Source organism: Ovis canadensis, chromosome 12 (genome assembly GCF_042477335.2).
Source record: "Ovis canadensis isolate MfBH-ARS-UI-01 breed Bighorn chromosome 12, ARS-UI_OviCan_v2, whole genome shotgun sequence".
NCBI classification, from domain to species: Eukaryota; Metazoa; Chordata; class Mammalia; order Artiodactyla; family Bovidae; genus Ovis; species Ovis canadensis.
Genome location: NC_091256.1, coordinates 15,454,137 through 15,525,376, shown reverse-complemented (window position 1 = coordinate 15,525,376; position 71,240 = coordinate 15,454,137). Strand labels below are relative to the sequence as shown.

The 71,240-nt window shown below is 52.4% G+C and overlaps 1 protein-coding gene across 1 annotated transcript; it reads right to left on the bottom strand.

Annotated features, from left to right (window-relative positions):
* Positions 1-24,211: 24,211 nt before the first annotated feature.
* MAPKAPK2 (MAPK activated protein kinase 2) lies at positions 24,212-69,930 on the bottom strand. Its single transcript, XM_069544523.1, has 10 exons — positions 69,286-69,930; positions 29,101-29,240; positions 28,872-28,936; positions 28,539-28,618; positions 27,931-28,057; positions 27,250-27,325; positions 26,768-26,892; positions 26,441-26,526; positions 26,260-26,340; positions 24,212-25,750 (listed from the first exon to the last, which is right to left on the bottom strand). The coding sequence occupies exons 1-10, from the start codon at positions 69,592-69,594 to the stop codon at positions 25,607-25,609; spliced, it is 1,233 nt and encodes a 410-aa protein (XP_069400624.1). The 5' UTR covers positions 69,595-69,930; the 3' UTR covers positions 24,212-25,606.
* Between the last annotated feature and the right edge of the window lie 1,310 nt (positions 69,931-71,240).

The following is a 71,240-nucleotide window of genomic DNA, read 5'->3' as shown; positions in this document are numbered from 1 at the left end:
AGTACTGGAGTGGGTAGCCATTCCCTTCTTCAGGGGCCCTTCCTGACCCAGGGGTAGAACCAGGGGCTCCTGCCTTACAGGCAGATTCTTTGCCATCTGAGCCACCAGGGAAGCTCTTCTTAGTCAAAGCAAGGTTCGAAATCACACACCAAAGCTTATTCCCAGACCCATGCAAAGCCTGAATTAGAAGAAAGAGACAGTGAGATACAAATGGTAGAAATACAAGATACATGCACTCCAACGTTAACAGCTGCATTGTTTACAATTGCCAAAGCATGGAAACAACCTAGATGTCCATCAGCAGATGAGTGAATAAAGAAGATGCTATGTATATATAAACATACAGTGAAATACTACTTAATCATAAAAAAGAATGAAATAATGCCACTTATAGCAACGTGGATGGACATAAAGATTAGCACACCAAGCGAAGTCAGATAAAGACAAATATCACATGACCTCACCTCTATGTGGAATCTAAAATATAAACACAAAGAGTTTATTTACAAAACAGAAACAGACTCACAAACATAGAAAATACACTTAGGATTGAAAGGGGAGGGAGAGGGCTAAATTAGGAATTTGGGATTAACAGATACATACTATACACAAAACAGATAATTAACAAAGGCTTACTGGGAATTCCCTGGTGGCTCAGTGGTGAGCACTTCGAGCTTTCACTGCTGGGGGCCAATCCAATCCCTGGTCAGAGAACGAAGACCCCACAAGACACATGGCACAGCCAAAAATAACAAAATTTTATTTATATATATGTATTTTGGGGGGGGGCTCCAAAATCATTGCAGATGGTGATTGCAGCCATGAAATTAAAAGATGCTGGCTCCTTGGAAGAAAAGTTATGACCAACCTAGACAGCATATTAAGAAGCAGAGACATTACTGCTGCTGCTGCTACTGCTAAGTCGCTTCAGTCGTGTCCGACTCTGTGCGACCCCATAGACGGCAGCCCATGAGGATCCCCTGTCCCTGGAATTCTCCAGGCAAGAACGCTGGAGTGGGTTGCCATTTCCTTCTCCAATGCATGAAAGTGAAAAGTGAAAGTGAAGTCACTCATTCGTGTCCGACTGTTCGCAACCCCATGGACTGAGGCCCACCAGGCTCCTCCGTTCATGGAATTTTCCCGGCAAGAGTGCTGGAGTGGGGTGCCATTGCCTTCTCCAAGCAGAGACATTGCTTTGCCAAAAGAGGTCCATCTAGTCAAAGCTATGGTTTTTCCAGTAGTCGTGAGAGTTGGACTGTGAAGAAAGCTGAGTGCCGAAGAATTGATGCTTTTGAACTGTGGTGTTGGAGAAGACTCTTGAGAGTCCCTTGGACTGCAAAGAGATCCAACCAGTCCATTCTAACAGAGATCAGTCCTGGGTGTTCATTGGAAGGACTGATGCTGAAGCTGAAAATCCAATACTTTGGCCACCTGATTCGAAGAACTGACTCATTGGAAAAGACCCTGATGCTGGGAAAGATTGAAGACGGGAGGAGAAGGGGCTGACAGAGGATGAGATGGTTGGATGGCATCGCAGATTCTGTGGACTTGAGTAAACTCCGGGAGTTAGTGATGGACAGAGTGGCCTGGCATGCTGCATGGGGCCATGGGGTCACAGAATCGGACACGACTGAGCAACTGAATTGCTCAGTATATATGTATAATTGAATCTCTCTGCTGCACACATGGAAATAATACAAAACTGTAAACCAACTACACTTCACTTAAAAAAAAAAGAAATACATATATTAGATTTCAAATCCCTACTCTGCACCTACTGTTGACTTGTATAAATTGGCTAATCTCAATTCCTTATCTGAAAGTAGAGGAAATAGCCCCTTTTTTGGATATTGACGTATGTACTCCATGAAATACGGTGCTACTGGCCTAGCACAATACCAGGCCCACAGTAAGGACTGTGAGTTGCCTTAAAAACCATGGGGGTTGAACCCACAACTCATTGCTCCAGTGAGAATCACAGGACCACAGCAATATGTCAACCACAGGTCCTGACAAGGACCGCAGCTCAGGCAAGCCAGGTCATCTCTCCACTAAACCTAAACAACTCAGCATCGTAACTAGAAAGAAAATGTGGCAGCTGCCAGTGGCTGCCATTTTCCTCGTCTCCCATGAGAAACAAGCCTGATTTTGCTCCGCTGTCAGGCATCCCTGTAATTCAGGGGAGCTGGGCCACTCCCATCGTAATTTTATTCCCCCTGTCCAATGACTGATTTAGACAAAGGTTTGTGATAGAACCACGTCAAAGAAGTATAATGAGAGGTTGGCTGAAGGACTACTGAATAATGAGTTTACTCTCCAGAGCAAAACAACTAGGCCTTTTTATCCCTCTGGTTGTTGTCCGCATTTCTAAGCCTTTCCTGAGACCAAGAGGGAACTCAGCCTGAGAAGATAAATCAAAAAGCAGAAAATAGCACACAGAATAATGGAAAGAATTAGGACCTTGGTGACTTTGTAAAACCGATGGATTAACCAATCAATCAATTAACCAATCAAATTCTGACAACCACTTGAGAATTTTCAATCTGTGAGATAACAATTTTCCTTTTGACTAAGTCACTATTATTTGAGTTTGCGGTTACAGCCAAAATCTGCATGAAAAATATGCGTGACCTCTCGGGCTATAAGCAGTCCAGCCTCCTCCATCTCGAGGCTCCCCGTATCCCTTCCTCTTTCTGAGTGGCTGAGTCACCTCTGACTCATCCACTGAACCCCCATCATTTGAGGGAGTTCAGGACAGGGAAGGAGCTCATTCCCTTTCACCGCAAGACAGGAATCCTCACTTTCAGTCAAGTCTCAGGCCAGCCCACGTCCCACTTTCTGATCGCCTCCATCTAAAGAAACCAGAGCTCTGCAGAGCCAAGTCCACACCCTGGTGCCAGCAATGAAGCGTGTGAGGAGCCCCAGCTGCACACACAATCTTGCCCGCATCTGCACGATCTTGCCCGCATCTGCATTTCTCACAGAGCTCTACCATCTCACCCCATTTCTTCTGAGGTGGAACCGCTTTACAGCTCTTTCCCTTCTTCTCAGGGCCTTTTCAGATGATTCTTCTTTTCCCACAATGGAAGACAGTATTCTTATCTCCTCTAATTGACCATACGTCTGTGTCACACGTTTAGATAATCGATGATAATCTGAAAGGCTTTGTCTTCTAATTATTTCCTAAGCTTGACATTGTTTCTCAAACCTGACTGTGAAACTGTCTCAATGGGTTTTTTCAGTTTTTTAATTTAAGCATAACTTCTTTACAATGATGTGTCAGTTTCTGCTGTACAACAACACGAATCAGCTCTGTGCATACGTATATTCCCTCCCCCCTGAGCCTCCCTCCCGAGCACCCCCACCCACCCTTCCAGGTCATCACAGAACAATGAGCTGAGCACCAGCTTCATAGCACCTCCCCACCAGCTATCTTCCCACAGTAACGTGTTTATGTCAAGGCTGCTCTCAGCTCATCCCGCCCTCTCCTTCCCCACTGTGTCCAACAGTGAGCCTTTGAGTGCAGGATTTTGGCAGTCCTATATCCCCAACAGTGTCAAGCTCGGAGAAAGCATTAAATAAATGCTTGATTGAGCTTAATGAAAAAGAAAGCTTTCTCTATAGTCATTAAATCAAGAACATTTTGAGTTCAAATCCCTTCTCTGCACCTACTGTTGACTTGTATAAATTGCCTAATCTCAATTCCTTTTCCGAAGGTAGAGGAAATAGCCCCTGATTTGCATATTGACGTATGCACTCCACCTTCAGAGGCTCTCTTGTTCAGCTGCCCAGCTGCCAGCCACAATGTTCCTAGCAGACGGACCTCAGGCTCACACGGCAATGTTTGCGATAAGGCAGAGCTTACGACTCAGTGTGCCACTTGTCCCGTTTCCGAAGAGCCTTCGGTTTTGGAAAGCTATTTGAATTTATTATCAGGACCAAATTTGCTTCCCTGTAACTTGCCTTCAATTGTTTCATTTATATTTTCTGGGATAAAATAGAATAAACGTATTTCATCTCCACATGGATTAGCCCTTCAAATATGGAAGGCAGCTGTTCTATCTATTCTAATCAACCTGTTCAGGCTAACTACCCGTAGGTTCTTAAAATTTTCCGTAAAAGGTATGGTTTCCAGGATCTTTTCCAATCCCACACTTTTTTTATTTTTCTTGTATGCACTCATAAAGAGAGTCATTCCTCTCACGCCTCATTTACTCATTTCACAAGTGTTGACTGAGCTCCTCCCATGTGCCAGGACTACAGCAGAGGATCGGAGGTGGGAGGAACCACGTCTGCGCGCCTGGTCACTGCATTGCACAATGTCCGGGCAGCATTCACACACAACACAACACACATTTCACCCTTGGGAGTTGTGCAATGCGGTAGATCAGTCATTGATGGGCCCAAGCTGTGGCTCAGGAAAGGCCTCCGTACAAGAAGGACATTTAAACTGAGACCTGAAATGTGAGTATCAGTTAATTAGGCAAAGAGAGAAAGGAAGAGCATGCGATGCTCACGGAAAGCAGGTACAAAGATGTGGAGGGTGAGGCAAAGGAGGGGGAGAGAGAGGCGGCGACAGAGAAGAGAGTCTGGAGACGCAAGCAGCGATCAGGCCGCGCTGCTTCCATGAGACCATGTTAGGGAGGTTGACTCATATTCTAAAGAAGTTGGGAATCTATTGAAGGGTTTTAAGCAGGGAAATAACATGATTGTGTTTGCATTCTGGCTGCTGTGTGGAAAGCAAATTAGCTGAGAATAAGATCAGAGTCTGGGAGACCAATTCAAAACCTGTTACAGTTACCGAAGACAAAAAAAAAAAAAAGAAAAATCAGTGACTTGAACCAAGGTAATAGCAGTGAAATAAAAAGGAAATTACAGAGACATACTCGCACAATAGTTCAGATGCAGCATCAATTAGACTTGATGTCTGGCTGGATGTGGGCAAAGAAGAACCGGGGGAGATCAAGGGTCTCACTGGAGACCAATGGCGATGCCACAGACTGAGACTGGAAACCCCGGAGGAGGCCCAGGTTTTGAAAAAGAAGAAGCTGCAAAGCCCAGGTTAGGATATATTCAGTTGAGGTACTTTACAATGTCTAATCTGATTTCAGGAGACACTGGCACAGATTTTGGAGTCACTGGGATATCAACACGGAAGCTGCGGGAGGTCGGCTCACTCATAAAAAGTACATAGCATGAGAATCTAAGATTCGTTTAATGGGTGGGCTGAGGAAGAAGCATCAGAAGCGGAGACCAAGGAGGAACAGAAGCATGCACATTACCACACGTAAAATTATTAGACAGCCAGCGGGAATTTGCCGTGTGACCCAGGGAGCTCAAGGCCAATGCTCTGCGACAACCTAGAGGGGTGGGATGGGGTGGGAGGCGGGAAGGAGGCTCAGGAGGGAGGGAACATGCATGTCCCCGTGGCTGATTCACACTGACACGTGGTACAAACCAACACAGTCAGGTCAGTTCAGTTCAGTCGCTCAGTGTGTCCGACTGCGACCCCATGAGCCGCAGCACGCCAGGCCTCCCCATCCATCACCAACTCCCGGAGTCCACCCAAACCCATGTCCATCGAGTCGGTGATGCCATCCAGCCATCTCATCCTCTGTCATCCCCTTCTCCTCTGCCCTCAATCTTTCCCAGCATCAGGGTCTTTTCAAATGAGTCTGTTCTTCGAATCAGGTGGCCAAAGTATTGGAGTTTCAGCATCAACATCAGTCCTTCCAATGAACACCCAGGACTGACCTCCTTTAAGACGGACTGGTTGGATCTCCTTGCAGTCCAAGGGACTCTCAAAAGTCTTCTCCAACACCACAGTTCAAAAGCATCAATTCTTTGGCACTCAGCTTTCTTTATAATCCAGCTCTCACATCCATACATGACTACTGGAAAAACTATAGCCTTGACTGGACAGACCTTTGTTGGCAAAGTAATGTCTCTTTTTTTTTAATATGCTGCCTAGGTTGGTTATAACTTTCCTTCCAAGGAGTAAGCGTCTTTTAATTTCATGGCTGCAGTCACCATCTGCAGTGATTTTGGAGCTCCCCAAAATTAAAGTCAGCCACTGTTTCCACTGTTTCCCCATCTATTTCCCATGAAGTGATGGGACAGGATGCCATGATCTTAGTTTTCTGAATGTTGAGCTTTAAGCCAGCTTTTTCCACTCTCCTCTTTCACTTTCATCAAGAGGCTCTTTAGTTCCTCTTCACGTTCTGCCGTAGGGTGGTGTCATCTGCATATCTGAGGTTATTGATATTTCTCCTGGCAATCTTGATTCCAGCTTGTGCTTCATCCAGCCCAGCATTTTTCATGATGTACTCTGCATATAAGTTAAATAAGCAGGGTGACAATATACAGCCTTGATGTACTCCTTTCCTGATTTGGAACCAGTCTTTTGTTCCGTGTCCAGCTGTAACTGTTGCTTCCTGACCTGCATACGGGTTTCTTAAGAGGCAGGTCAGGTGGTCTGGTATTCCCATCTCTTTCAGAATTTTCCACACAACACGATACAGTAAAGCAATTATCCTCCAATTAAAAATAAACAATTGAGAGAGAGAGAGAAATGGAGAGTGCGGCATGGAAGTCAAGGGGATCAGAAGGAGCCAAATCCCGCCAAGAAGCCTCAGGATGCACCCGCCAGCAGGTTAGGAGCACCACCCTCCTTCCCCAGGATCATCTGTCACGATGTGGCCTCATCACCATCGTGGGATCGTTCAGTGGCAGCTGCGCCACACTGTCGGCCGTACGAGGTGTTATGGGTTGAACAGTGTCTCCCCTCAGACTGTGTTCAAGTTATTTCCATTTTAAAAAGAGAGATCTGCTCAAGTCCTAAACTCCCAGTACCTGGATTGTGATCTTGTTTGAAAATAGGGTCTTCGTAGATGTCATTAAGATGAAGTTATACGGGAGCTGTGCCGGCCCTAATCCAGTGACTGGTCCTTACAACAAAAGGGAAATAATCGGGATCCAGAGACATAAAAACAGGAGAGAGGGTCCTGTGAAGACAGAGGCAGAGTTGGAGATATGTTGCCACAAACCAACGAACACTAGGATTGCTGGCAATCACCAGGAGCCAGATGAGGCAAGGAAGAGTCTTTCCTGGAGCCTTCGCAATGAGTATAGTCCTGATGACTCCTTAATTTTGGACTTCTAGGCCCAGAATTGTGAGAGGATACATTTCCGTTGTTTTAAGACACCCAGATTGTGGCCACTTTTTACAGAAGCCCTAGGAATTAATACCCTAGAGTCAGTTAAAAGCCCATCTTTTAAATTTGAACTATGACCAAGTCACTTCAACTTCATTCTGTGCTGTCCACAGAAGATTTTTACATTAAATCCGTGGTATGTGCTCATCCGTGTCTCCTTAACTCTTAAATATTTGGGACAATTGACCTAGCTTTTGATAAATGTGGCTGCTCTATCTTTGCCCAAAAGTAGGCATGGCGTATCAAGGCCACAGCATGTCAGATGCCAGTCAAGGTCCTTCTGCCAGCTAGAAATAAGAGAAAGCTAGAGCTCATCCAGAAACTGTTCATGTCAGACTTTCTCAGAGGCCTTGATGAAATCCACGAGGTCGAGCCTGCACCCTGGAAGTCCACATCGACTGGTCCAGTGGGCATGTGAAACAAGCAGCTTGTTTAGAGCAGAGAGACCTCGGATCTGCCCTGTCCACACTAGACGGCCGCCGTGCAAAAGCGTCTGCTCGTTTTGGTGAGTGAGCCTGAATTTCTCTGACCCACAGGCTTGCCCCAGCCTGCATGTCGGAGATACTTTGTCTTCCAGGCATGGCTTTTTGGCGCCTCTGAAATCTGACTCTGCACTCACATCTGCAGACTCTTCTGCAACTGAGACTCTTCCGGTCTCAGTTGTCTCCCAGAGCCCCATCAGGACACAAAGCCATCACAACCTTTCAGGTGAAACTTCGGTGAAACTGACTGAACCCCAGTGACAGCTGCTTTCTCCTCTGCTTGCTTGCACACCACTGTTTCATAATCCGGGGCTCCTCTCCCCTCTGAGGGTGGAGGCAGGCAGTGGGAACAGTGCTTCCACATAGAAACTGGGTGTGGGAGACAGAGAGGAAAGAGAAACACAGGCCAAGAGAAACACACGTCACGGGAGCTGAAATGTGTCCAGGAGGAGAGGGGATGAACATAAGTCCATCTTTTCTTCGAGAAATCATCCTTTTGGGTGAAATCTTGAGTTGGAGGAGGGAGGGGAGGGAAGTTCCTGACCTGCAGCTTTCTTGGGCTGTGGAGACTGCCTGAGAGGACTGCTTATTAGATGGCTGATTTTGCTGCTCTGGGTTCGTTCTTTCCTTCCCTTCTCCTATTGCTTTATCACACATGATAACCTTCTCCCTCCCCTCTTATTTCCATGGGAAAATACTATGAATGAGTGCTGCTGGTATTTTCCAGGCAAGAGTACTGGAGTGGGGTGCCATTGCCTTCTCCATGAATGAGTCAAGTCATATTAATATGAGTAAATGATTCATTCCCAAATCACAGCATCTTTATTCCTACATCGTGCATCAAATGGCTTTACTATCCACAGCCTCTTTACTAGATAAGGAGTCAGCACCTTCTCTCAAGCCAGAAAGGGAGACATCCAGTGATTCCCCACCCCTCAACCCCCCCCCCCCCCCCGCCAGCTTCCAAGAAGCTTCTTACGATGTGAGGATTAATTGGACAGAAGTGACTAGAACTAGAGTCTCCTTTGTCATTGCCTATGGTAGTTACGGTAATACTAGCTTGCTGTGACAGGTAAACCCTGCAATCTCAGTAACCTAACGCGATAGAAATGTATTTGTCACTCCCGGAAAGGATGTGTGTGGAGGGGTCAGAGCAAGAGATACAGACAAGAATCCTGTTCCACACGTCATCCGTGGTGATGGAGGTTCTGTGTCAGAGTCACCCCACAGAGACGGGGTGGACCCCAAATACTCTCAAATGTGGTTCACACTGATAATCACACACACACACACAGCTCAAGAGGATATGGAAGGTTTATTGCTCACATAACGAGGCTCTCTGTGGAGAATAGGGCAGCTTCGCAGACTTCTTCATTCCTGGGGAACAGGTCCAGGAGTGGTTTGGGAGAGAGCAGGGAGCTGGGGCCTCATGATATTTAGGTGAGGGGACTTGCTAACGGCTCTGAGGCTCGGGCTGACCCGCATGGTTTGCCCCTCCCGCTAGTGCCAAAGGCCAGGGCAAGTTTCCTGGAGATGGAAGAGGCGAGGGGAGGGGTAGGCTCGAAGGACGTCCCAATCAAACATCAGAAATGAAGTCAGACTCTTCATTCACTTTGCTTCAGCAACACACAGCTTTCACTGTTGCTTTGAGTGTCGACACAGAGGCCAGAAGCGAAGGTAGAAAGGGAAATGGAAGACCGATGGGAGGTTTTCACAGGGAAAGCAGGGAATTCGGGCATTTCCTTTCCGCCCCCATTGCACCGATTAGAACTCAGTCGCTGAGGAAAACGCAGTCGCGAGCTGGGCAGCTGTGGAAGGGGTAGGAACCCATGGCTCGGGGCCAGCCTTCCCTGCCACGGTGGATTGCAAGCAGCAAGCAATCTAGGCTTTGTAGGGCCCAAAGCCTGAGTAATGTAGAGGCGGTCTTTAAGAAAAAGTAAAGGCAACAGGCCCCAAACTAGAAAAGGGCCTGTGCACGTCAGGGCTCTGAACTGAAGCTCCATTAGCTTCACGGTAAAGGTCTCACAGGACAATTGTAAATCAGCCAGCTCTTGCCCCTTTTCAGGGTCACCGGGGACGAACCAAGAGGAAGGGGACATGGGTTCTGACACGGCTACAGAAACTCCTTTCTGGGCTCTGGGGGTAAACTGGCATGCTGGTGACCAGCTATAGAGTTCACGGAACTCCAGCCCAGATCCTATGAAAACAAAGGCAGATGTGTTATAAGAACTGGCAGAAATATTGCTACTGGTTGGTGAAACAGATAAAATGTTACCTCTTTGAGACCATATCCCTAAAGGAATGGCTTCCCTTTGCTTTGGCTCTGTGTGCAGCTATTCAGTGACTTAGGGCAGCGACACTTTTTAAGTAACAGGTTTATAACGTGAAGTGTGAACAATATTATTTGATGTTACATGATTTTAGAAAGGTTGGGAAGCAGCAATATCCCTCCACAGGCCTCCAGCCCTGAGATTCTCTGATTTGAGGACATTCTTAATGTCCATCACCCAACCTGGTCTCTGATGTACCAGAGAGGGAAGCAGCTGGCTTTTTTTTTTTTTTTTTTTTTTTTTTGCTTTTGCTTTCCAGGTTAAAGAAGTGAGTTCGATCCCTGGATGTGGATGAGTCCCTGGAGAAGGAAATGGCAACCCACTCCAGTATTCTTGCCTGGAGAATCCATGGGCCCATGGACAGAGGAGCCTGGCAGGCTACAGTCCATGGGGTCGCAAAGAGTCAGACACAACTGAGCCCTAACCTAGGAGAAAAAGGATGTACTCAATTCTTTTCCTTTTAATTCACAAAATAAACTTCAAGTCTTCCATGTGTGGACACTGAGCTGGATGACCCATGAATACCAGCAGGAACAGGCTTAATCTCTCGGGACCTCTCCCAGAAGGAGAATGGGAAAAAGCCGCATCTCATCTTTATACTAACCTCTAGTCAAAATGTAACCTCTTGTTTTTATTAAGAGGATAGGAAACAAATACAGACCACAGTAGCATTAACAGTGCCTATGACCTTGTTGCTGATAGAAATCACAGATATTCTGTATCCCATTATGGCTGTTTTAGATATCTCAACACTCATCACTACTTAGAAATGTCAACAATTTGTTGGCCCACCACTAGATCTTGTTAATTAATGCATTCGTAAAGAAGCACATTTATTATGTAACACCATTGTCATTTTCACATTTTGATAGCTGTATATTAATAAAATTGGGCTTCCCAGGTGGCACTAGTGGTAAAGAACCTGCCTGCCAATGCATGAGATGTAAGAGACTCAGGTTTGATCCCCGGGTTGGGAAAATCCCTTGGGGGAAGGCATGGCAACCCACTCTAGTATTCTTGCGTGGAGAATCCCAGGGACAGAGGGGCCTGGCGGGTTACAGTCCATGGGGTCGCAGAAGAGTCAGACACAACTTAGTGACTAAACAAGAACAACGGGATCCCATAAGAATTGCGCCGCTCCACCCTCTTATAGACAATAGCAAGGCTTTAAATGTCTGGGCTTCAGCGTGAGCCAGTCCTGCTGCAGCCCAGAGCTTCTGGGGATGTACTTTTCTTTTTTCCTTGATTTTTATTTATTTTTATTCAGCTCTATTATACCATAGTGAACCTTCTATTTGGAAAAAAGTGACACAGAAATAGAATACTAAGTTGTTGTTGTTCAGCTGCTCAGTCGTGTCTGACTATTTGTGACCCCATGGACTGCAGTACGCCAGGCCTCCCTGTCCATCACCAGCTCCCAGAGTTTACTCAAACTCATGCCCATTGAGTCGGTGATGCCATCCAACCATCTCATCCTTCGTTGTCCCCTTCTCCTGTCTTCAATCTTTCCCAGCATCAGGGTTTTTTCCAATGAGTCAGCTCTTCGCATCAGGTGGCCAAAGTATTGGAGCTTCAGCTTCAACATCAGTCCTTCCAATGGACACTCAGGACTGATCTCCTTTAGGATGGACTGGTTGGATCTCCTTGCCGTCCAAGGGACTCTCAAGAGTTTTCTCCAACAACTCAGTTCAAAAGCATCAATTTTTCAGTGTTCAGCCTTTGTTATGGTCCGACTCTCAATCCATACATAACTACTGAGAAAACCATAGCTTTGGCTATACAGATCTTTATTGGCAAAGTAATGTCTTTGCTTTTTAATATGCTGTCAAGGTTGGTCATAGGAAAAGGCGATGGCACCCCACTCCAGCACTCTTGCCTGGAAAATCCCATGGATGGAGGAGCCTGGTAGGCTGCAGTCCATGGGGTTGCAAAGAGTGGGACACGACTGAGCGACTTCACTTTCCCTTTTCACTTTCATGCATTGGAGAAGGAAATGGCAACGCACTCCAGTGTTCTTGCCTGGAGAATCCCAGGGACGGGGAGCCTGGTGGGCTGCCGTCTCTGGGGTCACACAGAGTCGGACACGACTGAAGCGACTCAGCAGCAGCAGGTTGATCATGGGTTTTCTTCCAAGGAACAACTGTCTTTTAGCTTCATGGCTGCAGTCACCATCTGCAGTGATTCTGGAGCCCAAGAAAATAGAGTCTGTCACTATTTCCATTGTTTCCCCATCTATTTGCCATGAAGTGATGGGACCGGATGCCATGATCTTAGTTTTCTGAATGTTGAGTTTCAAGCCAGCTTTTTCACTCTCCTCTTTCACTTTCATCAAGAGGCTCTTTAGTTCCTCTTCACTTTCTGCCATAAGGGTGGTGTCATCTGCTTATCTGAGGTTGTTGATATTTCTCCCAGCAATCTTGATTTCAGTTTCTGCTTCATCCAGCCTGACATTTCACATGATGTACTCTGCACAGAAGTTCAATAAGCAGGGTGACAATATACAGCCTTGATGTACTCCTTTCCCAACTTGAAACCAGTCTGTTGTTCCATGTCCAGTTCTAACTATTGCTTCTTGACCTGCATACAGATTTCTCAAAAGGCAGGTAAGGTGGTCTGGTACTCCCATCTCTTGAAGAATTTTCCACAGTTTGTTGTGATCCACACAGTCAAAGGCTTTACTGTAGTCAATAAAGCAGAAGTAGATGTTTTTCTGGAACTCTCCGCTTGTTCTATGATCCAATGGATGTTGGCAATTTGATCTCTGATTCAACATACTAAATACAAATAAATAATAGAATGAAATGACCAAAAACTTGTCTAAATAATGTAGCTGCTGAAATCTAGACAGATGCTAGGTTATTAAAAAGAATTTTCAGGGCTCCCCTGGTGGTTCAGATGGTAAAGAATCTGCCTGCAATTCAGGAGACCCGGGTTCAATCCCTGGGTCAGGAGGAGCCCTTGGAGAAGGGAATGACAACCCACTCCAGTGTTCTTGCCTGGAGAATCCCATAGACAGAAGGGCCTGGCAGGCTACAGTCCATGGGGTCTCAAAGAGTCAGATGCAATGAGTGACTAACACTTTCACTTCCAAAAACGGGCAATTCCAAGACATAGATCAAGTATTAAAAGAGAGCCTTAAAAAAAAATGGAATTCTCAGGACATCTTTTAAGCCTCAGCAGCATCCATCGGCTCACCCAGTATTTACATCAGCTTCCTGACAGGAACCAGGGACGGTGTCTCCAGGACTTCACTCCACTCCAGGGGCATATTTTTTCCACGTGCCCCTCGTAGGCTGCACAGGTTTGTGGCTGCTTTGTGGCAGCCCCTGGTAGGCCTGCGGGGAGGTCAGGCTGAGGAGTGTGCTTGGGGGGCATGGTTAGTGCGGTTGCTGCCGCAGGACCCACTGAGGGCAAAACAGGAGGAAACAGGTGAAGTGTCAGCGTTGGGGACGGGGGTCTGGCGGGGAGTAGGCTGCCCTCCGGGGGCCGGAGGCGCTGGCTCGGCCGACAGGAGGGTGGGCAGGGTCAGGTGCCCACCGCCCCCTCCGCTGGGAGGCCTGCTCCCCGGCCCCTGGGGACCGCTCCCACTGCCGCACGTGCTGCAGTCTCTGCCACACCCTTTGGCACTGAGTCATAAGCCGCCTCCTCGAAACTGTCAGGGAGGCAGGGCCTCTCCGCCTTGTGCTCGATACTAGGACTTCCCAGGTTCCCGCCAACAATCACTGAACAGGGCCAGGAGTGGGGGAGTGAATAAAGCCGACCCAAACGCCTGCCCTCTAGGAGCTCACGTCCCAGTCATTATAAATAAGTGATGCAGCTTGTAAGAAGGTGATCAGATCTACGGAGAAGGGGGGTGTCTAAGAAGGGTGATTGTTTTGCGTGGACATCATACTTCAATAATAACGATTTTTAAAAATCAAGTCACGGAAAGGAACCTAGCGCCCAGAGAGGGGGTGGGGGACGGGGAGGAAGCGGCAGTTTGAAGAAGAGCGATCAGGGTAGACGTCATTGAAAAAATGTCACAGGAACAGAACGTAAGGGAAACGCTCGGCAGACATCTGAAGGAGGAGCGTTCCTCCCTGGGGGCCCGTAGGAGGAGGGGGAGCCTGGGGGCGTGCAGGGAGAGGAGGTGCGGCACCTTCCAGTCCTCGGGTCCATGAGAGCTGCGGCTTGTCCAGGATGAGCAACATGAGCCTCTCTGAGCCTCAGCTGATGTCACTGCCTGCTCTTGGCCTTTCAGAGACATTCCAAGAAAGCAGTAAACCCCTGCCGATCACGTCAGGGTCCTGAACAACTAAGCATTGTTTTCTAGGTACTCAATCAAGTTGAGCCTCCACTTACAAATCCATGAAATGGGGATGATAATACCACTATCTCACAGGGCTGCTGGAGGTCAACATCTACGTGAGCAGAGACAAATCACAAAGGGGGATGGGATCTCTGAGCCGGGCTGGGTGTGTTCTTTCATTCACAGTGTGCCAGGAACTGGGCCAAGCGTTTACAGCAGTGAGCTATTTAATTCTCACAAAACAGCATGACAAAGATGGCTTTTCCATCACTGTTTCACTGATGGGAAAGGGAGGCTCTCACAGAGGTTGAAAGCTTTGAGCTGGTAAGCGGGAGAGCCGGAACGTGACCCGGGGCTGTGGGAGTCCCGGTTGTGGTCCACACCACACCACAACCCCTCTGCTGCTCAATCCCTCAAGCCACACTGTATTTGCTGGTGTGAGCACAAAGAACCAGGTTCTGAAACCCAACCTAGACTCGGCTTCTCTCACATTTCCTTTCCATCAGCCCCAGTCTCGGTGGCCTCCTCTGCTGGGATATAACCCAGGGGTTCTCACCCCCAAAGTCAGGGGCCTGATTAATTTTGTCAGCTGTGGGAGGGGAGGGAAGGAGACGCGTTCTTAGAACTGGGGCTGAGGCTGGGGCTGGCGGGCTCCACTTTCAGCTCATGCTAGATACCACGGGCATGGGGTTTTGAGAGAAACCTCATGACTCACCCTCACCTCTCATGGGCCCCGTTTCACTCAAAGGTACACCATCTTCCCATCAGTCTCCCTTGGCCCCCAGCTCTGTCTGGCTGCCAACACCCTCCCCCCGAAACCCCCCGCCCAGCCAGCTACTCAGGCTGCCCCCCTGCAAGTCACATCCCCGTGTGGGCAGGGGTCCTCTCTGCCGGGCTGGAGAGTCGCAGAGTCTGTGGGTCTGAACATCCCCGCTGCAGACCCTGTAGCAGCCTTGCTCAACCAAAGCCACACAGCGTTCATCATCTTTTCCCAGGCAGAGGGCAACAGGGGCCAGCCCAGGACACCTCAGAGACAGCTGCCACCACTATGAAAGGGCGGGGGTCAGCAGGGAGAGAAAGCGGGAGGAAACAGAGCAGGGAAGGGGAGGGAAGGCACGTTTCCAGATCCCTAACCCCAAACTCTCCTTTTTAGTTAAGTCAACCTTCTCGCACTGATACAATAAGATGACCTCGTACGACGCACGGGAACAAGTGCTGTGTGCCAGGCGTTATGCTTGAGATTTTACATGATTTTTATAGTTTTCATTTCTCACAACAACCGAATGAGGTCAGTGGTATTATTGTGTTAGTCTGAGTCCTCTGAGAGTCAGATGACAAAAAGGGCTTAAACATGCAAGCGGTTTACTGAGTGGAAATGCCTTTGCAAGAGAAAATAGGGTGGGACCCAGTCCGGGCAGAGAGAGCCTTCAGACCCCTCCTGACACCATCGAGGGGTGAGGGAGAAGAGGTTGGGCACAGGTGTGCTAGAGATTCCACAGAGTTGCCAGGAAGCCTCCAGTCAAAGCCGCTGGAGTTCTGGCTCCCCAAGAAACCCAGGTGCCTTGGCATCCCTGCTGGGCCCAGTCACTGGCTGGGGAAGGATGGCCTCCGGGCAGAGGCAACAGGGGCTTCAGAGCAAGCAGCTGGGGCCCTTGGATGATCATGCTGGAACCAGAGGCCTGTGAGGCACATTCTCACAATTAATAATTATTATAAATATAGATATCTAATTAATAGTTGTGAGGCACCACAATTATTATCCCCATTGTACTGGCTGGTAAACTGAGGTCCAGAGAGGTCAAGTCACCTGTCCATAGCTGGAAATCAAATTGAGCACAACTACAGAGACTTCTGTGCAGTGTGCCTCTGAGCTATTGACCACCACGTCACAAGCCAGATCTCAGACTCGGTAATCAGCCAAGGGCTGAGCATACGAACTGCGTCCCAAAAAGGGTTTTCAGGGGAAATGAGGCTGAGCTCCTGAATAGTAAGGAAAAAATCCTTTCCTATCTCCTGAGTCCTCCATAATACCGGGGATCCTGAGTTAGAGCCATCTCCCCCGTCAGGGGCCTTTCTTCCCCTAATTTCCCTAATCGGAGGGACCCTCCCTCCTCGGTAACCCCACACGGTACCCAACCCCCGCTGGGGCTCTTGCAGCACCGCCAGTCTTTCTTATATCAAAGTCACTTTGCGCACTATCATATACTTGGTGTTCCTATCAGGGACACTTGCTTAGTCTCAGGAGTGGGTCAGGTAACCTGTCCGAATACCAGTAGAAGGTTGAACTAAGGCTGAACCTCAGAATTGTCTTTGAGCTATTCTGCCTACACATCCAAAACCTATGCAAATAACTGTAATTGAGTGAGCAGAGCTGCTGATGCGGGACAAGGTTTTAGGAATCCCCTTGCCCCTTCCAGATTTGATTTTTCCAGTCGCCCACAGTGCAAGGTAGTATGCATCTGTTTTTTGGAGAAGTGCTTCAAACGCCCTCTTATCAGCTGACCTACTCTATCCCCAGATTGCTCCACTGCTGACAGCTAATTCTTTCATGGACTTCTTATTCAGAAAGCAATATGCTAAGTGCATTCATTCATAAATTGATACTGTCTTTTTGGCAGTGCCACCAAAACCTAAAATGTGAATACCCGCTGATGTAACTATTCCGTTTCTAGGAATCTAGCCTATAGAACTCCTTACCACATGCATAAAGATATTGTACAAGATGCTTGCATCATTAATAAAGTTTTTTTTTTAATAAGACATCCGTCAATAGCAGATAGATAAATTACGGTCCATCCACACTACGGAATAATCTCAGCTGTTAAAAATGAATATGATTGTTCTGAGTTCTGTCACAGGCACCAACTAAGAGATGCTAAATTTAAACAGCAAGTTGCATGATTAACGGGTATGAAAAAGTTCTGGAGATGGTTGCACAACAATGTGAATATACTTAACACTATTGAACTCTACACCTAAAGATGGTGGGGGCAGCACATTTTATGTTATGTGTAGTGTATTGCACCACAATTTTTTTTTTTTTTTTTTTTTTTTTTGCTGCACCATGTGGCTTGTGGGATCTTAGTTCCCTGACCAAGGATCAAACTCAGGCCCCGCAGTGAAAGTGCTAAATCCTCACCACTGGACCACCAGGGAATTTCCTCATTGCAATTTTTTTTTTTTAAGGCAAATTGCTGAACAATATGCCTAGTGATCCCATTTTCAATTGCTATAGGCTTCATAGAAGTTTCTCACCTGTGTTTCTAAGCATATATGTAGACAAATAGACAAATCAAAATAAAATCAAGCCATTGAAAGTACTTACTTGAGGACTTCCCTGGTAGTCCTATAGTTAAGACTCCGTGATTCTACTGTGGTTCTATCCCTGGTCAGGGAAACTTTACAAGTCATGTGGTGCAGCAAAAAAAAAAAAAAGTAGAAAAAGTAGTTATTTCTGAAGAGGGAGTTGGCATAGCTGGGTGAGACTATAAAGAGAAAACTTTCACATTTCACTCTGTATGTGTATGCAATTACGTGTATGTATAATTTCTTTGGGCTTCCCAGGACTGGTGATAAAGAACCCTCCTGCCAATGCAGGAGCTGCAAGAGATGCCGGTTCGATCTTGCTGGGTCAGGAAGGTCCCCTGGAGGAGGAAATGACAACCCACTCCAGTATTCTTGCCTGGAGAATCCCATGGACAGAGGAGCCTGGCAGGTTACAGTCCATACGGTTGCAAAGAGTTGGACACGACTAAAGCGACTTAGCACACATAATTTATTTGAATGACTGGACTTGCTTAGGTTAAATTGTTCTTCAGATGCACTCATCCAGCCAGCAAGGACCACACACTTTCTCTGGGTGAGCTGCCATCCTCAGAATCTGGAATAGGAGAAAGAAACTGGATTTCTCGTCTTCCTTGCAGAGTCAGAAAATGGCCTGCCCTCGTCCTGTCGGCTGTGGCTGGGTGGGTGGAGTGAGAGGTTGTGTTAGAATCTCACTATGAGGACCGTTTCCGTAAAAGAGGTTTCTGATCAGAAAAAGAGACAGCTGAGTGCCAGAAAACCCTCGGCCGCTCTGGGTCTCACTACAGAAACCAGACCTCCTGCAGTACAGGCTCCAGTCACAACTAACCAAGGTCTGGTCTCAGAATCAGATGAGATTGTGATTTCTTTGAAAAGTAAACCTCTGCCTGGCGAATTCAGAACCACAGGCCTCCAAATCAGAGGCTAAAGGCTGGGAGAACTCAGCTCTTTCTGAACCGTAAGGCCTCGGGAGGCTCTATTTGAGGAACAAGAGACTAGCAGCTGCCGAAACTGAGGAAGGACCAGGATCACATTTCACATGGTCCCAGACACCAGTGGCCTGAGCCAGCAACTTGGCCTGGGCTTGGGCCAGAGCCATCCCGTCTGAAGGCTCATTTGCATGACCTTTCCAGTACTTTGCATCACAGGGCCCAGGAACACTCCTCCCCTAGGATCAGAGAGGTCAAGACCAGTATTTGGTCACACAGGACCTGGGGGACAGAAACTAAACTCGGGGCAGAGGGTGGGCGGGGCGGGGGGAAGAAAGGACTCATGAAGGGAGGGGGGAAAGCCAGTCCCAGTATTTCACTTGCAAATCCTGGCAGGGGTGCCGGATAGGGTAGGAAACTTTACTGCCCCTTAGAGCAAGAAAGTTACGCAAATGAATGCATTTGCATGGCAGCCTACTCCCTAAAAATGACTTATCACATGAAGGTTCCCTGCTCTCAGGGGCAGTCACTCCCCCCAGAGTCCCACCTGAGATCCTGCAAGCTGGACAGACAAGATTTTCTGATTACCAGCTCTGACTTCCCTTCAGCGCAATCATTATTCCCTCCAAGGGGTGGAGGGACATAACGCAGACCCAGGCCTGAGATGCTGGTGTGTGCAAAATAAGAAGTATGGAAGCTTAGGTACATTAAACTGTGTATTTGTTACAAGGAAGCTCCTAAGGGCTCCAGGTTTAACATGTCTGAAGCCCATGGTGTAGGGAGCATGGTAAACAGGGATGAGAAAGACCTGCAAAGAACTCTAGATTTTCAGGGATACTCAGAGGGGCTTCCCAGGTGGCACTAGTGGGTGAAGACCCAAATGCCAGTGCAGGGGAAGAGATGTGGGTTCGACCCCTGGGTCAGGAAGATTCCCTGGAGAAAGAAATGGGCACCTACTCCAGTATTCCTGCCTGGAGAATCCCATGGACAGAGGAGCCTGGTGGGCTACAACCCACGGGGTTGAGGCGCAGTTCAGCCAAACAATAAACGACGGGGGTGAAGAGAGGGAAGGGGCTGGGGGCAAGATGACACAAACTAAGAGACGCAAACTGCTAAGTATATGATACGTCAGCGACACGTTGTATAGCACAGGGAACAGAGCCAACAGTACGTAACTCAGATGGAGCACAGCGTTTAACAAGAACCGTACCTCGCTGCGCTGTACACCTGAAGCGTACAATACTGTATATCAACTGCATCGCAGTTTCTAAAAAAATACGTGGGGAAATCCCTGTCAGGCTATGTTCCCAAATTTGGGTTTGGGGGAAACAAACATGGTGAAGCAGGGGAATCCAGGTTGAAGGGACTGAGAAAACAGACAGAAAACACGGAGGACGCCCCACTGCCGGGGCTAAGTCAGGTTTCCGATGGCCAGCGGTCCAGCTGCAGTGCTGAGCAGGTCAAAGGCCAGAGGGGTGATCCCAGACTCAGGGACAGGAAGAGCAGGCTCGGACCCGGACTCAGGAGAGGAAGAGCGGGCTCGGAACCGGACTCAGGAGAGGAAGAGCGGACCCGGACTCGGGAGAGGAAGAGCGGACCCGGACTCGGGAGAGGAAGAGCGGGCTTGGGCCCGGACTCAGACTCAGGAGAGGAAGAGCGGGCTTGGGCCCGGACTCAGACTCAGGAGAGGAAGAGCGGGCTCGGGCCCGGACTCAGGAGAGGAAGAGCGGACCCGGACTCGGGAGAGGAAGAGCGGACCCGGACTCGGGAGAGGAAGAGCGGGCTTGGGCCCGGACTCAGACTCAGGAGAGGAAGAGCGGGCTCGGGCCCGGACTCAGGAGAGGAAGAGCGGGCTCGGGCGCTGCAGAAACCAGAGCAGAGACCTGTAGGGAACACCTCCACCGCGCCGGCTGTCAGCTAGGAGTCTCTGCAGGCGCGGCGCTCCCCTCCTCACCACGGCCAGGGCCACTGGCCCGAGAGCGGCGACCCTCCCTGCCCGGCTTGGTTTCACGGCCCCCTCCTCCAGGCCGAGCCCCAGGAGAGCTGGAGCTGCATCAGAGCGTGGCCTTGCTGCTCCTGGAAGGGGTCTCCTCAGAAAGGCTCTGACCCTCTGAAGGGCGGCCCGTCCGGGGAAGGGCCACCCCTGCACCTGGTCAGTGCCCCCCCTCCTGAAGCCCAGGCTTGGCCACATTGCACGCTCACGTCTGGGTCAGGGAGGACCAACACTGTCCGCCCCCAAAGAGGCACCCACGGAGGGCTTCACCCAGCAGAGGATGACGGTCCAGAATCTTCTGACCTCACTCATCCTGCCAGTCTCAAAACCTCTGGGGCCCACAAAGACCACCTGGGCTGGGACTGCACCCCCTCACTGGGGCAGTCTTGACCGAATCAATCCAGACCACAACGTTTATGTATCCGGGACTCCAGATGCAAAGAAGGGAAAGACAAGGTCTCTGAGGGTCGCACGCAGATTTTGTATCTCAAGGACTAGCAATCGGGCAGACACTCGGTCTTACACTTGGTTTTTGCACTAAAGCATAGTACAGGTAGAAATGCCTGGGCATTCATTTGGTGACTTAGTATGCTGGGTCTGACTGAGTGCAGGGAAAGGAAGACAAATTCACTGAAAAGGCCCCACCAGAGCCTGGGGTCCCTTCCAAAGAACGACTACTCCCCAACTCGGCCAGTCTCCCTCTTGCGGGGTGGGCGCTGCATGTGGGCTTCAAGAGACAGAGCCTGGGAGGGGCTGTATCCACACGCTCAGTCATGTCAGACTCTTTGCGACCCTAGGGGCTGTCGTCTGCCAGGCTCCTCGGTCTATGGGATTTTCCAGGCAAGAATACAGGTGTGGGTTTCCATTTCTTCCTCCAAGGTATCTTCTTGATTTAGGGATCGAACCTGTGTCTCCAGCATTACAGGCGGATTCTTGACCACTGAGCCATTAAGGGAAGTCTGAGGGTTACAGAGGCCGCCCCCCTAAACCACCTTCCACCGCCTGGAGAAGGCCCGGCAGGTTTGCGAACATTCAGCTGGCTGGGGAGATAGCTACCTTCCCCGGCCTCACCAGCTCCACCCTCGTCCCTTGAATAGCTGTTTCCTTCACACCTTGAGCAGCCCAGGACCTGCTCTGCCCACCAGCTCTACCCACCCGTCACTCACAGACCTCCGCGTTTCCTGTCTCCAACCCCCTCAGAGGAAAACCCCACATTTTCTGTTATTGTTTACCAACCCAGCGGCCTCAAGTGGAACAGGAATGTGGTTTCAGCCTAGATGACACTCCCAGCTTCAAATCCGGGAGGGCAGCCCACCAGAGGGCGGGACACAGACATGAGGAAAGTCACTCAGCCCGATGAGACGTCCAAGTCCACCATCTCACGGCACTCAACACCCCCAAGGCCGAGAAGAGCCACCGTCATTCCACAGAAATGGGAACATGCCCGGTGGAGAGGAAGCCTGCTGTCTCCCTGTCTGACCCCTTTTCCCTTCCTTATCTTTGGTGGGTTTTTTTTACGAAGCTCTAAACTTGGAAGCAGGAGATCCAAGTCAGATCGACCTCTGCTTAGTCATGAGGCCTTGGGAGAGTCATTTCACTTCTTTGAGGCTGAGTTTTCTTCTTCATTTTACTTCTCTGAGGTCAGCTGCAGGCTAGACCGACTCTCCCGGAAGCCTTTTTTATGACGGTGAAGGGACCCGGGGGATCGCCCAGTGCAGCACCAGGCCTTCCTGGTGGCCACGAGTGTCCACAGGCCTTCCCTACCTCTCACACCACTCGAGGGTGTTTGAGGATCACATCCTATGTTGCTTCCTCCTCCAACCCTGCCAGCCAGCATGTGCCTTTAGGTACAAAAGTTTCCCCGCCACCGCACCTGGGAGTTTAGCAGACGGAGGTAAAGGGCTTCCCAGAGGCAGAGAATTCCGGGCTGACGCCAGCGTGGCCCATCAGGAGCTTGCAGAGGGTAGACACCCGTGGTAAGACCGTTCTCATCAAGCCAGGCCCCTCCTGCCCTTCACCCTAGCCACCCTTCCCGAATGCCAGGTCCAGTCTGTGAAACGGGCCAGCCCGGGTGGAGGAGGAAGCAGAACGCAGGGCTAACGTGTGGGGCGGGTGGAATGACATGGGCCTCGGGGACGGGGCAGCGGTCCCATGATGCTCACAGCCAACCCCGGGGCCTGGGAACACACCGCTTCATGGCAAAGGAGCTCTGCCAGTAGGACTGAGGCGAAGGGCCACTGCAGTGTCTGGGTAGGCCCCCTCTGACCACACAGGTCCTTCAAAGCGGGGGCTCCTTCCTGGTGAGATCAGAGCGATGTGACGTTGTCAGCCTTGAAGACGGAGGAAGGGGGCCTCAAGCCAAGAAACAGAGGCATCTCTGGAAGCTGCAAAGGCTTCAGGGAGAAGCGCAACCTGACCAGCCCTGTGTCGATCTCAGACTGGGGGACCATCGGACTCCTGACTTCAGAAGTCTAACAATTAAACATGTGCTATTTTAAGCCACAGAACGTATTAGAGCAGCAACAGGAAACTAACACGGCCTCCAAAGAGAGCAGAGCACTGGGAAACGGCCCCCTGCACCCCAGTTCCCACCCCTGCACCCCTTACTCCCTCTTTCTCCGGGTTCTTATCACCTCTGATACCCACGTTAAGCGCAGACATGACTGGACTTCTCTGACAGGAAAACTTCCCGCTGGCTCATTTGAGCAGTGGTTTCTAGAGACATGGGTTGAGCTTCAAGGCAGGAGCCAACCACACTCAGGATTTGTGAGGGGTAGGTTGTGGGGGCCTTGTCTCTGCCACGAGGCTGGGCAGGGGAGACGGGACCCCACTGATGACAGGGTGAGCAGGCCTCTCTCCTCCAGGCAGGAGGAGGTCTTGGGACAAGAACACCCTAGGCCTTGCCCCCTGAGTTCTAGTCCAAACCCACTAGCAGGAGGACCCCCAGGGCATCCCTTCACTCTCCTCGCTTTTCTCACTCATAAAATGGGGATAATGATCTTGGCCTGCCTGTCTCCCTGACAGCTCTGAGGATCATGTGAGAAAACGCAGGTAAACTCATCAACAGCTCCTTTTCCATCTGACTGGCCGGGAGAGCAGTGAGGTCAATAAACCAATTGCTTCCTTAGGCGCTGCCACAAGTCAATTCACCGTGCGATCTCAAATATCCGGGCCTCGGCCTTCACATCTGCAGACTGAACGCTCGCGGGGGCGCTGAGGCCGCTTTCAGCTGATGGTTTGGTTTCTGCCTTCTGTCTGGCCTCTGGCACCCCCTACTGGAGCTCGCAGGTACACCTGCTCCTCGACACTCCCCCAGGAGTCTCCATGCCAGCCCCAACCCTGACCCTGACCCTGACCCTGACCCCAACCCCAACCCCCGGCTGAGAATGTCAGCATCTGGCCATGGCTAAACAAGTCTAAGACCGGGCTGGGAAGCAGCTGGGCTCCTGATTCAGTAACTGGCAAAGCGCGCGGGCTCCCCCGCTGCAGGGCCCGTGCCCAGGCCAGAGACATCACCCAGGCCCCTGATAGGGCGGGCGCTGGCTCCCTTGGGCCGGGGGCTCGCCTCTCTCCCCCAGGATACCCCGACTCTGCCCTCCCCTCACCACGCATGGGAAGACGAGAGGTGGAGGGCGTCAAGCGGCTGAACCTCAGGAAGGAAGAGAGAAAGCCTTTCAACTATTAAATCTGTTTAGTAAAGACAATTTTGCTCATACAAAACGACAAGAGTTCACAACAGTCTGAGAGCTGGGCGCCGTCAGAAGCGGGGAGGCGCTGCGGGCAATCGGTGCCTTGCCCTCGCACCCCGAGAAGGCCCCGGGCACCCCCAGCCCTGCCCGAGGGAGATGAGAGCTGAAGCACCACCGCCCCTTGCCCCAGGGACCGCGGTGCAGGGGCCCTCCCCACAGTGCTCAGGTTAACACGGGGCCTCCCCACCCCACACTGGCCTGGACACATCGCTGAGTTGTTTGGGGCGGGGGGCGAGGGAGCAGCTGGTGAGGGAGCAGTTGGTGGGAGAGGGGCAGAGTCGGGACATCTTTGGTGCAAAGCCTCCCCCACCCGCCCGCTGGGCGGCGCCATGGACACTTGCAGAGGCCACGGGGGGTGCCATGCTCGCCCCCAAGGGACTGTGGACCGACAACCCGGAGCCCAGGAGGCACTCAAAAGCCAGGCTCACCCACGTGGGCTGAGGGCGGGCCTGCTGCAAAACGGCTGCAGACATGAGAGAACACCAGCAGGTTAAGAACGGCAGGAAGGGGGCGCAGAGGCCTGACTTGACAGCTCGGCGCCTTGGCGGAGGGTTCCAAGTGGGGCTCCAGTCTTCCTGGCGCTGCGCCAGTGCTCCACGCGCCCTTGACTGCGCGGGGAGCGGCCCACACAGGCGGGGCCGGCGGCCTGGCTCAGGGCCAGACAGGCTCCCAGGCACTTGGGCAGGCCCAGCACGGGCAGGGTGGGCCTGGGCAGGGGAGACGGTTCCGAGTGCGGCAGGGGCCCCGCACACGCACACGCACACACACTCACACTCACTATCCGTCTGGCACACCGGGGACATCCGAGGGCTCAGCAGAGCCTCCGGGCCTCAGGCCCCACGGTCTGCAGCTCCTGGCAGGCCTCAGCCAGTGGGAACCTGGGGCTGTAGCGGGGAGGTCAGGGGGCCAGCGGCGTAACGCAGGACGCCCCTCAAGAGGGTTCCACAGACACCCTAGGACACACCGCAAACCCTTGCAGTCTCCAGACAGGACGGGGCTTGGGGTACACGGGCGGGAGTGAGGGCAAGAACAATAAAAGAAGGTTCGTAAAAATTCTAAGTCAAATTACTGATAAAATTGCCAAATGAGCATAGGGTCGAGGGCACGGTGCTCCCTCTCCCCGGGGCCCCAGCCTCCCGGGCGCCCCCTCTCAGGCAGGTGGCCGGAACCGAAGGCAGAACGCAGCCTCTGAAGAGGTCCTGGCCCCTCGCGGCCGAGGAGGAGGGGAAGCGGGAGGAGGCGGCTCTGGGTCTCTGTTTAAAAAATCCAGCCGGGTCGATAGTTATTGCTTGTCCTCCAGCGGAGCGGCAGGCCCAGCTCAGTGAGCGAGGGCTGCGGCTTCCAGGGCCCGCGCTTTCTTCCGCCTCTTCAGAAGGAGAGGGTTGGACGCATCTTCAATCTTTTTTATCTTGATCTGCTCGTAGTCGACCCGCATCGTGGCCAAGGCACTGGTCATCTCCTCCTGGGGGTGGCGACCGGGAGAGACATCAGAGACCACAGACGGAGCAAGGCGAGGATGGGGTGACGTGCGGGAGCGGAGACAGAGGGCAAGCCGGCCGGAGAGCCCAGGGCCGGCTCAGCAGAGCCCCCCTAGGGCCCAGAGCCCCCCAGCGAGCCTGGGGGAGCAAAAAGGACCGACTAGGAGCCAGGAGACCTGGTCTCACGTCTGCTCCAGCCAGTCATTAGCTGGGCGACTGTGAACAGGGCACGCCCCCCAATCCCGGGCCCCGCCCAGGCCTCAGTTTCCTCCTCTGCAAAGTAAGGAGACTGCAGAGGACCTTTCAGAGGCAGAGTGTAGGCTGGCAGGAAACGGCCACAGCCAACTTTAGACTGACACAGAAGCCTCTGCCCACAGCCAGGTTAGGGAAGCGGCTCAGAGTCGCTGTGGTACCAGATGACACGGGGTGAGAGGATGCAGAACCAGCCGCCTCCCTGAGCACCACTGAGCCCCCCGGCCAGGCGCCCCCTCACCTTGACGTCCTCCCACCTCTCCTTGTCCTCCTTCAGGACCCGGCTGGTGTGCAGTGGGGTTTGAGGGACCTTTGTCGATTGCTGGGGGCAGAGAAAAGGGTCCAGGTAAAGACCTGGAGCGGGGCGGGGCCCCCAGGGACCGGCCCAGTGGACCCAGGCGCCTCCAGCCCGCCGGGCTCACCATGATCCAGGGGTGGTTCATGAACTCGGTGATGGCCATCCGCTGGGTGGGCTCAGTCTTCAGCAGGTTCCGGATGAGCATCTTCACTGCGGGGGGAAAGCAGGGTGCTCACAGGGCCCAGAGACAGCTCAGGGGCTACCCGCCCCTCCTGCTCCTTCCCAGTTTTCAGGGAGAAGCCAGACTTACAGGGGGCATGGACATAGACCACTCAAGATGCTTGGCCCTGAGGAACACACACACACACACACACACGCGCGCGCGCGCACAGGAACACACACACAGGAACACACACACACGCACACACGCACGCACGCGTGCGCTCTTTACCTTCCTCTGATACTTCTGACCATTCTGGGTTGGGGAATTCATACTGGCCCATTCGGATGCGACTCTTCATGCCCGGAGAGATGGCAAGGCCGTGGTTGGAATAGAAGGGGGGGTACCCACACAGCCTGAGCCGACAGGAAGCAGGAAGAGAAGAACAGAGCTGATGTTATTTAGGTCCCACACCAGGACTTCTTGCAAAGTTCACAGAGAAACTGAGACTCACTGATTCAGGTACAAAGTCAGGGACAGGGCCCAGGAATCCAACATACCGAGTATCTAAACCACACATCTTCCTGCCCATTAGCCAATTCGTAGCAATGAGCTGTCAGAGTCCACTCAGCACTGAGAAGGGACACGCAGGACCCCCAGGGCACCCCATCCAGAAGGGGACACTAAGCATGGCCTCTTCCTCTCACCCCAGAGGCAGAGGCTTCGGTCCACGCCTGCCCAGCCCACGCCCCCAAGCCCCGCCCCACACTCACAGGATGTACATGATGACGCCCAAGGACCACATGTCGCAGGACTTGTCGTACTTCTCTGGGCCCAGCACCTCTGGAGCTGCAAACAAAGACGAAGGCAGTGGGCCTGGGCCTCGGAACACCAGGATCCACCCCGGCCCTCTGTGGGTGATGTGCCCACCCGACCCTTAAGCCCATCACGACGGGACTGCAGCTAGGCCTAGAAGGGGGCAGTCGTAACCCAGGCCCAGGGCTGGGTAAAGGAGACCCGAAGACCCTCCTCAGGGGGGAGCCCGAGGGCCAGAATCTCAAGATAAAGCAAGTCTTGAACTGCAAGAGCGTTTTAGACTGCCTTTTAGTTTGACAAACCCATTTTGAGAGTTTCCCCTGTGCAGTCGGCTGGGGGCCCCAGACCAGAGGCACATCCCTGACCCCCCTGGGGGTCTGACGGGAACAAGAGCTCTTCTCAGTGAAAGCGCACATTGGCACAAACTTCCACCCATAACCCCACACACATAACTTCCCATACCACTTCAGGCCCAGCGAGACCTGCTAAGCCTACTTCAGGTCAGGTCACATCAGAACCGGGCTACAAAGGGCCAGCAGACACAATTCTTCTGGGCCCTGGGGCCCTGAGACCAGCAAGAGGAGGCTGTGGGAGAAGCTCCGGGCAAAGACGGGCTCCCAGGGTTTCTCCAGACTTACCCACGTAGTATGGTGTGTAACAAGGAGTGGTCAGAGAGTTGTGACTGGTGGTTTCCTTGGCAAAGCCAAAATCAGTGAGTTTGAGAATGGCATTGGGCCTTTTGGAGGTGTATAAGAGATTCTCGGGCTAGAGAGAGAGAGAGAGACAAGGAGCATCTCTGCTGAACCTGTGATTGGCCATCAGAAACCCGCAGGGGAATGATTCCTCCCTTCCTTCCCGCCCTCATTCAGCAACCGTCTGTCCGGCCCCTATGATCCGCACACCATCGGGACCCTCAGCCCCTGCCTCCCCAGATATCTCAGCAGGCGTGGGAGTAAGACACTGCCGCAGAGACAGAGTGAGCGCCACAGGGACACAGACCAAAGGTGGGCTGTGGGGGGTAACTGAGGAGCACGGCCTCAGAAGGCTTCCCGGCCGGGAGGGGGATTTGCCCAGAGGACAGGGCCTGCGGGGCAGAGAGGCGCTCTGCCCACTCTGCGGCAGGAGCCAGGCTGCAGGGACGCAGGACAAGCCTGGGGACCCTTCCGAGGGCGACCGTGGCCCTGACCCCTACGGCCTCCGGGCCCCCTGGGTTGGGGGCTGGGTGGGCAGTAAAAACAGCTGGTACCTTGACATCCCGATGGGCGATGTTGATTGAGTGCAGATACTGGATGGCCTCGCCGATGCTCTTCATGATCTCTGAAGCCTCTGCGGAGGAGACGGGAGCAGGGAGCCAGAAGCCAAGTCACAAGATGCGTCCTTAGGTTTGAAAAGCTGAGGCAAGAGCCCTCCCGGGAAGCCTAAGGCCCCTGACGCCCCCACCCACCCCAGAAGGCGAGGTGCAGGAGCGGGCAGAGCCCCAGCAGCAGGTGGGCAGCGGGCCTGAGCACCTCCCTGGGAGCAGGCCCCTGGAGCCCCGCTGCCCCGCCGCCCAGCTGGGCCCGCGACAGACCCTTTCTACCTCTTTCCGTGAAGGCTTGGTCTCCTCGGTCCTGGATTCGACTGAACAGTTCTCCGCCATCCAAACTGAAACAAAGCCACAGTTAGACTGAGGCCGTGACATCGCACTAGCGCGCAAGCCACTACCCTCCAAGAAGAACGAGGTGCTTGCATGCTGAGTTTCAGCGCCCCCAGCCTGCAGTCCTGGGAAGGAAAGGGGACCGGGCGGGGAGCAGGGTCGGGCTGCTCACCACTCCATGACGATCAGCAGGCACTTCCGCCCCGCGTACAGGTTCTCGTAGACGTCCACGATGCGCACGATGTGCGGGCACTGCGAGGCGCGCCAGTGCAGCTCCACCTCGCGGCGGGCCTTGGGGCAGTCCTGCAGCATCTGCAAGCCAGACCTCCTGAGGGAGCGCGGGGGCTGCCCAGCCTGCACCTCCCCTGACCCGGCCCATGTGCCCGCCAGCCCCCACCGGCACGCCACCGAACCCTGCCCCCACATCTGCACCCCGCCCGCCCCCCGCCCCCGGGCCCATCAAGTCCCCTGCCCCAGCCCATCGACGCCCCACCCTGCCATCCACCCGCCAACCCCGGTCCGCCCAACCCCCGCCCCGGCCCATCAAGTCCCCTGCCCCGGTCCATCAACGGCCCCTGCCCCGGTCCATCAAGTCCTCTGCCCCAGCCCATCCACCCCCTACCCAGCCCAGCACCAGCCCTCTTGTCACAGCCCTGCACCCCCTCCCAAGCCTGACTTGGGGCCCTGCAGCTCTCTTTTCTGCTCTAAAAGAAACTTCAGGGTGACCCCTTGTGAGGTCTCCACAGCTGACTGGAGACCACCCTTGACCACGTAGGGAAAGACGGTTGGTCCTCTCCCCAGCTAAAGGCATGAAGTCTACTCCAAAAGGCAGGCAGGGCTGAGCACTGGGAGGCGGAGAGTACAGGATGCCTGGGTGGGAAGAAAGACTGACGAAAATCCAGATAACCGCAGAAAGGGGCCTAGAGAGGGGAGCCTCCAGATCTGTCGGGAAAGGAAGCTCTAAGATCCCTGAACCCAGCACACCAAATCCACAGCCATATCCTTTCAACAGCAAACAGCCTCAGGAGCCAGCCAGTGTGATCTAACTCCTGGTTCTTAATAGATCCCCAACCTGGAGCAAGTCACTTAACATGAGCCTTGTTCCCAACCCCTCTTCTTTCAGGGACCAGGTGGCCAAGGTATTAAAGGAGCCTGGCTCCCTTACCTGCGTCCAAGGCCGAGATTTGACTAGTCTAAGCCGGTTTCATTAATCCCAAGCCGTTTACTAAGACCCAACACTGGTCAGGTAGCACTCTGCAGCAAGTCTGCAGAGGCCTCTGGAAAGGGGCAGAGAAAGCGGCATGTCTCCTGCGCATGGCACCTGGTGCCAGGACAGTCACTCTGGTACCAGGGGCTACCCTGAGGTGGGGGTGGCACAGCGGAGCACTAAGACACCTGCTGGGAAGCGCACGAGTCTTGGTGAAGAAGATCAGATGGCCAGAGAGGAGCCTGATTACACAGGAAGGGGAAAGGCAAACAGGTGCTCCCAACAATAAAGCTAACATTCAGTTATGCTGTGGTCTATGACACGCTGGGCTTTGCCTAACTGTACAACTGCTGCCCGTTTTACAGGCTGAGGAAACTGAGGCTCACAGAAGCAACGTGTCCCAGGCTCATTTCCTGGGGGAAGCCAGGGCTGGAATCCAGGCCATGTGGATTCCGAAGCCTAAACCTTTTCCACGATACCATGCAACTTTTAGAGGAGGGGTGGAAGCCAAGACTTGTTAGTCTCAGATCACCAAATGCAAACTGGTTTCAGAGACACAACCCCCAACAGGTGTCCAGATAATTCAGTCTCCTAGGGAGCAGTCACCATGAGGTCACACTGCCACCTGGTGGCAGTCTAGGGACACTGCACAGATCCTGAGTTTGCTCCCTTCAACTTCATTCATTCAAAAAGGTTATTTTCCCTTCCCACACCCTATGAAAAGGAGGAAGAGACTCTGGCCAATCTCATTTGAAAGTATTTCAATTCAACAAGCATTTACAGAGCTCCTACTATGGACCACACGTTGCGCTAGATGTGAAAACCAGAGAGTCCCAGTCTGAAAGAGACAGTTGGACGGCATCATTGGACATGAGTTTGAGCAAATTCCAGGAGATGGTGAAGGACAGGGAAGCCTGATGGGCTGCAGTCCATGAGGTCGCAAAGAGTCAGACACGACTGAGCAACTGAACGACCTGAAAAAACTCAAACTGGGGGAAGGGGTGTGAGCGAAGGCTGCCACACAGAAAATGCTTATAACCCAGTGAGAAGCTGCTGTGAGACTGCTAAATTCAGAGTTCACGAGAAAGAGTTCTCCCCGCAGCCCCAAAAGAAAGACCTCTGTCGCCCTCTACAGGCACACAGTGCTGAAGCCCAAGCTGTCACAGTCACTCAGAGGCAACAGGAGGTCAAGGATCTGCAGTTAGGAGGCACTTGGGCCTGGGTCTGAAATCTGTCCACTTCTGGTTGCACATCCTTGGAGAGACCGTCACCTTTTGAGCCTGCTCCACATCTGCGAGTCGGGGGTTACAATATCTGCCTCCCTCCCTCACAGAGCCACTGCAAGCTTCTAATGAAAGAACCTCTGAGCACACTTTGTTATCAGAAAGGCGCTCACCTCTGCAAGCCATCAGTGTAGCTGCCACAGCACAGGGGCCCTCTCAGTCACCTCTGAATGAGGCTGGAACACCCTGATATAACCGACAAACCCTGATGTTACAAGTCACCAGCAAGACCATAGGCTGGGTTTGTGTCTGCAGCCCCATGACCACCGCCTAGAAACCAGCTCTGCTCAAACTTTCCACAGCTGTGCTAAGTGAGCACGCTGCTACTGCTGCTGCTGCTAAGTCGCTTCAGTCATGTCCGACTCTGTGCGACCCCAGAGACAGCAGCCCACCAGGCTCCTCCGTCCACAGGGACTCTCTAGGCAAGAACACTGGAGTGGGTTGCCATTTTCTTCTCTAAGTGAGCACACACCAAGGCCCAAACCCACGTGCACGCCCCCCAGCCCCTCCTAAACTCAGAGTACACATTGCAGGATCTGCCTGCTCTCTTTACCTCAGACACAGCAACGTGTGGGGCATCAGGCAAAAGAGAACGTGCAGCCAGGAAGCCTGGGTTCACATTCCGCCTTCAGATTTGCACACGGTTCACTCCGTAGCTGGCAGAGGAGGTGGAGTGACATAGCACAACAAACCTGGCTTTGCGAGTCGCACACAATCTGCATCCCAGTTCTGCACTACTCAGCTTGTCAAAACAAGAAAATAGGACAGAGGAGTACTTGAAAGTACTGCAGCCCCTTAGAATTTGAAAATTCTAAGAGAAGCAGAGTAAGAATCCCCACGAACACCAGTAACTGACAGGCAGGGTTGTGTCTGACATCCTTGAATGGATATAAAAATTGGCCCACAGTGAAAGCAAGACCTTCGACCCGGTGAGGCTTCCAGGCTGGCTGATGTCATGGGGCAGAGCCGTGAAGAGCCAAAGAGGCTGTGTGGACAGCTGTGGGGCACCGACGTGCCCAGAGGCTGGCAGGAACGTGCTAATCTGGAGGACTGGGCTGAGCAGAGACCAACAGGGGGGGTGCTGAGCTCTGGCCCGAGGAGCGGCAGGGAGAGGAAGCAGGATTCTGGTGCGCCGCCAGGGGCCACCAGCAGAGGAACGCAATAGGCTTGACCAGGAGCCAAGAGAGTCACATGGAAAGGCTTCCACCTCTTCAGCCTGGACAAGGACAGGAGAGGCCAAAAGGCCCAAGACCGCAGTCCTGAGGGCCCACAGCTGAGGGAAGAAAGGGTCTTCCCACCAAAAAGCCAGAGGCCCGGAGACAAGGAATGCCTGAGGGGATTATAAAATATTTTAAGCCCGTGCTAAGCCTGCAATGGATACTGTGACTTGCCAGGGCCCCCCAGGGTTTGCCTCTGAAATTCCCTTCCCCAGTGGAGAAGGTTAACTGTCACACGTGCTAAACTGCAATGCAACAGGTAAGGCCACCTGCCTACAGGTGTGCCAGGAGGCAGGACCAGACTAGTGCCCGCTGCCTGGGGAGGAACCTCTAGGGTAAAACTCCAATTCAAAGAGATACGTGCATCCCAACAGCAGCACTATTTACAACAGCCAAGACAGGGAAGATGTGGTGCATAAATACACTGGTAATGCCATCTGTAGCAACACGGATGGACAGAGAGATTATCACACTAAGCGAAGCAGAGAGAAATATCACATGGTATCATTTATATATAGAATCTTAAAAAAAATGATACAAATGAACTTATTTACAAAAGAGAAAAAGACTCACAGACAGAAAACAAATTTATGGTTACCAATGGGGAAAGGGGAAGGGGACGGATGACTTAGGAATTTGGGATTAACAGATATACACTGCTATATAGAAAGCAGACGGTCAACAAGGACCTACTGCATAGCACGGGGAGCTCTACTCAGTATTCTGTGATAAACTATGTGAGAAAAGAATCTGGAAAGCAGTGAATATACATACACACAGCTGAATCCCCGCGCTGGACACCTGAAACTCACACAACAATGTAAATCAACTATACTCCAATTCCAAAAAATTTTAAATCCAAAACAAAGCACTGTTCCATGCCTCCGTCTTCGCTGGAATCTGGAGGCAAAAAGGACCGTCTGCCTCATATCCCTCACCAAATGAAACTTCCATCATGGGACCACATGATGACCCGGGGTGGTGGTGGGGGGGTGGGGTGGGGGTCAGCATTCTACACCTAGGTGAGCCAGAGAAGTGGAAACAAACAGAGGCCGGGGTCTGGGCGCTGCTCCCCAGCGAGGCCAATCTGCGGAAGACAGGAAGAACAAGCCCCAGGTCCCCGGGGACCATCCCTCACAGGCTCCAGCACTTGCCAAGCATGCAAAGTTGGGGAATCCCTTTGTGCCTCAGTTTCCTGATCTACTAGTTCAGTCGTTCAGTCGTGTCTGACTCTTTGCGACCCCATGAACCGCAGCACGCCAGGCCTCCCTGTCCATCATCAACTCCCGGAGTTCACCCAAACTCACGTCCACTGAGTTGATGATGCCATCCAGCCGTCTCATCGTTTGTCGTCCCCTTCTCCTCCTGCCCCCCATCTTTCCCAGCATCAGGGTCTTTTCCAATAAGTCAGCTCTTCACGTCAGGTGGCCAAAGTATTGGAGTTTCAGCTTTAACATTAGTCCTTCCAAGGAACACCCAGGACTGATTCCCTTTAGGAGGGACTGGTTGGATTTCCTTGCAGTCCAAGGGACTCTCAAGAGTCTTCTCCAACACCACAATTCAAAAACATCAATTCTTCAGTGCTCAGCTTTCTTTATAGTCCAACTCTCACATCCATACACGACCACTGGAAAAACCACAGCCTTGACCAGACGGACCTTTGTGGCCAAGTGATGTCTCTGCGATCTAATTCACTGCCTCGGCTCACCTCCTGAACAGGATGGCGACAGCGCCCACCTGCCCAAGTGAACCAGCGCGCGCACATCGGTGCTGCTGTTACTGCTCTGCTCCAAACCCCCGCACGAGCCCCACTGGGTCGGGCAGCGGGCACCTCGCTCACACGCGTCTCATTCACGGAGCTGTTGGTGGCTCCAGGTGCTGGGACAGGGGCACCCAGGACACCGGGGAGAAGTGGGCTTTGGCATGTTGGCCCCGGGTCTCCCTCCCCCTTCACACCACCCAGACAGCTGAGGGTAGGGTGCACGTGTCCAGAGACAAGGAAGCTGTCCATCCTCCCCACGACTGACTGAGTGCCCAGAGTGAGGGATGCGAAAGCCTGGCTCAGGCACAGAATGCAGTGCCCACATGTGGGGCACCCTGGTGAGTAGGACCTCTGCCCTCCCAACAGAAGGGCGGCACCTCTGCCATGGGCAGGCTCACCCACATGGAAGGAGGTGACCTGGGCGCTGAGCAGGCCAGAAGAAAGCAGGAGGACTTGGGGAGGAGGGCTGCTGCTGTGGGCCCAGTCCCAGCAAGCAGCAGCCTCGGAGGGCCCAGAGGAGCCGGGCAAGGGGCACTAGCAGGAGCCCGCACACCCAGCCCACGAGGACGCATGCTGCCCTCTGAGAGGGAGAACACAGGAGCAGAGCCACTGAGCTCCAGCTCGAGGCCCCTGAGCTGGCTGCTCCCACCAGCGCTGGGGTCTGAACCCCACTCCCACTGCGCCAGAGCCCCTTTCCCACCACCCCGAGGAAGGGCAAAGGGCAGAATATCTGCCCGAGGGTATCCATGATTCCAACGGCCACCAGCAGCGGCTGAAAACGTGCACAATCCTGAAAGTGCAGGGCAGCTCTTTGACCCTGAAATCCCAGAATTCTACCCTTTGGCACTAATCATAGGAGCTTTAGCACTATATATATTCTAAGCCTGGCTTACTTTAACTAGAAATGAGTAACAAACTGAAAGCCCAGCAACAGGCAACAGAGTTGCTTCTTCAGGAGTTTATCTATACGATCTTCAATCATTAAAATAATGTTTCAGAAGAAAACTTAAGGGGAAATGGATTTCTAAGGGTTTCAGTCACCTCGACACTATCAACAGTAGCACTTTTCCTTTCGAAGCACAAATCTTCATCTGAAGTTTCCTTAAGTCTGTCTGATTGTAAGTGAAAAAGCTGTATAGAGTGAAGTTAAGTCAGAAAGAGAAAAACAACACTGTATATTAACGCATATATGAAATCTAGAGAGACGGTACCGATGATCCTAACTGAAGGACAGGAATGGAGTCACAGACAGCAGCGGGCCTGGGCTGCAGCGGGAAGAGAGGAGACTTGTGGGCACTCAAGCAGGCTCACGGCCACGGGTGAGGCAGTGCTGGCGGGGCGCTGCCAGGCAGCACAGGGCCTCAGCCTGGGGCTCCCTGGTGAGCTGGGGGTGTGGAGCTCAGAGGGAGGGGGCCATCTGTGTGCTCACAGCTGATTCACCGTGCTATACACAGAAATCAACACCACACTGTGGAGCAATGCTCCTCCAACTAAAAGCCTTAAAATGATCTTCTAAAAAAGGCTTTTAGGTGTAGTCCTATCTGTATATTTAAGTAAGCACAGTCCTATATGTATATTTGCATATGGACACATGTATTTGTGTATGTATACATGCGTATATTTATATTTGTATGTATACGTACACAGATGTCTAAATCTGCCTGTATATGTGTGTATATATACACATATATATGGAACAGCAGTCACACTCGGTAAAACGTTAACAACGATATATCTGAAAGATACGATGATAGGCGCCTTGATTTTCTTTACTGCATCTTTATTCTCTAAGTGACTCATAATTAGCATGTATACTTTTTGAAGAGCCAGAGAAGCTCAGCTCTCTGCATCTGACTCGGGGGCTATCCCTCAAAGCCCCGGGCCCGGTGGCCAGGGAACAGCAGCTGTGGGCGCCCAGGCGGCTCTGCCAGGGGCTGCACTCTGGAGTCCTGAGCGGGGCAGTGGCCCGTGCCCAGCGGGCGCCTGCTGCCACACAGGCCCCCACGGAGAAGGGACGAACAGACCTGTAGTGCAAGCCACACAACCACGCTCTGCCTGCTCCAGCTCACCCGGCCCCGATCCTCGCCTCCCCAGCGCCCCGGCTGGCAGCGGGGCATCCGTGTCTGGCAGAAAGATCACGGGACCTCTTCTCTCATTCAGCCTGAAACCTGGGAAACGGGGCCCCTGCAGCCCTGGACAGCCAACAAGGAGATGTGCAGAGTCAGGAGGTCGCACACTGCCCCGGTACCATGAGCGACCTCCCTGAAGAGCAGGGTCCCCCCCAAGCCCCCCTCCCTGGGTCTGCAGCCATCAAGGGGGGGGGAGACACGCGGCCCTCGCAGCCCCTGACCTCATCTGCCCCGACGGTCATCGCCGGGCACGCGTCACGTGCTGGCGTGGCGTCACGTGCTGGCGTGGCATCACGTGCTGGCGTGGAAGCTGCTGGAACACAACGGAGAACACGGCAATGCAAGCCTGCCCCACGGAGCTTACACTTTGGTGCAGGAAGCACGTGATGAACACATTTTATGTTTATTTTTAAACTACACATCATGATTTATGCTATAAAGGACATAAGTTATGTGCTGTCACAGAAGCAGCAGTGCTGCTGAGCAAGAATCTCTTTTTTCCCCCAGATTTCAGAGAGATGAAAGGCTGCAGGGGTGTCTCTTGTCTCTCTTCATCCAGCTCAGCTCAGGACATAAGACAGGAGACACGGGCAAGTCTTGGGTGAAACAATGGTTTTCCTCTACATCTTCAGGGGCAGAAAGAGTAGGATCCTCTTCTAGAACCTCTGCCCAGCTCAGAGAGGAGCAACTGATGGACCTCGCCTAGGAAGTGATAGAAACAGAAATCTAACAGCACGTTTTTTTTCAGTCTTTGAAGGTGAGAAAGTCTCTGAAATAAAAGGCACACAGAAGAACATCATCAGGGTCCCACATGTTGGCACACACATTCCCAAACATTTGGTTGGGAGGTAAAAGTGATTTTCCATATTGTTTACTGATTTTCATTAATGTGACAAGAGAAAATCCCAACCCAAAGCTAAAACTTACAGCAGGGAACCCAGTACTCAAAGCCTTTACAGCCCTGAGCCACTCTGCCCAGGAGGGCGTGACCTTCCCTGCGGTTCCCGCCTCAGCCTCGCTCTCACTCTCCTGGGCAGACAGGAAGGACCAGCCTCCAACCAAAAGGCAAGAGGCTTACAAGTTATGCTTATAAACGACACATTTTTTAAAATATTTGCAACACGTGCTAGCCAAAGGTTAACTTAACTCTGGCGAATCAACTGTAAAAGATTAACAATCCAACGTAAAACTGGCCAAAGACAAGAACAGACAGCTCAAAGAGAGAAAATCAAACGCAAGAAGGCTGCCGCCACTCACTCAAAGAGAAGTGTTTATAAAACATGACAACAATTTCACCAGAATGGCAAATTTTCTTTTTTTAATGTTTGACCAAAAAAAAAAGAAACCAAAAGAAGGAATTCTCTGGCAATCCAGTGGTTAGGACTCTGAGCTCCCACTGCAGAGAACGTAGGATCCATTGCTGGTCAGGGAACTAAGACCCTGCAAGCCATCCAACCAAAGAAACAAACTCCTAAGCTTATGCAAAGAGACTTGAGGAAGAGGCACCCTCTCATACACACAACAGGGATATAAACCAGTATATTTTTGGCTATGTCTATCAAAACCCTAATGTTCAAACCTTAGGCCCAGTAACTACTTAGCTAGGAAATCATTCTACAAGTATGTTCCTAAAGTATCTTAATGGCAAAAAAATTGGTCATAACCTAAACGTCTACCACTAAGGAACTGATCAGATAGGTGCCACGCAGAACAGAGGAGGGCACAGCCTGCTTCGAGGGAGAGGAAGGGCTGCATTCCCCACTGAGAGGGGACTGGGTGTTAATAAACGGGGACGCAGAAAAGAACAGGAGCATCCTTTGGCTTTTTTATGTTCTAATTTTTTTTTTAATGGAGCTGAATTCACATTACTTAGGTAACTTTTAAAGTATGTTCACAAAAACAAGAAGCAAACACACCAAAAGGTTCATTAGTGGAGGGCACAGGATCCATCCCTGGTCAGGGAACTAAGATCCTGCAAGCCACTAAACATAAATGGTAGTACTATAGGTAACATTTTCTTTTCTGCCTTTTTAAAATTTCCAAAAATAAAAAAAGTACTAAATAGAATGTAAAATGCACCAATTGGGTGGTTGTTTTGTCTTGATTAAGGCAGAGCGAGACAACATACAGACTCGTGGATGTTTAGCATCTTTCTGGAGGCTAAATTACCTCCCCCAAAAACATCTATATTTTCTCATCTTTCCCCTTTTTCATTTTACATTTTTGTATACTGTTTGGGTCTCTATCATCTGCATGTATTTCTTCTTAAAAATTAAGTCTAGTAATTCTCAGCAGGTGCAGTATGCTTTGGTCCTCCATTTGACCACCAGCCTGAGTCCCCCCAGAAGCAAGCCCACCTTCTTGTTAGAGCAGGAGGAGCGGAGATGGGGACCCCTCGTGGGCCACAGGGGACGGGGCGGGGGGAGCGGCTGCTGGTACTCAGAGTACGAGGGGAGCCCAAATGATGAGAAGACCTGCCATCTTCCTGGAGAGTATATGACCCGAGTATGGCTCCCCTAGGGGCTCAGCGGTAAAGAATTCGCTTGCCAATGCAGCAGACGTGGGTTCAACCCCTGGATTTGGAAAATCGCCTGGAAGAGGAAATGGCAAACCACTCCAGTATTCTTGCCTGGGTGAACCCATGGACAGAGGAGCTTGGCGGGCTACAGTCCGCGGGGTCGCAAAAGAGTCGACCATGACTTAGCGACTAGACAACAACGATAACCCGACTATGACAGAGAGCAGGCTGCGGCCCCAAACCACCACTGCTGGGCACTTCTGACTTATCTGGGGAAAAAGCCCTGCACTCAGCGTGGGTGTCACCACGAAGGAGCCTTAGGAAGGAACCCAAAAGCCACAGGACACAGAGATTTCTGTTTCTTCCAGCAGACAGAAAGAGAAAGAAGAATCTTCATGTGTGCCGCACCGACCAGGCATCAGGTGTACTTTATATATAGAAAATACGCTATATTTAAGCCTCCTACAGGCCTCTGGAAAGCCTCCATTGCTGGTTTCATTTGCAGGTGTGGCAACTTGCCCCAGGTCACACAGCCAGGATCCAACCCCATTCAGACCCCAACCTCCAGGTCCCTATTTTCACGACACTCGAGGCTTTGACAAACAAACCCCGGGCTGTGGACACGAGCGCCTGTCCCCAAAGGCCTCCCTTCCCGGCCCGCCTGGGGTCAGCCCTGGCCATCTCTGTGTCCACCAGGCCCCGCTCAGAACTCGACGCCATGGAGCTGCAACACTCACAGACCAAACGGGGGCTGCAGATCCGGATGGCGCCAGAGGCTGTGTCTCACTGCCCGAGACACGGCATATTTCCCCGGACACAGGCAGACGCAGGCAGGGAGGAAGCACGCGGGACGAGCCGCGTGTGCTGGAAGCTAAAGTCCGAGTGGCGGGGATAGAAACGCCCTGTTCTTTGTAGTATGTAGGTATGATTTTACGAAACCCAGAGATGGGCAAACCATCGAGAGAAAATAAGGCGAGAGGAGGTCATGAACAACGCTTCTGGCCCACACGTGGCCCCCATCCATCTAATCCTATGCAGCTAACAAAGCAGATATAAACCTTCAGTTGGAAGCAATAAATGCCGCCCATCTTCATCGTGCCAGTTCAGCGGAATGAGATTCAAGGAATGCGTGCCCTAACCAACGGATCTGCGGGGACGTGGAGGGAACTGAGAGAGAAAGTAGAAGAGCAGGGTCTTGTAAGACAGCCGGGTGAAGGCAGGACGAGAAAGAACAAGGAGTGGGTGCTGTGGGAACACGTGGGGGGCCATGCGGTAAGAGACGGGAACTGCTCTTTCCTACACAACTGACGAAAACGGACCAGATGCAAGACAGAGCTCCAACCACCCGCCTTGAGCACCTGGACAGCACAGAGAGAGACGAAGTCCTTTTCTGCTAAGAGCAGGGTCCCTGACACATCCCTATCTTGCCTCATTAAGGAGCTCACCTCTCAAACAGCTGAAAATGCAAGAAGGGAAGTGTTACCTAGAACTCGATTCTAACCAGAAAGCAAAGGCTAGCAAATTACATTTTAAAAAAAGAAAGAAAGAAAGAAAGAAACCTCGATTAGCAAAAACAATAACAACAACAAGAATACCACCTTGGGGGATAACCTCGTCAATCTGGAGTTCCAAGGAGGGAAGAAAAAGCCTGGAGACAGAAACAACTGTTTCGCCTAGACTTCCTGAAAAATCTGAGACAAAGAGACAGTATAAAGAGAGGTCCCAAAAGGGGATGCGGCTGGAAAGACGAGGCCTGGTCTCCAACAAGCGGGTTCTGAGCATCTAAAGCACGATAATCCCCAGCTGCCAAGGGCAAGGTCACAGCACAGGGTGCTGAGGAGGTGTCCAAAGACACGAGCAACTGCCCGAACCCTGGACAGTCCCAGCGAGAGTGGGATGAGCTCAAAGAACAGATAAGCAGAGCTGATGGAAATGCAAGAACTACTTGAAATAAGTCTTAAACCTACACATGAAGCTGGAAGAAGACCCAGGGAGGAAGTGCGCCCCTCGGGGGGAGGGACAGAGGCTCTCATCTACTGAAGTGATAGCGACTGTGCTATCATTTCTATCAAGGAGAAAGCTCTTCAAACTGGACCATACTTAAGGCAGACCTCAAATCCAAGCTCACCCAAGAACTGACTGCTGCTGCTGCTAAGTCGCCTCAGTCGTGTCTGACTCTGTGCGACCCCATAGATGGCAACCCACCAGGCTCCCCCGTCCCTGGGATTCTCCAGGCAAGAACACTGGAGTGGGTTGCCATTTCCTTCTCCAATGCGTGAAAGTGAAAAGTGAAAGTGAAAAGTGAAAGTGAAGTTACTCAGTCATGTCTGACTCTTAGCAACCCCATGGACTGCAGCCCACCAGGCTCCTCCGTCCATGGGATTTTCCAGGCAAGAGTACTGGAGTGGGGTGCCATTGCTTTCTCTGAAGAACCAACTGATAAGCACCCAAAGATGACTGAGCTAAAAGACACACCCCAGTCTCAGAAGAATCACACCCCACGACCAGAAGCCTGGTCGGCGGAGCGTGGTGGGCCGCCGTCTGTGGGGTTGCACATCTGCAGCAGGTGTGACGCCCAAACCACCACTGGTCAGCACCGAGGAGCCGTGGGCAGAGTGGGCAGTGCCCGGCTTTCTGGCAGCGAGCACTCCCCCAGTGCCCGCCCTGCCCCAGGCACCGGGGCGGGGGGGGGGGGGGCGGGGGGGGGGGTGGGGGGTGGGGGTGGGGAGGGAGGTGCAGGGGGGAGGGAGGTGCGGGGTCGGGGGGAGCGCGCAGGTGTCAAGGAGTTCAGCCTAGTGAAGGAAACAGCCAAGGAAAAAGAAACAATGCGCACACAGAACTGCTAAGAAGAAGGACCACGTGACCTCACATCTGTCTCTCGCACACCTCTGGAGCAGGTCGTGGACTAGACCGGCAGAGCCTGGGCTAGCTCCCTGAGAAGCCAAGGCGCGCGAGTCGTGCCACCTTTTCCAGCAGGCTTACTAAGTTACAGGCCAGACAAACAGCAGACACTAACGCACGGGTCCTTGACTGCTACAAAGGACGTAGACAAGGTCCCCTGCCAGCCTCTGGGATGGTAAAGAAAGAGGCAGAGAGGTGACGAAGTACTTTGTTCATAATAGCCATCAACGGCCGACACTAAAGTGGTATCTCACGGATCCAGGACAGGCTGAGTGTCGTTTAGTCGCTGAGTCGTGTCCAACTCAGTGACCTCACGGACTGTCACCCGCCAGGCTCCACTGTCCATGGGATTTCCCAGGCAAGCATACTGGAGTGGGTAACCATTTCCTTCTCCAGGGGATCTTGCCAACCAGGGATCGAACCCGTCCTTCCTGCATTAGCAGGCAGATTCTCCACTGCTGAGCCACTGGGGACAGGCTGAACTTGCACCAAACTGAACTCGGCACTCACTCTGACTTACTGCCCGGTCTCGGTAAATGACAGCGACGTCACACGCAGCCGGACTCCCGGATATAAATCTCGAAGCAGTCATCTGCAGCCTCTCTCCACCCGCCCCCAGCAGAGCCACCCCACTCTGTCTATGCAGAGATCTCCCCAGTCAGTCTTCTCTTCCCCAGGCTGGCTGCCACTGGCGTGGCCCCCTTGGGCCTTCCGTGCTCTCTAACCAGCGCCTAGACTTGGTCTGCTCTCCAGCACATCCCACATCAACCTCGAAAAGGCAATTCTGAGAAGACACATTTTCTTCCTTAAACATCACCATTGGCTAAGAGGGCGGAATCCCAATTCCTTAGCTTGGTCGTTCCTAGCTCCTGCCCGTAATACCTCTGCCCTCATCCTATTTAAGCTACACTGAACCCCTCTGTCCTCCAACACGCCACGCCTTGTCAGGACGCCAGTCTTCGCATCCTTCCAGCACCAGGGCAATGCCACCTCCTCTGTGAAGCCTCCCTAGCGACTTGCAGGCAGTCAGCCCCTCTTTCCTCTCTGCTCCCACAAGACTCTTGCCAAGTTCCTACTTCCACACACACACACTGGTGCCATTTACAAGACTGGTCCTCCCTCTGCTATACAGGCCACATGCCTTTGGGAGACTAGGACCGTGTCGTATTCACTTTTTGATTCCTAATCCTGGGCCTAATACATGGATTCATGGACGTACTCAGTAAATATTTGCTTGTTGACTAAAGCCAGAGAACACCTCCAGTGACAAGCCACGGAATGCCATCACCGGCTCTGCCTACAATTCTACCAATAAATACACTGGCTGAAGATGTAGTAGGCAGGAGTGCATCGGACTTGCAGGTGACTCGCACAGTGGGCGCGTGCAGTGAACAGACTTCTTTAAAGATCACAGTAAGTGAAAATACGGGCCAAAGTAACTCCCTAAAAATATCATATGTTGGGGCTCAAAAAACATCTACTAAAATAATAGCATGTGATGAGAGAGACCTTTCTGAAGTCAGATCCACGCAACTCGATGAGTGAGAATGAAGGCTCTGAAGGCGGGCTGCCTGTACGAGTCTCAGTTCTTCCACTAACTAACTAGCCATGAGATTCTGGAAGTTTCTTTCATTGCATTGCAGGGATAATAACAGTACCTACTTCATAGGGCAATTCAATAAACTCTACTATCGTTTCTTGATGCTGCTGCTGTTACTGTTGTTAAAAGTTACTTCTAAGAGAAACTATAAAGCAGCAAGGGCCTTACAATTAGACTGCCCTAAATTCAAGCCAGCTCTAAGCTTAGTATTAATAGCTGCCTGACCTTAGGCAGTTATCTCACTTCCTTTTTTTTTTTTTTTTAAATGAGCTCCCTGACCAAGGATAGAACCTAGGTCCCCAGTAGTGGAAGTGCAGAGTCCTAACCGCTGGACTGCCAGGGAATTCCCTTACTTTCTAATCTCCAACGTTTCCATCCATTAAATGGGGCTAATGGTAGTATCTGTCAGAGATATTCACTTTAGCATCACAGTTGATCCTCAAACAACAAGGGTTTAAACTGCACACTTACATGCGGGGTTTTATTAATAAATACAGACTATAGGACAACAGCATCCCCCGTGGGCTGATTCCAAGGATACGGAGCTGCAGGTGCAGAGGACCGACTGCAAACTTATACGTGGGTGTTTGACTGCATGTGGGTCAATGCCCCTAACCCTCACGCTGTTCAAGAGTCAAGTGTATTAGTGTATTTCAAGTGGGTTAAAAAAATGATGTAAACTAAATGCCCACTACTAGAAACTGGTCAAATAAATCACGGTATACCCATAATGGCACATTAAATACCGTGCAATTATAAGACAAGAGGTAGATCTAGATAAACTGAGATCACAATTTCTCCTAAAAAGATATTCTTCCATGAAAAAGGCAAGCTGCAGACTGATACATACAGTCTGGTCCCAGTTTTGCAAAATGTTTTAAAAAAGAAAAGGCAGATATGTGTACATACGTGTGTGTTTACCCACTTTCTTGTAAATATAGCCTTGCTTAGTAGTGTGGGGGTGTGTGTGTGTGTGTGTGTGTGTGTACATTCAGTCATGTCCGACTCTGCAACCCCATAGACTGTAGCCTCCCAGGCTCATCTGTCTATGGGATTTTCCAGGCAAGAATACGAGAGTGGGTTGACATGCCCTCCTCCAGGGGGTCTTACGGACGCAGGGATTGCACCTGCATCTCTTGTGTCTCCTGAACTGGCAGGCAGATTCTTTACCACTGGGGCCGCCTGGGAAGCAACACGGAGCCATGCAAATGACCATACAAACTAATCTTAATCATCAACGGGGAAAACGGATTGTTCCATGGTCTTTACAAATTTTTATCAAAACATTAAAAACTCTTTTACTGTCAGTTATAAATGAATAAAGAAGTAAGAAATAGTATAAAACTAATATTGATTTAGCACACTAACTAAAAATTAGAGACACTGAGAATGAGTGTTTTGTTTCTTTGTAAAAACTCATGCAGAGAAGGCTGAACAGGGCTTGCCTTCTCAAGGTTTCACACACAAGACAGAGCAAACATCTTTTCCACGCCTTTATAAACTGCCACACTCTCTGTAAATCTGAATCAGTTTCCAACATTTTATCCTTTGGGTTTTTAATGTTGCAAAACACCTTCGAGAGTCCCTTCCATGTGAAACTGTTCCCCAGCGTCACTTCCTCTGGCTCTTCTTTGTCCTCTGCGTCACAACTGCCGGGTCAGGGGATTTGCCTTCACTTAATTCTACGCAGAGTCTCAAACAGCGGCAGTGTCGACATTTCTGCAGTCAGCTGTAATTCCACTTAGGTTCAGTTATGGAATTTCACTTTCAGCATTACCATTTTTCATTTCTTTGCTGAAATTTCATCAATGTTGGGCAATTTCCTCTTTTGATTGTCCATTTTTGTAAAACATCACATGAGTTTATTGCTAGGAGACAAGGAAGCAACACAACAGCTGCACACTTGCCCGTGTGAACTCAACGGCAGACGGGAGTGACCTCCACCAACAGACACGCAGAAGGGCCGTGACTGGCCACGGAGCCTAACACACATCTGTTAGGCACATAGGGATGTGTGAACTGAAGAGCTAGCTGCAAAGTCTGTACTCTGTACAACTACTCGTAGTTCACACAGCATAACAACTCGAACTTGAACTATGCCGTTTTGGGACTGGTGCTATTTAACTAAGCTACAGTAAATGGAACTCATGTACGCTGTAACTGTGAAAAGCAAGGACTGCCCGCACAGTGAACGAACATCAGAGGGACGTACACATGTAAATAGTAACAGTGGTCCCCTCAGGAAGAGCTCCATCATTTAAACTTTTTTCAGTTACTAAGTTCTACACCGTGGGAATGGTTCTCAGCCTGACGTGATTTTCCCCATGAGACATCTGAAAATGTCTGGAGACATTTCTGATTGTTGCAACTTGGAGCGGCACAGAGAGGGCTGCATCTGGGATCTGGTAGGTAGGGACCAGGATGCTAATTCCTAAGAAGCACTGGACAATTTCCACAACAGACTTATCTGATCCAAAACGTCAATAGTACTCAAGCTGACAAACACTGTTTTAAACCAAACAGTTTTTATTAAGTTCGTTTTAATAGTACCTTTCTCATAAAGTGGTGGCAAAGATACACTGAGAAGATGGCAAGCAGAAGGAACACAAGATGCGGTTAGTATCAGAGGTTCTAACTGACTTCGGGCTGCAGGAGTACCTTAATATCACCTTAGATTCGTGGTATTCTGTTTTACAAATATCTGATCCAATGCCATGATATGGTCACGATGCAGCTGCCAAGAAGTGAGCATCACCTGCAGCTCCCTGGCAGATCAAGATCCTAGATCAAGACCGGCGTCCAGACCCAGCCACACTCGGCACTTCTCACATGACACAAATCCACTGTCACGTCTAAGCAAAAGAAAACTAATAAACTTTCAAAAAATAATGACCAGGGCATAAAAGGTCCGCGAAGAAACTCCCGGGATAAATGGATCCGTAAACTGGGACAATTATTCTGAGCAGTTGAGAGACTGGATGTGATAACACTCCCAAAATTCCGTAGGGTTGTCACAGAGAAGAGGGCTATGTGACTCCCCACGGCAGAAATTACAAGGAGCTGTCCTCCAACAGTAGGGGCTTGGAAGGTACTAACCTCCCTGCCCCTGGAAACACTCAGGCAGAGGCTCTTGGAGGAATCCTGCACTGAGTGAAAGAACCATCCAGATGAGCAATAAGGTGTTTCTAATACTCACATCAACAGAACACAGCACGTTATTTCAAGAACAAGAAGTAGCTGCCTCCTTTGACCCAGCAATCCTACTCCTGTGTACTGACCCAAGAAAAATGAAAACATGTCCACAAAAAGACTTGTGCAAGAATATTCACAGGAGCTTTACCCATCATAGCCAAAAATTGGAAATGCTCCAAAGGAGAACGGATAAGCAAACTGTATCCCATCCATACAATGGAAAACTGCGCCGTATAAAAAGGGATGAGCTACCAATACAGGTAACCAGGTGCATGAACTTTACAGAAGAGAAGTCATGGTGATTGATTTCCTTTTACATGACATTCTGGAACAGGCAAAACAAACCCCTAGTGCAAAAAACACACCAGAATTGTGATGGCCTGGGAAGGACCATGAGGGAACTTTTAGGTAATAAAAATTTTTGTTCTCTATCTTGACAGAGGTTTGGATTGCACGGATGAAAGTCACCAAATGATACACTTAAAACCTGAGCATTTCACTCCTATATAAATTTTACCACAAAATAATTAATTAAATGCACGAACAAATACTGAACTCCAGTGCTTACATATGCTAAAATGTTTAAGGGCAAAGGGTACTAATGTCTGCCACTTCCTATAAAATGCATTCTCAAAATAAGACAGGCTGATAAATGAGTAGAGAGATGGAGAGACAAAGAAGAGACACAAGAAAGCGAGTGGAGTCGGATGTTAGGGGTAGAATCTAGGCCGTTGGGTCTATGGGTGCTCACCGTACTGTTCTCTCAAGCTCGCTGCCTATTAGTGTTTCCTAATGGAGAGAGGGGAACGTAGGAAGTAACAGCCAGTAAGGGGCACAGGGGACAGAAGAGTGGCCAGGAGGTCATGGCAGGACAGCAGCAAGGGGAAGGACAGGGGCTGCCTCAGTCAACACAGGGGCCTCTCAAGGGCAGAGCTGCAGAGGCCCGGCCAACCTGGGGGTAGGAAATCTTAGCCAGGATGGAGCGTACGGAAGCGCCCTGGCTAAGTTCTTGTTCCCATGGGACCGGCTCCATCACTCTCTGGCCCTAGCCCCGCCCCTCTCTGGCTGTGGTCCTTTCCCCTGGACAGTGAAGGAAGCAGTTCTACAGCCAACTATTCACCACATCTGTGCAAACCGTGTTTCCAGACAGGAGCCGAGGAATGCAGAGACACAACTGCAGCTGCAGTGAGCTCCAGCCAGTTTCCTACAGCAAGGAGCTGGCTATCAAATCAGCATGTCCGCAGAAGAAGGACTGGCGCAACTAACTAGCTCTGTCTGCATGCGAGCGATCCACTTGGTAGAGGACCCACAGCCAACACTGAACCCTGCCCCACAGCACACAGCAGGTTTCTGGGACACAGAATATTATGGAAATTCAAGAGAATTAAGAAGATAGATTTGCTGGACCGAAAAAAAAAAAATCACAGATACTTTGAGAAGTCGAATTTCAATAATCTGAAAATTATCTACTTGACTATCCCTATTTCCCTGCCTGCAACAGCACAGACCATGTAAACCTTTTTCTGTGGTACGTTTTACCTACTGTTGGCTCTCCACCCCGAGGACACACGTCCTGGAGCTGGCCTAGAAAAAGGAGACTGGAAAGCTGAGCGGCTTGGTCCTCGGCCCAGCTCTGCGGTCACCTCGCTAAGAACCTGAACTCAAGTCACCTGTGCTCAGCCTCCTCCTCTCTAGGATAGGCCTAGACTACCTGAGGTCAAGGTTTCTTCTGATGCTAAATTCTTTAACATGACTCTCTCTTCTAGGTTAGGAAATACAACCCGAAAGCGTGTTTGCTGCTGCTGCTGCTGCTGCTAAGTCGCTTCAGTCGTGTCCAACTCTGCGACCCCATAGACGAGAGCCCACCAGGCTCCCCCGTCCCTGGGATTCGCCAGGCAAGAACACTGGAGTGGGTTGCCATTTCCTTCTCCAATGCATGAAAGTGAAAAGTCAAAGTGAAGTCGCTCAGTCTTGTCTGACTCTTTGCAGACCCCATGGACTGCAGCCTACCAGGCTCCTCCATCCATGGGATTTTCCAGGCAAGAGTACTGGAGTGGGGTGCCACTGCCTTCTCTGAAGAACCAACTGATAAGCACCCAAAGATGACTGAGCTGAAAGACACACCCCAGTCTCGGAAGAATCACACCCCATGACCAGTGCAGGAGAGGAAGACCCAACAAGGCCTGTGGGAAAGATGACACAGGGGCGCGGGGCCACTCGTCCCCAACCCCTGCCTACTCTGCCGGGCCAGAATCAGGGCAAGACTGGACAGGACAAGACTGGACAGGGGACGGTGGGGCAGGGGATGATGGGACAGGCGACAGCGGGGGCAGGGGACGGCGGGAGAGAGGACGACAGGGCAGGGGACGGCGGGAGAGAGGACGACAGGGCAGGGGACGGTGGGAGAGTGGACGGCAGGGCAGGGGACGATGGGACAGGCGACAGCGGGGGCAGGGGACGGCGGGGGCAGGCAACCATAGGGCAGGGGAAGGGGAACCAGAGAGAGAGACCACAGGGTGGGGCTCAGACCACGCCCTGCCTTCTAGCCTTGAGGGGTCAACAGGGCAACAGCTCTGTCCCTCAGTGTCAGGACCTGGAAAGAACACAGATGAAAGTTCTTCTAAATAAGGAAAGCTCCACCCCGGGGTCAGACAGAATTTCCATAATGACCGATTTGCCTACAAGTGGCCTGAGAGCATTCCCAGCAGTGGCGGAGATGCATTCCAGCTGAGGAGGGGGCGGAGGGAGGAGCCGCCCCTTCTCCCCGCCGCCGCCCAGCCCAGCTCTCTGCTGCCATTACAGAGGCCCACCTCGAGTAAGCTCAGAGCTCTCTGGCAAGGGTTCCCTCCCTGGAGGCCACCAGTCCTAGGGGCCCAGAGTCACTGGTCCCTCTGGGACACTGGAGCCTGGGAGTCTGCAAACACAGCCCCGGCTGGCGGCAGAGCTCATACTCAGGCTTCCCGGGGCTGGCGGGGCAGCTGCCCTTCCCCTCCTCAGCTCACACAGCCCGGGCCGGGCGGCCCCTCCCCACCTGAGCGATGCCGGAGGCTGCCGGGGGTGGGAAGGCAGGGAGATGCCAGGGAAGACGCCAGGGAGACAGGCACCCTCGTTCCTGAGGACACACTTCGTCCCTTCCCTCTGGAGGTCAAAAGAGGAGACGAGACACAAAACTACAAACACACACACACACAGGGAGGAAGTCCGGGGCCTGCCCTCACGGCACAGAGCTCTACCTACACTGGCAGTGCACAATCTCCAGGAGCGTTAGCGACTCCCACCAACACTCCCCTGTCCCTCAGCTGCTAACTTCCTTGTAACCAACCATGACCCCCTAGCAAGCTGCCCGGAGGGTGCAGAGGCGCGCAGCGGGTTCGGGCGTGAAGTGAGGCTCTTCTGCGAGTGAAGAGCTCAGGGGAGCCACCGAACCCTTCCTCAGGAGCCGCCGACAAGGGGACCAACCTTCATATCCACCTCCGGTCACCGATGATCTGAAAACAACTCTAGCCTGAATTTTAAAATTCCACAGACTTTACTAAGTCCACTTCCCAATCCTGAATCCTTACTTAAATTGAAGCCAAAAAGCCTTCATCTCGGTTCCCCAGTGCCTTTCCGCCCTGGCCAGCGGGGAGGGGAGAAAAGACACAGTCTATCTGCCTGTCCCATGGCCACCTCAAGGTGCAGAGACGGGGATCAGACCAGGAGGCCACGCGGAGGCAAGGGAGCTAACTCTTGCGCCCCTGCACTTCCAGACCTGGCAAGCAGCCGCCCCTGAATCACCAGGCCCTTTCTCCAAGGGCGAGGAGGTCTCAGTAGCCTGGGGCTCAAGCGGGGGTGACCGCCCACTGCTTGCTCCCCCCACCATCCCCCTCTACGCTGCACACTGCCGCTTCCCAGGCATGACAGATGTAACTGCTATTCAGTGTGTTCAAGACAGGACAAAAGCCTTCTCCAAAAGCACAAAGCCAGCAGGAATGCAGACAGGCCTACGTCAATGGAAGCCACCTGCCAGGGGGCCCTTTTCTGCCACACCCCCAGCGTACACACACACAATTTTTTAAGCCTCTCAAACCTGTGTTAACATACAGTCAGGTGAATTTTTCTCTGAATCACTGGACAGTTCTCCCAGAGCAGGGAGACTTCACCACCATTTCTCAAATAGTATACTGCAGGATGTTAATAAGTGACAGGTATCAAGAAAAAGGGGCCCGACCTATGTCAGAAGCACCAGCTTATACAAAGCCGGACAGATTTTTCTACTAAAGGACTTATCGGCACCTTTAGAATGTTAATGTGTGCTGAAGAATGTTTCCCAGATTCGTTTGATCCCAGGGTGTCTCAGGACTGATGTTCCACCAACACAATCCAAGACTGTCTGGTGTTTGGAGAAATGGGCGACTCTGTTCCATGCTCATCCCCTCACGTAGCTCTTCTACTACTTGAAATGCATGAGAGATATTTTGCTTACGTGCTTCCTTCTCAATAAGCTTCCAGTGAACAGATGAACAGATTCACGAGCGTGCTGTGGTATCTCCACAGTTCGGTCCAACCAGTGATGACGTTTCCACAAAGACCACTAGAACTTCATCCAAACACGGAACCCCTGCATACGCTCAAGCCAAACCTGGCTCTGAATCACCTGCGCTTATGCCACCAAGGACCAGGGTTCAAATGCGGATGAACCGGCTGGTTTCACTCCCTGACCAAACCTCTCCCTAGACTTCCTCAGCTGTTCTGCATTTGCCCCTAAAAGTAACTGGGTGACTGCCCTGAACGTGCACGCCTGTGGCCAGTGAGATGCCACCACTGTAAGTACCGCACGTGGTCGGGGCAACCTCAGCCACTGACACCGCCAAGTCCAATAGAGAAGCCTGAAAGGAACAGCGGGCTAACCAAGCTGGACCAGAAAGGGTGCTTACCCACCCTTCCTCCCATCATGGGCGTGACAGACACTCAGAAATGACATGAACCGTCAACATCTCCCAGAAAGTCCAGTATTTTTATATTCAAACTATGTATTTCCGGTTGTCTCTTGGATCTGGAAGTAGTGCCCCTACTAAAAAAAACACTTGTTTGTCAGACAGACCCTTCCTTCGTGTGTGTTGGGGTAACTTTGTAGAAAAGCCCCTTCAGGAGCCCCTCTGGTACCCTGGTGCGGGCTTCCTGCTTCATTCACAGTAAAGTGCATCCTGGAGGGGCGCCTCCCACTGACCTCCGCAGCTGAGCCCCAGGCGGTGCCCTCAGATCCGCGGCAACCCCCCCCCTCCTGCCCTGCACCCAGGAAACCTCTGCCTCTTACAGCCTCTGCCCTTGTTCTGAAGCCACAGACTATTCCCAGCGTGCACATTTCTGAGAACACCTTTGGTGGAGATGGAGATTGTGGTTCTTCTCCGGGCACCACCAAGAGGTCGGGGAATTCCAAGGACTCTGGTTCTGACCTAAGAAGGGGGGAGGGCCCTATGTCAGCTCTCCCCTCCCAACCCTGGAAACATCAGAAGAAAATAAGGTGAGATTCCACGAGCTAACGCTGAACAGTCTCCATTCATAACCAAATACAAAAGTGCATGTTTTATCACCTTAAAAAAAAGTTCATAGCTTATTTCTACCCTATTTCCCCAAATTTCTCTTCTTGCCCACCCAGCAAAACTAGTTCAACCTCTAGACAGCGGGAGTGAAGGGAACACCGACAGCCCTCTCCAGAGAAGCACCCCCAGGCTTCCCAAGCAACCCCAGACCCCAGACCCCTGCTCCTCGAGAAAGAGACGGAAAGCGCCTTCCCCAGCTCCTGCCAGCCCCTCAACCTCCCCACAGGGCTTCCTGTCCCTGGACTCCTCAAGGCTACAGAGAATTCCTTGGTTTCATTACTCCACTCATCTTTTCTAACTGGGCGGGCTTGTGTTTGGATGTAGCTCTTCTGAAGCTGACACTTTAATTCTTGACTTTAGCAACTTTATTGTTTAAATACCAGTTTTGCCTCTAAGGCAGCCAAGGCTCTGCTCAGCCTGTTAATTATCAGCTGCTGAGCAGTCATTTCTTCACCGAAGCTGACGTGGTCGGAGGACACCAGGGGTAAAGAGCTGGCATTAGGAAAGGGGCCCAACTCCCTCATGGCCATCTCGTTAGAATCCAAATGAAGACAAACAGGCAAGAGGCTCAGCCATTCCCTGGGTCTGATGCAGCTCAGCTAAGTGCCTAGCACTGTGCTTACCCTGGGGCTGCTGCTGCTGCTAAGCTGCTTCAGTTGTGTCCGACTCTGTGCGACCCCATAGACAGCAGCCCACTAGGCTCCCCCATCCCTGGAATTCTCCAGGCAAGAATACTGGAGTGGGCTGCCATTTCCTTCTGGCATGAAGGTGAAAAGTGAAAGTGAAGTCTCTCAGTCGTGTCCGACTCCTAGCAACCCCATGGACTGCAGCCCACCAGGCTCCTCTGTCCATGGGATTTTCCAGGCAAGAGTACTGGAGTGGGGTGCCCATTGCCTTCTTGTATCTTGTCCCTAAGGCACTCAGAGGCTAGGACATGGGAGGGCTATCATTTAAATTCAGAGCAGTAGCTAGTGTGAACTACCACTAATATAGGGCAGAAAGTTATTCTTCCTGGAACTGGGTAAGAGGGGCGGGGGAGGGGGGCAGTGAAATCTAAGCTTCCAAGTAGAAACAAACTTCTACCAGGGGTAAAAGGATGAACATGAGAAAGACACAGAAGATCAAGAAGCAGAAGAAACACACTACAGGGCGGGATGGAGTCCTCCCCAGGAAGGGAAAGAGTGTGCGTGTGTGTGCTTGCGTGAGTGTGCGCGCGTGTTCACAAAGGTGTGTTGGGGGTAGGAGTAGGGGAAGAAAGAAAGGGCAAAGCCAGCTTGCCTGAACACCATATTTAGGAGTTTAAGTGTCACGCTGCAGGCAAGGAGAGGCCACGGGAGGTCTCTAAACAGACGTAACTGTGGTCATATCTGGCTAGATGGCTGTCCCTGAATGGCTCTGAAGAAAACCAGATCAGTGGCCTCAAAAAGCAGGTGTGAACCATGCAGAGAAACATGGAGCAGGATGGACACTGGGGGATGACCGGCTTGATGGCCCTTGGGACCCTCCACCGTCAGGGTCCCCCAAGACGTGCACCTCTCCACGATCTCTCAGCGAGGCCTGACGATCGGCAGGTTCCCGGGAATGATGTCGCGGCCTGCATCTCTCGGGGGCCCTCGCAGGTTGGGTACTCTGAAACCCCGCTGTGGCAAGGGGGTGGCAGACACAGCCGCGCATAGGTGTCTGCAGAAGGCCGGGTGGGGATGGGCTGATGCGTTCCGTGAGGCTCTGGAAAATGCCAATAGCACCAAGGAATAATGCACCTTCAGGGACCCAAACTTTGACTTGATTAACATAAAACTTTAAAAAAACATAAAACCAGAAAAAGTTTTTAAGAGTAAGGTTTTCTTCAAAAGAGGTAAGCTCCCCATCACTGGAGGAATTTAAGAAGAGGTTCCATAGGATGCCAAACAGAGATATTGATCATAGACAAAAACACACCTTCCTGAACACCACCCCACAATCTTGGACTCAGTAAAATACATAGTGGGGCCCAGGAATCTGTATTTTCAAATGCTACCCACAAGGTGATTTTGACAATCGACTTGGTTGGGAGCCACTGAGCTGGACGACCGTTTGTGGGGAGCCAGTCCTAAACAAGACAAACAAAAGTTGCCTTTCTAAAGATCACCTTCTCTGTACTCTCGCCCCAGGACCGCAAAACCTCTCCTCGTGTTCTTCCACAAATTCCCTCCCAGCTCTGCTAAATCCGCCAGGGTGCAGAACAATGGCCTCAGAGTCTGGCGCTGTGTGAGAGCATTCTGAAACGATGGAACGTTCTCTATCTGCACTGCCCAACACGGCAGCCACTAGTTCCATGTGACTCTTGAGCAGCTGCCATGTGGCTGCTGCTACTGTATGGAGAAACTAATTTTTAACTTTATTCAAGTGTTTAAATTTAAATCGTCACATGTGGCTGGTGGCTACTGGACCAGCAGTACAACTAGCTGTGGAAAAGGGCTTATGCATTCACTCTGAGACCCACACAGATCAGCAAATTCTGACTGCTCCTTCCACCACCACCTCTTGGAGGTCAGCTCCAGCCTGAAGAGACCGGCCTGTGACGGGGAGATACAATTCAGAGAAAATGGCAGGAAAGGAGGAGCTCTGTGTCAGCTGCACCGCAGACAACAGGGACAAAGAACAAAAAGCCTTAGCAGCAATCCTCACCCTGCAGGGCTGTGCCCTTCTCTGCCCGAGAGAGCAATTAACACTAGCAGCCATCACCCCATCCAAGACATGGGAGCCTATCGCCCGGTGCAAGGCCCCAGCTCCCCCAGAGCAAGAGGACCTCAGTCTCAAGGATGACCTGGAACAGCCCTCAGCTGTCCGAAGCTGGAGTCTCAAAGCTGATTTGTACTGGAACTTTTGGGCTGTTCTGGAGTATAGATATCCTGTGGTATATCTGGAGTACACTACAGGGATACAGGATAGTATATCTGGAGTATAGATATTGGGTATCTATACCCAATACATGCTCAGTCACGTCCAACTCTTTGCGAACCCATGGACTGGAAATTCTGACCCTGGAATTCTCCAGGTCAGAATACTGGAGTGGGTAGCCTTTCCCTTCTCCAGTGGATCTTCCCAACCCAGAGATCGAACCCAGGTCTCCCACTTTGCAGGCGGATTCTTTACCAGCTGAGCCACAAGGAAAGCCCAAGAATACTGCAGTGGGAAGGCTATCGGTTCTCCAGCAGATCTTCCTGACCCAGGAACTGAACTGGGGTCTCCTGCATTGCAGGCAGATTCTTTCCCATCGGAGCGATCAAGGAAGCCCCACAGATATCCAAGGGAGAATAAACCTCACCAAAAAAAAGCTGCACTACTTTTCCAAACCTCAATAGTCTTCATCAGGAAAATGTATCATCTGCACACTAAAAAAGATAACTGGATTCCTGCCCAAGTGCAGCTGCTGCTGCTGCTGTTTAATCACTAAATTGAGTCCAACTCCTTGTGACCCCATGGTTTGTAGTCTGCCAGGCTCCTCTGTCCATAGGATTTCCCAGGTAAGAACACTGGAATGGGTTGCCATTACCTTCTCCAGGGGATCTTCCCGACCCAGAGGTAGAACCTGCAACTTCGGCATTGGCAGGAGGATTCTTTACAACTGAGCCACCTGGAAAGCCCCATCCAGGTGCAGCACAAAGGCCAGATTCAACCTGACCAAGGACTCCAGCTTCACATGTGTAGCCTTTCAACTTGATTCTCGCTCCCACGTTTGGGCCTCTTTCCCCACCATCTAACTGGACATACACTCTATCAAAGGGGGTGGTTATCTGAGCCAAGAAACAGGTACCACCTCAACCTTCTGGGGCACCAAGTGAACACAGACCAAAGCTGCAGAAAGAGGCCAGGTGGGTATCTGCAGTCACCCATCGTATTTAAATAATTCTCAGTATGTGGGGAGGACAATGGACAGGACGCTCCCTCAAGGCTCCCGCAGACCCCCTTACTGCCTCCTCTTGGGAGAGATTCTCATCCTGCTTCAGGGACACAGGCCCTCAGAGAAGAGGGGCGTGGCAGGGATGGCTGAGGAAGCAGGATGGGAGAAAGGCCACATGCTACAAAAGCACTGTGGGGGAGGGGAGAACCATCCAGCAAAGGCTGGATCCTTTTCTGAAGTTTACTGGAAGACTGGGGTTTTTTCCCCTTCTTGCTCTATAAAAAGAACGAAAGAAAGGGGGGAAAATGTTGCAACTTCCTTTGTCACAGCACATGCTCAGGGAGAAGCGACCGAAGCCATTGCTTCACTTTCCCATCCGCACTAACGGCCGGTTCCATCCTGGGCCCGGCCTTCCGCTCACCCAGCGCCCGAGAGGCAGGAGGCCAGGCGGCCAGACTGAGGGCTCAGAGAGCCTCCCGGCGCCCGGGTTCACCTGGAGGCCCCCACAGGAAGGATGCGACTCCGCAGGGAAGGGAGGAGCCCCGTGAAGGCCCAGAGGAGGACCCACGGCCTCGACTGCAGCCCATTCTCATCACCCCATCCTCCCCGCTCCATGGATGGCGGGTCAGCGCAATCCCGAGCGCCTCCGGTTATAGAAACAGCCCTGGGAGACCTGGGCCGGCGGAAGATGGGAGCCCTGGGGAGCCCCGCAGCCTGGCTCTCGCCCTCCTGCTGCCCAGCCCTCCTGCTGCCCAGCCGTCTGTGTGCGGCGGTCCCTGGGAGGGTCACAGGTGCGAGCCCGCACCAGGCAAAAGGGACCACAGCCCCGACCCGTCTGTCCTGGAAGAGCCCACCCGAGTCTCTGTATCCTCTGAGGCTCTGATTCTACCACTTTCCCCCGAGTCGGCCACCTGAACCTCTTTACGGGTAAAACCTGGATCAAGCCACCCGGAGGCACTGCTTCCGTTGGAGAGCATCAAGAGGGGATACCTGTGAACCGGCACAGCACCGACTGCGGGGTCAGGCTATTCGCAGTCCTTTATACACAAAGCTGTCCGCTCCTCCTCTAAACTCTAAGTTCCCAAAGGCAGGGCTCCCATCTGACGACTGTAGCAATTTGCACACAATAAGCATTCCATAAATATTTGATGAAAAAACAAAGAGCGGAATCAACTAAGTACTGAATCACAGTAGAGTCAGGGAAGAACTATAGGAGAGGCAGTACTGGAAACTCCATGGAGCCAGGTAGGAAAGCCAGAGGCGCCCAGCATTAGTAGCCTCAGGGCTCTATACTTGTATTCCTTCTGCCTGCCTCTCCCTCAAATATTTCTAGGGCTCACTCAAATGTCACTTTTGCAGTGAAGCCTTCTCTGAGCCCCTATTTGAAACTTCAACATCACACACACGTTCCCAGCATTCCAGGGTGTCCTCCTTTGTACCTACAGCCTTCTGACAAGCTATATCATTTATCTGATTGTATTTTCTCTGTCTCCCCATGCTAGAATGCAAGCTCCACACAAGCAGTATTTTCTCTTTTTTTCTTTCTTTTTTTTTTTTGATCTTCTTGGTACACTGAGGTATCCCTAGAGCCTGAAATAACACTTAGCACTTAGTAAGTGCTCAATAAATAACTGCTGGGGACTGAACGATTCCGAACATATTTCCTCTTCCATAAAATAGGGACTTTTACTTTGCAATATTAAGGATTAACAAGAATGTAAGTGAAACACCTAGTACAATGCTTGATACACAGTATCTGCTCAGTAAAGACTTGCTATTAACCCAGAAACCCTTCACAGTGTTGCTAAGCTTTGGACAGTGATCTGAACGAGGCAGAGGATAGAATATTGCTGTATGTATCCCTCATTCTGCTGTTCTGATCTTCCTTAGGGAGATGGCAAAAGTCATCCTTGGCAGTGCTAATTTTCTTGAGTAGTAAGTTGCTTTGGATCTCAGAGAGCTAGAAGGTACCCTGGGGCAAATTCCACTTAGAAAGGAAGGGGTCCAGTCTAAGTTGCTAGAAAAGAATCAACCCTCCTAGTTCTAAACCCCTCTCTTCTCACATAGCAGAGGTATTAAAGGAGTCTAAACCCAAGAGGAAGACCCAGAGTCGTCGCCCCCCAGGCTAATCCTGCCATCTGGGCCTCCTAATGGCCGCTCAGCAGGGAAGACAGGAGGCAGGCACAGAGAGGATTCACATTTACAAACATTAGTTGAAAGGCTGAGTGAGTAAAAGTACGGCAGCCCAGGGAGGGATGAAAGAACACCGGCCTGCAGAAAGCGAGGGCAGAGAGGGTGGCTCCCAATCCCTGGAGCCCTGGAGCCCAGGCTGACCACCTCTTTCCCAGCAGAGGGGCATCAGCAGCAGTGATGAAGAGCGCCCTTCAGCACAGGAGAGCCCTGGATTTATGATGAAAAAGCTGAGCGAGGCCCCGACAGGTTCAAGAACTTGCTGAGACCCACACAGCCGGGTGGGTGCTTCAGAGGCCAGGCGGGTTCTCTCCCCCTTGCCTGGAACTCAAGGGTTCCCCGAGGTTCAAACCTCTAACCCCAGTCCCGGCATCATGCTGCTCAATGCTGGCCCTTTTGCAACACACAGGACGAGGCCAGGAGACAGGAAGGCCACCTCGGACGGCATCCAGGTGTCTCTGCGTGTCTGGGGCTGACTCGAAGACGCCAAGAACTCTGGGAGAGCTGGCAAGCTCCACACCTGTCCCTCCCTCAGTTAAAGTTCTCCAAAGGGCAGGAGGATCATCTCCACAGCACAACACAAGACAGAGGAGCTCTGAAACAGGGAGGAGAGGCATCAGTGGGAAACTGTGGTCAGGGCCCTTACGAGAAAGAGAACTCTGTTAGCAGAAACGCCAGGTGCCAGCTTGAGTCAGCAGACCCCAGTGGGTGAGGGGAAGACCTCCCAGAAGAGTGTCCTGAATGGCCTTTTAGCAGACAGGAGGGAGAGCAGGGAGAGACCCTTAGGGAGACCCTCACTACAGCCCCAACTCATTCTCAGAATCCAGGCCAACCCTGTCCCTCACCCAGTCACTCCCTGAAACCTTGAGGATCACCACTAGCACATTACACTTGTGGAGACAGCATCCACTATTGCTCAGTAATCACATCTTCATGAGGCAGCTGGGTGTAATGCACAAGGCCAAAATACTCTAGAATTTTTTTAATGATGGATATAGTCACTACACAGAAATAAGAGGATACGAAAATAACGGCGATGTAGGTCTTCACGGAATTTGCCATCCGACGTCTGCACTTCGCACACTGGAGAATTACACTTAAAACCAGGAAGAGAAGGTAAGAGCGTCTTGGCGAGTGTGATGGGGAGGGATGGGAAGACCCACTTCTGGCCTGAAAGGGGTCACGAAGGAAGGAGCAGGGCAGGCACAGGGCGGAAGAGGCAGGCTCAGACAAGAGCTGGGGCGAGGCGGGGGCCAGGACGACCCAGGACCAACGGGAGACAGACGCTGGGTGGAGGAGCGAGGGTTAGAAAGCAGGGTCCCATGAGCAAACAGAAGACATACGTCACTGAGGCTGAAGTGCAGCATACGTTCAGAAAAAAACAGACTGAGGTCAGATCTGAGAAGGACGTGGAAGCCTCCTGAGCTCTGCAGTCAAATCGAACCCACCATTCAAGCTGGGAAGCGACGTGACCAGAGCTGTGCTTCAGACAAACTAATCCCCATGCTAGCTGAAGAACCCGGGGACAAGACTTCATTCCACCACCAGCCCTCTAACTACACCTCAAACTCGGTTTTATTTTCCTTTTAAATATCTAAAGCAAGGAAACCAAAAGTGCCCTTGAGAGCAGCAGAGCTGAGCACAGGTGAAGGGGCGCTCGCGGCCCCTGCTCCCCCGAGAGCACCGGTGACTGAGGGCCACGGCTGGGGGGGACACAGAGGCGGCAAAGTCCTGAGGGTCCCACTGGGGTCCAGCGGGAGGGATACCGAGCTGGGGAGCGGCAGCCAAGGGGAAGAACAAAACGATGCTTCTGTAAGCGTGAGAGGTGACGCTACTGAGCACTGTGGCCTCCAGCCTTCCTCAGACTTGGGTGCCTGTATGAAGCCAAGCACAGAAAAGGTACAAGATGACCTTGCAGCCGGACTGCAGCAAGCTCCAGGGCACGCGAGCTCTTCCCCCGTCCACCTGCATTCCTCGGATGCTCCGAGTTCCACAAGTTCCACACATATGGCTTTAAGCGCCCTGGGCTCCTGGGCTCCGGGTCTTCCTCCCCCCGTCCCGCCCCCCAACCGCCACCACTTTGAACTCTGCAGAAATCAGACTGGACAAGCAATCTACAGATTCTTCATTCAGAAAGACCGCCCTCACCTAAGGCTCCTGGAACCCTGCCTTTAAAATTCTTCCACATCTTCCTCTAAGAATTACAGAAGCCAGGCCCGGAGGCCCAGGATGCGGGGGGCGGCGCAGCGGGAGGAGAGAGAAGGCACGACTCCCCCAAGGACAGGGACTCCTGTCAGAGCTAAAAATAAACCATTAGCAATCTACACCCATCTCCTCCCCTCCAGAGGCCCATGGGCCTTGGCAGAGAAATCCCTCCCTGCGGAGCAAACCAGGCCCCAGAGGACAGCCGGGAGCAGGCGGTCACGGAGCTGGGCTCGGGATGGGACTCCAGCTGCAGGCGGAGGCTCCCCCAAGGCACCCCTTCTCCCAAATAAGCCCCGACACCAGAAAACAGACACAGAAGCCCCCTGTCTGACGGGGTCAGCACCGACACCCTCCGAGGATTAGGAACAAGAGGAGAATGTCGAAATCATAAAGGGAGCACTCTGCCCAGTGTCCATCCGGCAGCCAGGAATGCCAGCTGTCCCCATGTGGTTCTATGGTACCAGGGGTACCAGGACCACCTGGAATACAAGGACCCACGGGCAGCAGGAGAAGACGCCACCTCAGTGGGCCTCAAGGGACACAGATCACCAAGATCCTGCCCCCCAGTCAGGAGGGAGAGGAGACCCAGCTCCCAGTGACATCCTGCAGGTGGCCCAGGGGGAGGCTGGGGGGCCGTGCCTGACTCATGACAGAGGATGTTCTTGGAAGCCAAGGGGATGAGGTCACACTGTGGATGCGGTAACCCGAAGCCCCAGGCTGCCGAGCCCTGCGCAGGGGCAGGTAGCCACTCAGTCCCCGGGCAGCTGAGGTGAGGGCCTGGCAGCTGCCCTGGGCTCCCCACTCAGCTCCACGCCCCCCACCCACCCAGGGAAGCCCCCCAGCAGGCAGGGCCTGGAGGAAGGCGGAGCTGGAGGCCAGCACAGAGTGCCTCACGCCCCTCCCCGGCTGACCGACCCTTCCAGGAGCCCACGGAGCCTCCGGACATGCATCTCAACACCTGGAGGCCAGCACCCACAGCTCACTCTCAGCACAGCCGGCTCGGCCGCCCACCAAGCTCGGGCTGGAAGAAGGGGCGAACGGGGAGGGGGCGCCAGTGAGTGTGAGGACCAGCGCGGCGGTGCGGCAGGAAGGCCTGGGCCGCTGTCAGGCCGACCCGAGATGGAGGCGGCAGCAGGGCAGGTTTATTTTTAGCAGCTGAGACAAGAGGGGCTAAGTGACAGTTCTGGGCCCTGGACAGGACGCCAGGTGACACACGTCCAGTGAGGGCTGGGAGCCTCATGACAACATGAAGAATCCAAAGGAAAATGAGAGCAAGGCGGTCAACTCGATGACCTGCCTCGGTGGGGCGGGGGCGGGGGGATGTTGGGGGAAGCGGGGAGGAGCCCCTCAGGAACATGAGGGTGTAGGAGCTGCTGGGGGCACATCAAGAGGTCCCCTCCCAGGTCCCCGTACCTGGGACTAGAGAGATTTTGCTTTTGTTTCATGTTCGAAAGAACCATCCCAGAGATAAGCCACACAGAGATGCTGCCGTCCTCTTCTCTGAGACAGGAAAGGCTTCGTTCTGCGGTTGGTCACCACCCCTCACCTCCCAGGAGAGTGCTGGAAGGCCGCTGACCACAGAGGGACCTGCAAACATCCCTCAAGAGGAAGGTGCCCTTTCATATGACCCTTCTGGACAGCTCAGGTTCCAGGCGGAACACACACACAGCTTGGCTGGTCCTAGAAGGGAACATTGCTTCCGATAAAGGGTGACCTTGGGGCCACGTCCCAGCCTCTCCTCCCTGCCAGATGGCACACAAAAGTGCTTACAGGTCAGAGAAGAGAGACCCTCGAGAACTCTACACTGCCAGAGGCTGAGCACAACCATAGCCCCCTTTCCGCTGAGTCTTCTTTTCCTTCAACCAAATCTCCTGGCCTGGCACCGAGAACCCAAGTTCAGGACTGAAACCACTGCAGTATCCCTAAACGGGCTGGAGGAAAAGAAGAGAAGATGCCAGGAATCCCCCTCTCCTGTTGCCTCCTCAGTCCCGTCACATCCCCTGGCACCCAGTCCCACGGGTAAGAAAGGGTACCCAGGCATACCTGGTATGTACCCTAACTTCCCATAAGCTCTGGGAATCAGTTCCCAATTCTCACCTCAGAACAGCCCCAAACCCATACTATCACTTCAGGTGAATCAGAAGGCAGCACCACTTGGGTGGACGCAGACATACACCAAGGCAAAGCCTGACAACTGCAGGGCACAGCCGACCTAAGCGGCCGCATCTGGCCCCACAGCTTCGAATGGGAAGGAGGGTCAGATGGAGAGTTCCCGGCTCTACCCTGAGCCACACAACACCGGTTCTTCTGATTTCTAAGGAAGGAGAGGATTCAAAGCCCACTGAGTTACAAAGCCCATCCTCTCCGCTGAGGCTCTTGCTGGAACACAGACCAAGTCTTCACATGAGAGAAGGAACAGCTGGTCCGCAATGGTATTAATTAACGGGGCGGAAGCTGCCCTGGAACCCTGCAAGGAGCCTGTCAAAAGGGTATCCATGCTGGATGGTACTGCTGATGGTCAGACGTGGAGCAAGGCAGCCAGCTCTCCTGCCTCTTGCCTCCAGCACGGCCCACCTACCCCACACTACTGTGCCCAGCAGCCACCAGTAGCCTGACCCTTAGACATGTACACTGATGCCTGGGAAGCTTAACTAACCTATTCAACATCACACAACTTGTTAGCAGGGCACCAATACTAGATGGATCTTTCTTTCTTTTCTTTCTAATCTAGCACATAGCCCACGGTAATACAGTCATCCCTAGGTATTTACATCCATACATATCTTAAAACATAAAATATCAGTATTTCCTGAAAGACTAGAAAAGGTACAAAATCTGGATTTGGTTTCATATCTGGTACACATCAAGATGCTCAGTGGCACAACCTTATCTCCTTACCAGCGTCCCCATTTCGAAGCCAACTGATGAGGAAAGAGCCCAGTGACTGGTTAGTGGACACTGAGGTTGGCACTGCCAGGCCCACAGTCCCCACACTCCCTCCAGCAACCAAAACACCAAAGGAACCCAGACCCAGTGAAGGTTCCAGGGAACCGGGTCCCAAGACATGGCTCTGATGCTGACAGCAGGTGACATCTCGGATGTGTGGCTGAACCTTTCCGGAATGGCCCAGCCTCTTCCTCGGCGAGGTGGAAAAGGTCAAGAAAGAGGAGCAGGGAGTGTGAGGAAAGTGAGCGCTAAGCTATGAATTGTGGGTCCCTTCAAGATGGATCCCTGAGCCTTTCATCACGACCAAGAGTAGCTGAAGCCTCTTCAGACACGAAGAACAGCTCTGCACGGGTCACGGCAGCTACGAGAAAGGTGCGGCCCAAGGAAGAGGGGAAAGACAAGACTCCACAGGACCCTGGAGCAGAGGAGGGGCGGGCAGTCAAATGTGAATCCTGGGCCACAGACACCAAACCACCAGGAGCGTCCTGCACCAGGGCACAGGAGGGCCACTTGGGAATCATGGAAGAACAGCAGACGCGTGATTCCTCCAGGCACAGAAACCAAATACCCCCAGGCTCTGTGGGCAGGGAGGGGGACCTCCCTCAGCCCCAGGACATCCAAGGGGTGCAGTGCTCCTCCAGGCCTCTCCCAATAAAATCATCAACTGACGATGGCCCAGCTCAGATTTCAAGCAACCAAAACATCTTAATCAGGAATACCAATACCTTCATCCCCTAAAAAGGAGCCCCTAAGAGCTTCCCTGGTGAGTCAGTGGTAAAGAATCCACCTGCTAATGCAGGAGACACAGGCTCGATCCCTGGTCCGGGAAGATCCCGCTTACCGTGAAGCAACTAAGCCGGTGGGCCACAGCGACTGAGCCTGTGCTCTAGAGCCGTGCTCCACAGCAAGAGAGGCTGCGATGAGAGTCCATGCACGTCAACTAGAGAGCAGCCCCCCACCCGCCACAACTGCTCAGCAACAAAGAACCAGCCAAAAATAAATACATAAGACTGTAAAAGTAAGTAAACGAAAGCCACAATCAGAACACAAACTGAAAATAAGAATCTGGTTGTATTCTAGTCCACCAGACATTAAATTGATTTTTTTAAAAGGCGGGGGGAGCCCCTCAATTCCCAGACACCCATCAATATTTGGTCCTAAGGCTGCCCTTCTCCCCAGTGCTGTCAGCCACTGACCCCACATCTTAGCTGGAGATTATTTTCAAGCTCTGTCAGAGCCCAGAACTCCTAAGTGGAAAGGAATCACGCGCTGGCCCAGCTCTGACCCTGCCTCAGTGGGCGTCAAGAGCCCTGCTGCAACAGGCAGGGCCCAAAGTAAGGCGCAGGGTCTCTGAACCCAGAAGCCAGACCTTCCCCCAAAAAACCACAGGCCCCAACCTCAAAGATTTGTAACTTTTCTTTATAACATCCTGTTAGTTTACTTCATGCTCCCCAAACACTTTAACATCCGCTTTTAACACAAAGATCCGTTAGGCTCCTCGCTGAGCCCCCAGCCCCTCGTGCTCCTCACAGCAGGACCCCTCCCCCACTCCCCCACGACCACCATCCCCTCCCGCAGGCAGACGTGTGCATCCCCCAGGGACCAAGCCACACTGTCCTCGGCGCCTTCAGTCCTCACAGATGCCCTCTTCCATGTTCCTCTACTTCCAACCACACAACTTAACCCCTAGACCAGCAAAACCCAGTAGAATTTTCTACCAGCTCGAAACCGCTCCTCTCCACTGTTCAGTGCAGTAGCCATTAGCCACATCTAGCCACTGACATGCGGCTGGCAGCTGGCTTTTAAATTTAACTTAGCTTAACTTAATTCGTCAATTTTAACTAGTTTTAATGTAAACAGGGCTGCATGGGCATTGGCTACCACAGTGGACAGTACAGCCTTAGACTGCATTTGTTAAGTTCGTAATTCCCCCTTCTCCAAAAGAGTTTCTGGACCTCCAAACTTTTACGGCCACTTGCAATGTCTGTATCCTCCATACAATACAAAGCACATGGTAGAATGCTCAGAGAACTGTTAACTACCTGTAATGATAGTGGAGATAAAAGACGCTGGCCAGTCAGTGAACCTTTCCTCACCTTGTGATTCCATCCAGCAAAGCCCCATCTGGAACACTGCCTCTCACCCAGCTATACTAACCCTGCTTGCTCCCTGACAGGCACACAGCAGAGGGTGCTGCCTGCCCTGCGGAGATGAGGCAGCCCTGCTCTCTCTTTAACAGTGTCCAGACCAACCCTGAGAGGTTCTGATCAGGGGCCCTTGGTATCAGCAGACACCAAGGAACCCACATGGCCCCGACGCGAGTCACCTGGGGAGGAAGCACAGGAGAAAGGGAAGGAGAAGGAACAGGACTTTGCTTCCTCTAATTCACACAATGGAAAGACAAACAGAGGTACGTTACAACATTCTATACTCTGTAAAGCAATAACATGCCTCACCGAATCAGAGTCACACAGCAGAGGGGGACAACGGGCGCTGGCTTTAATTAAATTTGTTCAGCTAATACCTAAGAGTCACCATGACACAATGAAGCAGGAAGCAGCAGGGAACAGGACCAATTAAGGCACGAGTGGGTTGAGACTAGGTGTCCCTACTAAAGACACAGTGAATAGAATTCTCATGTTCTTGCACAAAAAAATAATAATAGTAAATTAGATTTATAGCAAACACTTCCTAAAAAGAGGAGGGGGTGGTTAAAGAAAAAGTTTGTTACTCCAGATCAAAACTCACTTACGGAGCTGCTGAGTTGGTTTACAAGCTGCCCCTCCAACTCTGGGGTCAGTGCTGGGAGGCGACAAATTCCCACCTGGCAACCCGGACCCAGCGGTCAAGGAGGGGCCTGCAGTGAGAGCAGTTCCTGGGGCGTGAGGGGCTCTGGAGCAGCAGCCAGTCCTGGGACCAAGCCCGCTGATGTCACAGCAGTTATCAAGTGGGAAGAGGTCAGACATCCCGGGTTCTGATCCTGATTCTGCCAAGGGCATGGCTGTCTCACCTCAAGAAAGCCTTTGCTCTGGGCCTTGGTTTTCTCATCTGCAAAATGAAAGAGTCAGATGGGATGACCTCTACTCACAGTCCTTCCAACTCTGAGTGAAGTATGAGTATGACTCAGACCTTAGCAGAAGTACCCAGGAGAGACCATGAGGCCAGGTCATCCCACCAACCGAAAGGCATTTAGATGCCGCATCTCTCAGGTGGATGGAGAGAAATAGCAGGGTGGGTTGAGGCTATTTTTAAAAGCACTGATTACATTTAATAGGACTAAGAGGTCACCAGACCACAGACAGAGGAGCAGGCCATCACGGCAGCTGCCACCTCTCATCAAGTCTCAGGGCTGTGAGATAGCAGAGAACCCCGTCAGAGACCCTGCAGCTCTCTGCCCTAAACCCCAGGAATGGCCTCACGCTCTACACAGAGCAGAAGGCCTCCTCCCTTTCTCTTCAGGCACCTTTCCGATGAGGCAATCCCCACCACATCTTCCTCCCTTGCTTCATAATCAAAACACTCCTGGTTTTGAAAATCATTTCACTACTCAGCACCTACAGTTAAGTTAGTCGAGATTCAAGATCTGGAAATCTCTTTGGTGTGTCTCTGGAACAGAACTGTTTGAAGCAGGCTTCCCCCACAGCTGTAATTATGTCTTTCCAGCATTTGGACGTGGAAGCACTGTTGATACTGCTGTCAGTCTCTGAATGCCTCATCCCTTCTTTCTTCCTCTATTATTAAGTTTTTATACAAAGATGTGTGGGAAATCTACAATTTAACAGTTGAGTCAGCTTGTGAGATCTGGGAGCAGGCTGCCTGTCAAAACACACTCTGACTTCAATCGTCACCTGCTTCTAACCTGAGAAGGGCAAACTAGGAGTGTTATTTAAAATACTGCCGGCTCTTCCCTTTCAAAATTATTTAAAGGGGAAAAAAATCGAAATCTCTCTCCTATTAATTACAATAGAAATCTGAATTGCCACCCGAAAGGGGGTAGTTTTGTGTGTCTATCAAATAGAGTAAGGAGCAGAAGTTGAGAGCTTTTGTTCTGAGTCTTTATGCCATATTCCAACTCTCCAAGAAAATGAGCAGCCAGTGTCCCCAAACTGCTGGTGGGTGAAGGCAGATGGCATCTCAGAGGGGGCAGAAACCTCTCCTGGAAAGAACATCTGTCACTTCTTCAACGGTGCAGGTTAACTGTGGTCCAACAGTATCCACTCCCCAAGGTCAGAGCCACGGTCAACCAACCACTCTCCTTCCCTGCCCCAGTTTTGAGTATGGAAAGAACAGTCTAAGGCACAAATACTAAAGGGTTCAGGATACTGATGCACTCTTTCTTCAAAAGTCCAAAGCAATAGCTTGTAGTAAAACCAAAGAAATCTGACAGTACCGAGGCTAGCTGAAGTTCTCCCCGGAAAGGAAGAATTGAAAGCAGCAAGAAAGCAATCTTAGAAGCCTTAAAAATCTGTAAATCAAACATGTCTGCCTTCTACAACCCCAAGTACCAGGGTTTTATTATATCTAATTATATATTCCAACAGTCCCACCCATGACACATATCTGAGTTGTGTACCAATAGCTGAAATACAGCTAGCCACAGGGGTTGAGGGGGAAGAGAAAATATAACACAGGAAGTATTTTTCTCCTCCTCCAATCATTAAAGACACCTCAAGGGAAACAGGCATTGTGTGTCACCTTTAGAGATGTGGTTTGATCTGAAACCCCTCTTAGGGGAAAACCTTTTTAGTGACCCTAGACACCTGCTCACACTGCACTGGGGACTCATCAGACCTCCAAGTTCATTATTTTTAACTTCGAAGTAGATATTCCCACTGAAATCCCCTTTCTCCTCACACCAGGCTCCTTAAAAAAAATAATAAAAAGAGGTTGGCTTTTCCCAGCTCCGGGAAAACGCTCCCTCCTACTGTCCACCAATCGCCCAAGTCCAAGACTCAAGCGGCCATCTCCGATTTGTGGAATCAGCCCGGGTCCAAGCCGTGGTTTTCCAGACCCAGTTTACAATGATCAATGGAACTAAGGAAACAGCAGACACCGCGCTGGAGCCTGCTGGCCTCCCATCTGGAGCCTCGCGGGCACCGAAGGTAGGAGGCGGCCAGCTCCCGGATCAAAACAATCCCTGCCGCCGCGCCTGGAATCTCCAGCCTTGCACCTCCCCGGCCCGCGCGCGCCCCGAGGCGGCACAGCCGCACTCACGAGGCCCAGGGAAGTGAAATCACACATTCCGGCTCCCAAATAAGGAGCGAGGCTAAATAAACCTCTTGAGATCCGACTTCTCCAAACCAACCCACCAACCAGCTCAATGAGTAATGGGCCTTTTGTGCCCGCGCAAAGGAGAGGCGGGAGGAGAGGACCGGGAACCACAACCCCCCGAAAACCGCTTCCTGAGACAGGGAGACGAGCCCAAGTGGTCCCCGAAGCCAAGGCGGCGACTCGGCCGGAAGGCGCTCAGACCCCAAACGCCCGAGTCCTCAAGAGTCCCCGGGAGTCCCCACAGGTGACCGGAAACCCGGCCCGCGCGGCCACGACCCTCCAGCAGCGCCCGCAGCCCCCGCCGCGGGGCACACGCGGGGCGCGCGGGGCGGGGAGGGCGGCCCGGCAGCGGCCACTGCTCGGCCGCCCGGACGCGGGTCCCGGGAGCGCGCCGGCACCGCCACGACGAGCCGCCCGGGAGAGCGCGGGCGCCGGCCCTGGGAGCACCCCCGCCCGCCCCGCGCCACCTACTTTCAGGGCGAATTTCTCCTGCGTCCTCTTGCTGAAGATCTGCAGGACTTTGCCGTTGATGCCCAGCCCCAGGACCTGCGTGGTGACCTTGTAGTCGTCGATGATGGCGTTCTTCTTGATCTGCAGGCTCGACCTGACGTGGAACTGGGGGAACTGCGGCGGCGGCGGCGGCTGCGCCGGGGCGGGGGGCGGCGGCGGGCCGGGGCACAGCGCGGGCGGCGGGCCGGGGCACGGCGCGGGCGGCGGGCAGCACGGCGCGGCGGCCGCGGCGGCGGCGGGCGGGGGCGCGGCGCCCGCGCCGGACAGCATGGTGCCCGCGGGCGCGGGCGCGGCGGCCGGCCCCGCCTCCGGCTCCGGACGCGGGCCCCGCCGCCCCCCGCCCGGCCGCGAAGTTTGCTCCGGGGGGGAGCCGGCTTCCCCGCCCCGGCCCGGCTCCAGGCTCGGCGGGTCGCGCGGCTCCGTGAGTCCCCGATGCGCGCCGCTGGCGCCCGCCGGCCCTGCTGCCTGCCTGCCTGTCTGCCGCCCTCCCCCCGGGGGCCGGGCGCTCGGCGGGACGCGGGGAACGGCGCGCGGGGCCCGGCCGGGGGGGAAGTGGCCGTGCGACAGAGTACCCAGCCCGGGGGCCGGCGGCCGCGTCACAGCCGCGTCTGCGTCCGGGGCCGGGCCTTAAAGGGGAGGTCCGAGGGGGCGGGGCCGGGAGGCGGTGGGGATGGCGGGGGCGGGGCCGGGCGGTGTGGGCGTGTGGGCGGGGCTGGCCTTAAAGGGGAGGGCGCGCGGCGTCCGGAGAGCCGAGGGCCGCCGGAGCTGGGGACGCGCGTGAGGCCCGCTGCACCGAGAAGTCTTAGTTGTCCCATTACTGAGGACCGCCGCACCGAGAAACCCTCAGTTCAGTTCAGTTCAGTTCAGTCGCGCAGTCGTGTCCTACTCTTTGCGACTCCGTGGAACGCAGCACGCCAGGCCTCCCTGTTCATCACCAACTCCCGGAGTTCACTCAAACTCATGTCCATTGAGTCGGGGATGCCATCCAACCATCTCATCCAAAATCCTAGTTGTCTGTTAGTGAGGGCTGCGCAAAGGGAAAGGGGAGGTACATGAAAGTGTCTGCATAATCAGATAGAAAATCCACTTTCTCCAACTGTCTACCTCAAGACAGCGGCCGCTGGGGGTGTCTTTTCAAGGCGAAGAGGACGGCGTTCAGACCGCCTGAATTCAGGCGGCCTTTTCCTTTGACTGGCTAGTCGGTGCACCGCTCCCAGTGGCAAGAACAGGGTGTGGAGAGAATCCCCTGAGACAGTGTACCAAAAAGAGACAAGTGTACCTCGTCTCCAACATGGAAAAGTTAGCCCCTGAACCTAGAGCCGTAAGAAATGGGTGTTTTTGAAGAATCCAATTCTGGTCCAGTTCAGCCTCGTGTCTCTGAGGAAGACACCAAGGAAAGTGGAAGTCACTCAGTCGTGTCCAACTCTTTGGGACAGTCCATGGAATTCTCCAGGCCAGAATACTGGAGTGGATAGCCTTTCCCTTCTCCAGGGGATCTTCCAAACCCAGGGATCCAACTCAGGTCTCCTGCATTGCAGGCGGGTTCTTTACCAGCTGAGCCACCAGGGAAGCCCACCAAAGATCTAGCTGGACCTAAATGTAGCCCATATCAGGGGAAGAGGTTGAAGACGTCCTAAATATATGCTGCCAGAGGGTCTCTGTACATATTCGGATGGAGGTTTGGGGATGATCATGAAATATATCCCTGCTGACCTCCTCCCCACTCTGACTGGTAAAACAGTTCAGAAATAAGATAAAGGAATCACACAGGTGAAGACAAAACCTCAGCTTAATAACTGAGAAGGCTGAATTAGAGAGTATGACTTGACCTATGGCCACACGTGGCTCCTCATGTGTTCCCCCAACATTCTGGAGTCCCCTTGTCCAGGGAGACCCTGCTCAGGAAGAAGCAGAGG

Coding starts and splice junctions, on each gene's coding strand:
- MAPKAPK2 (XM_069544523.1), bottom strand. CDS start 69,594: ATGCTGTCCGGCGCGGGCGCCGCGCCCCCGCCCGCCGCCGCCGCGGCC. Junction 28,058..28,538: donor TCGCCCATCGGGATGTCAAG/GTACCAGCTGTT, acceptor CTCTCTCTCTAG/CCCGAGAATCTCTTATACAC. Junction 26,341..26,440: donor TGAACCACCCCTGGATCATG/GTGAGCCCGGCG, acceptor CTCTGCCCCCAG/CAATCGACAAAGGTCCCTCA.